The sequence below is a fragment of the Marmota marmota genome, unplaced genomic scaffold (assembly GCF_001458135.2).
Source record: "Marmota marmota marmota unplaced genomic scaffold, marMar, whole genome shotgun sequence".
Taxonomy (NCBI): Eukaryota; Metazoa; Chordata; class Mammalia; order Rodentia; family Sciuridae; genus Marmota; species Marmota marmota.
Genome location: NW_026000240.1, coordinates 12,636,227 through 12,692,369, shown reverse-complemented (window position 1 = coordinate 12,692,369; position 56,143 = coordinate 12,636,227). Strand labels below are relative to the sequence as shown.

The following is a 56,143-nucleotide window of genomic DNA, read 5'->3' as shown; positions in this document are numbered from 1 at the left end:
GCGGACGCCGCGGAACGAGGCCGAGCGCAAGGCCTGGAGGCGGAGAGTGTCGGGCCTGATCCGCGCGCGAGCCCAGCGCCGCGGGAGAGCAGCGCCGCCGCGCGCCGCACTCGCTTCCGCCCGAGCACGGGGAGGAGCCGGGGCGTGGCCAGCGCTGGTATCCGCCCCTGAGTGGGCGGGGTCTCCTCTGAGGACCGCCCCCGCGGCCACAAAGAAGCGGTCCCCACACCGCCCTGGGGAAGAGTTCGCAGGGCCTCACGCCCCTCGCCTGCGCTGCGGCCCCAACAACCGCAAGGCCCGGGAGCTGCCCTGCAGCGCTCAGACCCCGGCGCAGGCAGACTGGCGGGCCCAGGAGAGCACGCTTCTGCAGAGCTGCACTGGGGGCCCTCGGCGGCTGCGAGATACCGGAGGGGCCCTGGCCGCGTCCTGCTTCGAAAAGTCTCGTGGTCAATTAGGGGGCATCAGTGTGGGACTGGACCATTCGATCCATCCAAAGGCCCATAGCCAGGAGCGGTGGCACACTCCTGTAGTCTCAGCGGCTCGGGAGCCTGAGGCTGGAGGGCCGCTGGAGGTCAGCCTCAGCAATTTAGCGAGACCCTATTTCAAAATAAAAGCGCTGCGGCTGGGGTTGTGGCTCAGTGGCACGTGTGAGACTTGATCCTCAGCACCACATATAAACAAATAAAATAAAGACATGTCCATCTATAACTAAAAAAAGATATATATTTTAAAATGAATAAAAAGCTCTGGGTGTAGCACGGTGGTAAAGTGCCCCTGGGTTCAATCCCCAATGGATGCCGGGCTGGGGAAGTGGCCACAGCAGGAGCAGCATTTCCAAAAGAACGGAGTTGGGGAGCGGCTTTTAGATAGGCTGCTGAGCCAAGAGACTGCTCTTGCAGCTCTATTTATATAGCAAACAAACTTTTTTTTTTTTTTAATTAGGATCTTTGGAGGGAGCGAGCTGCAGTCCCTCTACTTACCGATCAAAACAAGTATTGCCTTGAATTTCGTTATCCAGGGACTCAAATTGGGGTCGAAACGACACTAACAGTTTTGTTTTGGGTAGCGGCGATTAAACTCTGGGGTCCTCGACCTCTAAGCCACATCCCCAGCCCTATTTTGTGTTTTATTCGGAGAGGTCTCCCTGAGTTGCTTAGCACCTCGCCATTGCTGAGGCTGACTTTCAACTCGCCATCCTCCTGTCTCAGCCTCCCAAACCTTTGGGATTACAGGCGTGCGCCACCTGACTGACACTAACACTCTCGAAATTCTTCCCCTAACAAAACCTTTCTACAAATACCCAGCTCTTTCCATACAGGGGGCTCATGCTTTGCTACCCGAGGTGCACACCTGTAATCCCAGCAGCAGGGGAGGCTGACAGGAGGATTGCAAATTCAAAGCCAGCCTCAGCAATTTGGAGAGATCCTGTCTCAAAATTAAAATAAAATAAAATAAGAAAGGATGGGGATGTGGCTCAGTGGTTAAGCACACCTGGGTTCAATCCCTGGCACCAAAAAAAGAGAGAGATCCAGAGAGAAAGAATTGGAGTTTCTTAGCCTGGCACTGTGAGCACACCTCCTAGAGTGAGAAAGGATAGTAGGAAGTTGGAGGCCAGGCTCGCACCTTAGCCAGGTCCTAAGCAACTTAGCTAGACCCTGTCTTAAAAAATAAAAAGGATAGAGGGATTTAATTCACCCTGCATTCAATCCCCAGTGCCAAAAAAAGAAAAGTTTTTAAAAATAAAAGATAATTGGTATTTCTGTCTCCCTGATACAGAGGAGAAAATCAAGTTTGAGTGAATTAATATGCTTCTCAATACAGAAGTAAAGGTTACCCAACCTGGAAAAGAATAGGTTTAGACTCAAAATATTCCACCTACCTTTTTTTGAGCTGAAAAATGAATATTGGAGCCCTCCAAAGTCATGGATACTGGGTTGTCTTGGTGAGTCTGTGAACAATCTGGAGAATACTCTGGTAGCCAATAGGAGCGTCTCAGCTTGCCTAAATGTTCACCCCTGAGGGCATGGAATGTGAGGTGATGTGCTGACATTGAGGATTGGCTAGCTCTCATCCATATTAGATAATGTCTACTTTAAATGATTTCTGGAGGTCACTTGTGTTTATTAAGAATTTCAGCATACACTAGGATCCCTGTTGAAGTTCCTCTTGGACTTTGGACTCTGTTGACCCCTGCTGTCTTGAAACTATTTCCCTTACAGTGCTCCATAGTGGCATCTTTTCATACTATGATTACTCTTAATTGCCTTTTTTGCCTTATCCATATCCTCCCTAGTCGTCATTGTAGTGTTCTTCAGTATTTGCATTTCTAGTCCCCTTCTCATCTTAACTCTTCACCTGTTTCCCTTTAGCACTTATTTTAAAAATAAATTACTCCTAAGAGGCTCCAGATCTATTTAACTGTGTATACCCTCAGTTGGATATCCCAACATTGTTTTGGACCCCAAACACAACAAATACAGCACACTAATTTCTGTCCCCAAATTTTTGTGCCTACTCTCATTGGCGCCATGATATTATTACCAAAAGCTCAGCCTTCATAACCCAATGCCAATCCAATAACAAGGACACAGTTTTGAGAAAAAGGAAAAAGAAGTTTTATTGCCAGGCACGGTGGTGCACACCTGTAATCTCAGTGACTAAGAAGGCTGAGGCAAAAGATTGACAGGTTCAAAGCCAGCCTCAGCAATTTAGTAAGGCTGTAAGCAATTTAGGGAGAACTTGTCTCAAAAAATTAAAAAGGGCTGGGGATATCTCTCAGTGATAAAGTACCTGGTACCAAAAATAAATAAATAAAGTTAGTTTCATTGCTTTCCAGGCAAAGGAGAAACACAGGAGACTTCTGTCCCAGAGGTGTGATTCTCTCCATCAGAGAGATCAGGGGATTTTTAAAGAGGTGATTCAAGGATACATTCCTGGTATTCCCTGTGCAGATTTGTAATTCACTTGTTAATTTGAGAGGTAGTCATTTCCTAGATCTGCTGGTGCCATCTCTTAAATCTGAGTTACTTGGTTGGAGTGGTAGGTGTGTGCTTAAGGACAGATAATTTTTCTTAGGATGGGAAAGAAAAGTAATCCTGTTTCCCTTGAGATTAAGGAGGGGTAGGGATGAGGGAGGAGAAGGGGGAGAGGAAGAGAAAGAAATATATATTTTTGATAAAGACCCTTTATCAAGTTGAGAGCATTTCTTACTGAGAGTTTTTATCAAGAATGGATATTGTGCTGGGCTTGGGGGCACACACCTGTAATCCTAGCAACTCAGGAGATGGAAGCAGGAGATTGCAAGTTCAGGGACAGCCTGGCCAACTTAGCAAGACTTGTCTCAAAATAAAAAATAAAAAAAGGACTGGGGCTGTAGCTCCATAGTAGAGTGCTGCCAGGTTCGATCCCCAGAACTGAAAAATAAAATAAAATTTTGAAATACTAGGGACTTGGAAAGTAGCTCAGAGGTGGAGCACTTGTCTAGCATGCGAGAGGCCCTGGGTTCCATCCCCAGTGTCACACAAAAGAGATTGACCTTGTCCAACTCTGTTTCTGTAGCCACAGATAACTAAATAGTTTTGTTTTTCATTTTGTTAATGTGGTAAATAGGGTGATTGATATTTGACTATTAAACCAGTCCTACATTTTTGGGATAAACTTCAACACATCTTTTTTTTTTTTAATTGTTGATGAACCTTTATTTTATGAATTTATTTATTTATTTATATATTTAGATGCAGTGCTGAGAATTGAATCCAGAGCCTTGCACATGCTAGGAAAGCACTCTACCCATTGAGCCACAACCCCAGCCCTTAATACATCTTGATATACTTTCTTTTTATATGTTGGACTTAATTTGCTAAAATTCTGGTTTTGAATTTTTGCATCTACAATTGTGTAAGTCATTTTTTTGTCACTGTGACAAAATACCTGACAAGAATAACTTTGAGGGGAAAAATTTATTTTGGCTTAGGGTTTCAGAGGGTCAGTCTATGTTGGGCCTGAGATAGGGATTTAGGATAAAGAAAGAGAAATAGGGAATCTTAAAGGATCAGAGGCTGGGACTAGGGCTCAGTTGTAGAGCACTTGCCTAGCATGTGTGAGACACTGGGTTCAATTCTCTGCACCACCTATAAATAAATTAAATAATAAAGGTCCATTGACAACTGAAAAAAAAAAAGAAACACCCATAAGCAGAAAGCATAGTTCTAAATCTTGAGCAAGAAGCCCTTGGCCCATGCCCTTGTAAAATGAGGAAAATACACAAGGGCAAGGGAAAACTGGTGGAATTGTGCAGTTCTACCTTGGATCCACCTCTGGTCAGCCCCTGGTATAGCCCTTCTATAAATATTGGACCCTCAGCCCAAGTCAGGGGTGCTGCTCACTCTCAAGACAGCCCACACACTCCCTTGAATGAGTATCTGTTATGCTTGAATTTGGGACCCACCAGAGACCAAGATGGATGTAAGCAGCAAAGAGGTGTTTATTGCGAGCTAGCTCGGTCCTCCGAACGCATACACAGCAACTGGTGACGCTGAGAGACCCCGAGCCCAGAGTTTGCAGCAGTTTTATACACTCTTTGGGGAAGGCAGGGACTTCACATACATCATAGCATCTCTTAGCAAATCATCACACACTGAGGGGAAAATCAAACAACAACTCTAAAACATGATTAGCACATTCACTGGTGGGAACAAGTTGGGTAGGGGTGTGTTTGAACTGATTGGTTTAAACCAAGAGGGGTGTTCCTGCTGATGAACTACATGGTTTCCCAACACCATAAACTACTGGGAGGGTCATCTGGCATCCCAGGTATTTCCCTGTCTCATGCTGATTGGTGGCTGCTAGGGGGCTGGTATGGGTCCCTCCTAGCCTGACTGAGTCAGGGACACCTGGTGCAGCAGATCTCTCCTGTTATTTGTAGATAAGCAACTTAGCAGGGTGGGAATGTGCCTAGTAGTGCTCTGTGGGTCTTTCCAAGGACAAAGGTCATGTCCCTTCCTTGGACAGGCTTTGCTCTGAGGTAGAGGCTGGTTTTTCATATCTACCTTCCTAAATATATCTCTGTCTATGACTTTGGCTGGTGGTGAAATTCTTTTCCACTGGTCCTGAGTTCAATTCCCCCTCTTCTCTGGGAACTTCTTGTACCTTTCTTCGGAGACATCTTTTCTCCTGTGACAGGCCAACTCAATTGCTCTGGACCCAAGGAGAGGCAGAACATCATGGTGGTTAGGAGTGTTGAAGGAAAGCTGCCCTATTTCTGACAGTCAAGAAGAAGAGAGAGAAAGAGTCCAGTGGCAGCTCCCAGTGACCCACCTCCTTCAGCCACACCCGACCTGACCAAGATTACAGCCTTGTCAGTCCATTCAAACTAAGTTAGGTTACAGCTCTCACAGTCTAATTATTCCACCTCTGAATATTCCTGCATTAACAGGAGCTTTAGGGAACACCTCATACCCAAATCACAACAATGTTTAAGAGGAATATGGTTTGTAATTTTTTTGCATTGTTTTTGGTTTTGATATCAGGGCAATGCTGCCCTTAAAGAACAAATTGAGAGTTTATGTAGATTTATTGCTTCTGAAAGAATTAATTTAGGGGCCAGGGATGTGGCTCAAGCGGTAGCGCGCTTGCCTGGCATGCGTGCGGCCCGGGTTCGATCCTTAGCACCACATACAAACAAAGATGTTGTGTCCGCCGATAACTAAAAACAAAATAAATATTAAAATTCTAAAAAAAAAAAAAAAAAAAAGAATTAATTTATAATTAGTTCTATTTTCTTCCTTAAATGTTTAGTAGAATTCACCAATGAGGACATCTGGACCTGGAATCTTCTTTATGATATGGTTTTTAACTATGAATTCCACTTCTTAAAATGGACATATGGTGCTAGGAATGTGGCTCACAGATAGAGCACTTGTCCACTGTAGCATTCTTTGGGCCCTCAGTTTGATCCTCAGCAACACAAAAGGTGGGGGGAGGGTATACAGCTATTCACATTTTCTATTTTTTCCTGAGTGAGATTTGGCATTTGCGATATAAGGAGTCTATTTATTTTACCTAGATTGTCAAACACAGACATAAGGCTGTTCATAATATTCCCTTATCATTCTTTTAATATCTAGAAACTAGTAATGTCAACTTTCTCATTCCTGAATGTGGTAAATTCTGTTTTCTGTCCATTCTTCCTCATCGGTTTGGCCAGAGGATTGTCAATTTTATTGATGTTCTCAACCAGTTCCTCATTTCATTTTATTTTATCTAATTTTTATTTCATCAATTTCCACTTTGATTTTTATTATTTCCTTTCTTCTTATTTGGTATTTATTTGCTCTTCTTTCCTAGTTTCTTAGTTTGGAATCTGAGATCACTGGTTTAAGACCTTTCTCCTTTTCTAACATATGAATTTTATCTTCTTCCATAGCCTGCTTAACAATACTCCATAAATTCAATATATTGTCTTTTTTATTTTCTTTCAGTTCAAAATAATGTCTGATGCTTTTCGGTTTCTTCTTTGACCCCCTTGGTTACCTAGAAGCATGTTATTTGATTTCCAAAGGTTTGGAGATTTTCCAGCTATATCTATGTCATTCATTTCTAATTTATTTCTGCTGTGATCATAGAATATATTTTATACAACTTGAACCCTTTAAATATCTTGAGCCTTATTTCATGGCTTGAAATCCAGCTGATTTTGGCAAAGGTTCTGTGTGTACTTGAGAAGAATGTGCATCGTACTATTGTCTGGGATGTTCAATGAATGGTGAATGGATTGACTTGGTCAATGATGCCGCTCAAAACAGATGCTGACTTTCTGTTCACTTGTTCTACTCATTGGTTAGAGAGGAGTGTTCACATCTCCAGCTGTAATTGTGACTTTTCTTATCAACTTTTGCTTGATTTATTTTGAACCTTTATTATTAGCATCCTAAATGTTCAACATTGTTATTGACCATGTTATCATTATGAAATGATGTTCTTGACCCCTGGTAATATTATTTACTCTAATATCTACTTTATTCAATATTAAAATAGCAATGCCTGCTTTTTGGCTGAAAAAGTCACGTGGCATTAGAGGTACTTTGGGGCTTGTGTTGCCCTAGGATTGTTATTTGCTGGTAGCGTTTAATTGCCATAGGATTATGCGACTTACTTATAATGTTTAATTAGTGTGCATTAAATGCTAGTTGGGGTGCTCCAGCACACCCAACACTTTTTGCATTGTTTGTGTTTGATGATTNATTTACCACATTAACAAAATGAAAAACAAAACTATTTAGTTATCTGTGGCTACAGAAACAGAGTTGGACAAGGTCAATCTCTTTTGTGTGACACTGGGGATGGAACATGCCATATGCTAGGCAAACACTCTACCACCAAGCTACCTCCCCAACCCTCTTCATTTTGAGACAGGGTCTCACTAAATTGCTGAGACTGGCCTTGAATTTGTATTCCTTCTGCTGCAGTCTCCTAGGTGGCTACCACACCAGGCTGTGCTTTCTTTCTTTCTTTTTTTTTTCAAAGAGAGTGAGAGAGAGAGAGGGAGGGGGAGAGAGAATTTTTTTAATGTTTATTTTTTAGTTTTTGGCGGACACAACATCTTTGTTTGTATGTGGTGCTGAGGATCGAACCCAGGCCTAACGCACGCCAGGCGAGCGCACTACCGCTTGAGCCACATCCCCAGCCCCCAGGCTGTGCTTTCTTGACTACTATTGGCTTGGTGTATCTTTTGCATTCCTTTAACTTGTTTGCATCTTTATGGTTAAAGTGTTTCTTATAGGCAGTATATAGTTGGGTCTTGTTTTCAACTTATCTGTCAATTTCTTTTAATTGGCATGTTAAGACCATTTATATTTAACATGATTACTGATATAATAAGGGTTATGTTTGTGCTCTGGAGACTGTTGAGGAAGTCAGCTGGGGCAATCAAAGTGCTCTCTTTTTTTTTTGTACCAGAGATTGAACTCAGGGGCACTCCCTCACTAAGCCACATCCCCAGCCCTATTTTGCATTTTATTTAGAGAAAGGGTCTCACTGAGTTGCTTAGTGCCTCATCATTGCTGAGACTGGCTTTGAAATCTTGATCCTCCTACTTCAGCCTCCAGAGCCACCTTGCCAGGTATGCTCTCCTTTTTTATTTCCTACCAGGGATTGCTGTCTTTTGTTGCCTATTGTTCAATACCTTGAAACCATTGTTCCATATATTTTGTCTGAGTGTTAGGTAATAGCTAGCAATGAGCAGTGAAATGCAGGCAAGGTCACAAGTGTTCTTTAAAGTACTTTAGGGTCTTCTTTAAACTACTCCCAAAGTAAATGAGAAAGCAAAGTGTGGTAGTTAATTTGTAGAAAATAAACAGAAGCAAAGAAGCTAATGTGGAAGGCACATCAAGAGAAAAGGATTCATGGGACTAATTCTTGACAGAATCCACTGAGGTTGATATGAAGCTAGGAATTATGGCTAAAGGTGACTCCTTTGTCTGGGAAGAAAGATTCCTTTAGTAGCACAGGTCACTAAGGTAACTTCTTACCAGCAATTGATCCCAGTGCCCACACTAACATGGGTTGACTTGTAGAAGAAGCCCCCTAAATAGGATGGCCACCCTGACAGTTCCAGAGAGGACCAACTAAAGTCAAAAACTCCACCACCCAAGGTGAAGAGGGAGATGAACAAAGAGCAAAGAGTACAGAAGGTGTCCCCAGTTCTCCTGGTAAAAATCAAACAGTAATAAAATTGGGGACCGCTTGTCTCTGGGTCCTTATCCGCTTGGAGATGGCCCCCTTAAGATGCTTTTTGCGTAAGCTTCACTTTTCTTTTACTTTATTTTCCCCTCAATTTCACTTCTAATAAAGTTCTCTTGCATGACTTTTGGTGTCTAACTTTAAATATTCTGTCATGGGAACACAAGAGCCGAGGTTTGGAGTGTCAGCTTCCTGCTTTCCTGTGACATGAGTTGGTTGTTTTAGGCAGGAGGGTAAATCCAGTCCCTGTTACTACATCTTCACAGAAGTCTGGAAACCTCTTTTAATAATTAATTGAGCCGGGTATGGTGGCGCACGCCTGTAATTCCAGCGACTAGGGAGGCTGAGATAGAAGGATCACAAGTTCAAAGCCAGCCTCAGCATCTTAGCAAGCCACTTGCAACTCAGTAAGACCCTGTCTCTAAATAAAATATGAAAAAGGGCTGGGGATATAGTTCAGTGCTTGAGCATCCCTGAGTTCCCCAGTACCAAAAGAAAAAGAATTAATTGAAACATTTTAAATGTATAAGTTCCTCCTTCCCTTACCTGCCATGTAGATATTTTTTTAGGACTGAGATTCATAGTTATTGATCATAAAGAAGCCAGAAGATTATAAGTGGGTTAGTCATTGATATATTACTTAAGTGAGTAATTTTTTCTTAGTCATCAAAACAGTTCAACCATGTAGATAATTTTAAAAGTGAGAATAGCGATGAATTCAGAACAATTCAAGTTAGGCAGCATACAATAGTGATGCTATTTATGTGTGTGTGTGTGTGTGTGTGTGTGTGTGATGCTGGAGATTGAACCCAGGGCATTGTGCATGCTAGACAAGTACTCTACTACATTCCCAATCCAATGGGGTTACTCATAAAGGTAGCCATGGCTTCTGGGATGCTAACATTTTTCAGGATACATTTAATAAATCTCACAGATAAAACTTTTACAAGACTCTTCAGATTTGTACCATGTCATGAAATATTTATTTCAGATATAACTCATAGTAATTTTAATTCATCTTTCAAAATGCTTAACATTTTCAATCTCCCATTAACCAAAAATAAGTAAACATCTTTTCAACTTACGAAAGCGTCATCATGAATTACTCCAAGGTGATTGTCTTTAAATGCAAGTGTATATTGGTGGCACCAATCATCAAACACAAACAATGCAAAAAGTGTTGGGTGTGCTGGAGCACCCCAACTAGCATTTAATGCACACTAATTAAACATTATAAGTAAATCGCATAATCCTATGGCAATTAAACGCTACCAGCAAATAACAATCCTAGGGCAACACAAGCCCCAAAGTACCTCTAATGCCACGTGACTTTTTTAGCCAAAAAGCAGGTGTTATCATTGTCCAGTGGTTCTCTCCAGTCAACGGGTAGACGTCAGGAAATGGTGGAGTCGACCTGGGGACATACAATAAGGCGGCCAGTCTCACTGATGTCCTTGGAGGGAAGCTCTCCTATGTGGCAGGACAAGTGGTTTATATGCAGTTCCCAGTTGGTGCTCATTGTTATCACTCTCCAGAACTGTTCTGTCTCTAGATGATGGCCCTTATCAATTGCATCCAGCCATGACTAAGCCTGCCTGTGGCTGCTGTTCTTTACAGCCAGCAATTGTGAGTCCCAGCATGTCTATGGCAGATGATCCTTACAGAAAGATATTAGATATTAACTTAAAATGTGGAAGGACGTATATGGTTTTTCAAAATTCTTTTAGGGGAGTCTATAAGTTTTTTATTGAAGATAACCACAGATCTCACCTCTGCTGAGAGCCTTTTGAATGGCTCCCCACTGCTCTCAGGGTGAACTCCAGACATCTGACAGTGCTCATTGGGTACTTGGATCCACGACTGCCCCTGTTTGCCCTGCAGCCTGCCCTCTTACCACTGCCCCCTCACTCCAGCTTCTAGCCACATTACACTACTTCGGTTCCTTAATTGTGATATGTTCTCTTGACTCAGGTCTTTTGCCATAAATACTTTGTCTCTGGGACACATTTGTTTGCCTTCCCACAACCCCGACTTCTTGGGTTACATGTCTCTTCCCTCTCTGTGCTCCCATAGTCTTTCCCCAGCGTTATTGTTCATCAGTGTCTGCTGCTGTGTTCACTTGTCTCTGGCCACAGACAGACCCTGGAAGCAGTGCTCTATCACTCCAGCAGCAATAAGCAAAATCAGAACCCAGACGCCCATTTCTAAATACTACTCTCCAGTAAGAGAAACTAGGGCTTCTTGGAGAAATGGCAGAATCCAAGACCAAGGCAGGGACAAAGAGACCAAGGGAAGATCTATTGTTCCCGGAAGTAAGAAAGTGCTAAAGAATGATGGGGATATGTCAAAGGACACAGAAGTCAGCTGAAAAGAGTTTTTTGCTGATCAAATCTGAGATAATATAACAAGATAAACAATAATTAATATCCACTGAATTCATTACGAATCCATTAGTTTATGCCCACCTAAATAAATGAATGATTAAAAGAAGAGAAAGCTTTTTCTTATACTGGAATGTCAGCTAACAAAGACAGAGAATAAATGAGCTAGAGAATCATCATTTTGCAACCATCACAAAAAAAAGGTTGGGGCTGGGGTATAGAACACCAGCCCAGCAAGAACAAGACCCTGGGTTCAGTTGCCAGCACCTCAAAAACTTAAATGAAAATAATACATTTAGGCCAGCACAGTGGCACACACTTATAATCCCAGCTACCCAGGGACTGAGGCAGGAGGATAACAAGTTCATGACCAATTTAGTAAGACTCTGCCTCAAAATAAAATAAAAAAGATTGGGGATGTAGCTCAGTGGTAGAGTGCTTGCCTAGTGTGATCGAGACCCTGGATTCAATCCCCAGCACTGCAAATGATAATAATAATAATAAATTAGGGAAAAAATAATAATAATAAATTCAGGCAAGAACATCAATGAAATTAGTAAACTGGTAAAAATAAGTGAATGAAAGTGGGATGAGGAACAGGTTTTATTTACATTATCTCACAGTGTAACTTCACCGTGGCAGCCTCTCCTTACTCAAGTGATTGACATTAGCATCACCAGTAAGGAAACAGATCACCATCACATGTCACCAGCAGCTGCAGTAACAAAAGCACAGCATTATTCCAGTGGTTCTCTGCCCAAAATGCATAGCCTGAATCTAATGAGCAAACCTCAGGCACATCCAAATGGAGGTAAATCCCACAAAATAACTGGCCGGTCATGGTTCCAGTAATCTATAGCTCTGCAACAACCACCTCTAAATTCATGGCTTAAAACAGCAAAAATATTTGGCTGAAATTTGGACAGGGTTCAGCAGGGGCAGCTTCTCTCTGCGGTGTACATCCATAGCCTGGCAGCTGGTACATCCACAGCCTGGCTCACCAGGCCTCAGCTAGAATGACTCACTAGCAGGGAGCTGGGATTGCCTCCAGGCTAGCACAGCCATACCTCTGACACCTGGGCTAGAACAGCAGGTATTACCACCAAAGCCCTGGCTGGATGCAAACTTCACAGATCAGCCAAAGTCTTTATTCAGGAACAGAATCATGCCTTCGAGGGACCCACTTTCCTGGTGGAAAATGAGCCATCAGCCCAAGGGAAGTCTATGCTTACATAGGTTACACTGAGAGGTGACTTAAATGAATAAGCTTGTCAGTTTGGGGCACTTAGGAATTTAGGGTTTATTTCATTGGGTGAGATGGGGAATCCAGGATCAGCGGTCAATTTGTGCACTCAGGAAACAGGTTTGTGAGAATTTGAAAATTTGTTCTTATTGGCCAATATTTTTTTAAAATATTTATTTATTTTTTTTAGTTCTCAGCAGACACAACATCTTTGTATGTGGTGCTGAGGATCGAACCCGGGCCGCACGCATGCCAGGCGAGCTTTACTTGGAGAAGAATGGAGAGTCTGGGGTCAGTGTTCAGTGCTTATGTCTTTCCCTTCAGGGTCCCATTGTATGTCACTAGAAAAGGATTTCTTTGGGGAAGGATCAATGCTTTGGCTTCCTTTCTATGGATTGTTCTATCACTGGGAAAGTATCCATGCCATCAATGTGCTGCTTTCCTCTTCACTCCCTCTTCCCAGGCCACACTATTTTGAGGTTTGTCATTTTCCATATTCAACACTCCAGACTCTGACAGGGATATTGAATTGAGAAGGTGAGATCTCTGGTTGCTTCCTGCTGGGTGGGGGTGACGTAAGGGGCCCCTTCTTTCAGAGTCCTGGAAGTAAACATGGGGTGCAAGCAGAGGGGGAGGTGCAAGCAATGTCAATTCTTTTCATGAGGGTCCAGAAGATCAGGCAGTGAGTAGTGGAAGGACAGATGTTTTGAGATGTTTCCCAGCAATTGTGGCTGAGCTAATCACTTTATTAAGAAACTGTAAAACTGAAACTAGAAGAAAAGATATTATAACAACATGAAAATTAACTGGTTTGCCAGGTTAGGGAAACAATTGTAGCATATAAAATAAAGACTACTTAGCTCACTAGTGTTAGGAGAATAATTTTAACATGAAAGGTGAAGATTAATTAGTTTATTAGTGTTAGGAAAATGATTTTGGCATGTGATATAGCTGAGGACTCTATTATTTTCAATTAAGGCCCAATCAAATTTAGGGTGTTCTCCCCATGATTTCAGGGATCCGGTTCCTTTGAAACATAGCAAGCATGATTAACCTTGGAATTATACTTTCCTGATGGTTTAATAGTTTCCACCCTGCTTGACAGATAATGCAAATAAGACCCAGGATACAATAACAGTACAGTTATAGTTAGTAACCCAGCTATATGTGTAGGAAAGTACTTAAAAGGGTTAAGGGAAGAAATTCCTTCAGCTGAACTTCCCCAAATCTCTTTATTATCAAAAGTAAGTATTTTGGCATTAACCATCACCAGGGCCTGAGACTATAATTTTAACTCATCCAAAGAAGCATTATGAAAAGGATCAAGTCACATGAGATGATTGCATATGCTTTGCCATTGAATCTTAATGTCATTGTATGAAACTCTAGTAAAACAAAAGTTGTTAGAGTCTGTAAATAAGTCAAAATAACACCTGGCATTTTGTCAGGGGAATGTTAAAGTTCGTAAACAAGTCTGGATGGTGCCTGGCAAAATGTCAGAGGGAGTGGTTTGAGAAGTAACAAAACCGAGCCATTAAGTGTGGAAATTCCTTATTGGTTGACTGATGTATCTAGTTTATGCTAATTAGATAAGCTGTGTGGAATGTATAAATACTGCTCCTGTCCTACAATAAACGGCTCCTACTCCTGCTGTATCAACGTACACAAGTTATTCGTCACCCCCCGGTTATTTTGCTGCAGCCGGACTGCGGCAAAAAGTGGGTAATATTATAATGGCACTGGAGTCTCTGAGCCCACTGTAAATCTTGTACTTGTTCTCCTAGCCATATAACAGAATCTTTTAGTTGCTGGACCTTGCTCAGCATTTCATGATCAATATGTACTTGAGTTTGCCGTGTTTCAGTGTAATTCTTATAGAGTTGCTGAAGGTAATGCGTTGTTTGGTGTAAGGCCACGTCTGCTATGGAGGCAGAAACAATGATGCCAACCAAACAACCACCAGCTATTAACCATCCGTCAGTCATTTAGTCCAATGCTTTGAATGTCTTAGCAACTCTTGCATGAATGCTACTGAAGGTGTTTCCTGCCACAGTTCTTTTAAGTTTACAGGGAGCCAGGTGGCTACTGGCCTTTTCAGAATCATAACAGTTTGTCCTGGGCTCTGCCATATGGTTTGATTGACACAATGCTGCAACATACAGTTTTCACATTTAACATAATATATATTTTGTGTGGTATTATACTGTATTTGAATGGGCTCAGATAATGAAACATATGGATTTACTATACATTGCTGTGAGGTGGAATTCTTTTTGAAGGAAAAAGTTAAAGTTAACAGTTTTTGATTTATCATATTGAGATTCACCATTCTAGACCTGAAAAAGCTCCTGAGTTAACCCTACCTACAACATGGTGTCCTTAACTGGCCCAAAAAGAGCCAGAGAGAAATGTAAGCCTGGCCTCTTGATCCTGTTGATTAGGGACATGATGAGGCCAGGCTTGAGGCTTGGTGTGGTAGCAATATGAGTTATTGAGAGAAATACAAAGTGGAGGTTGGAGGACAATCCTGAGTAATTAAACAAAAATTGTTGGGTGGACCAGTAGGTAAAAAAAGGACCAGGCAAAAAGGTGGTAGAATTAAGATATATTGAAGGGGGACTATTAAACCATGTTACTGTGTGAGCAATAGCAGGCTGTGTAATATTGACCCAATAAATCTCTGTGCCATTAGCCATGTTCATAGTTGTGACTATTATGAGAATCAATATGATAAACCTGTTAACAGCAATAGTAAATTGGTCTATTTTCCCTATTCCAGGTGGTGCTCGAGCCATTTAACCTTGTCTTTTACCACTCCTGACTGATTTACGTAGAAACAGCATTCTTCCCCAACTGGTTTTGCAAGACGACAGAGGCCAGGGAGTCCAATTGATTCATAAAATCAGTACCAAATGGATGACCTGTTGGACAGCTACAATAACCAGTGGTATTTTTATAGTGAATACAAGGTCATAATCCTGCTGCTCCTGTGGTAATCCAAGTGGATGTTTTCAGCCTTATGAGTAAGGGAATAATTGGAGTGGGGGGGCTCTAGGCTTCCGTTGTGGGGTTAAATGTCAGTTAGAGGAGTAAGGAAAAATAAGGTACACAGGCCAGTTTAATTTTGGTAGGCAAGGATAAATTTGAGCCTTGCAAAGAAAAAAACCCAGAAATTTGGGGGTATCAGGGCTGTGGGACTGACACAAGTGGACATCTTAAATTCTATTTAGAAGAACTATTGTTTTTCTTCTCAAATGCCCTGGTATGGCTGTATTTTATAACTGTGCTAGGTGTTCAAGACCAAGCTGGTCAAATTGACCTTGTTCCTATCTACTGTTAAGAGTCAGCTGAGTTTCCACAGGGGTCACTCTTAAGGAACTTGAGAGCAGCTTCTTACTCTTTCAGTGCCATCTGCTAGGTAGGGTCTCCTTGATGAGGTGAATTCCTTTGGAAGCATCAGGGGTGTCTCCCTTCTCCAATGACCTGCCTTTTTGCAGCAGATGCACTGATTAGCTTTCCATTCTCCAGTGGTCTCATTAATCTCCCTAACCAGGAAGTTATGTGGCCCAGTGTTGTAAAGCCCTTTAGAGAAGTTCTCTTGTTCCCTGGGTTCAGGCTGACTCAGAGGGCAAGAATTAAATATTGGTTTTCTTGGCCCTTTTATTTTAACCTTAATCTTTAAGCCTTGGCCTTAGACATCCATCAAGCCAATATCACCAGTCTTAAAGAGTACTGGGTTTTAAATTCAAAGTCCATAACCTTAGAGTCATTTACCCCTTATAATTAACTGGGTCTGTATTAGTACTAGAAGTTAGTCTTATATCCTATCTGTCCTATAGGAGATGGCTTATTATCTCAAATTAACCCAGATTGTGTGTTCTTGAAGCAGTATCTCTGCAAAACATTAACAGGAAACAGTTATGAATTTTACAAGGAAAATACAAATTGAAATTAACAAAAGTAAAAACATATTTAGTTTATGTAATAGCTGTCTTGAATTTTGAATGAGTTGAACATTGTAACCCTGTTTGAGATCACAGTAATTTTTACAACAAACATCATTCTTTTGAACACAATTTTAAGTGAGCTGAAGTCTAGCCTATTTTGGAGGCATTCTAACATGCAGTAAGGTGGGAGAGAGAGCCTTATCTCAGGTAAGGTGGGGCTCTTGACAAATCTTAGGTAAAATATTCTAGTTCTGAAGCTAATATTTGCCTCTTTCTTAAATGTCATTTTGCAAAGTTAGTATATATTGCTTCCTGAGTGTATATGAATGTGAGCTAACACAACATTACATTTAAAGCATGAATCAAAGAAAGACTGAGAGAGCTTTTGACTTTCCTTTTGTGTGGAAAAGTGGAAAAATGCTTTCAAGTTTCACAAAATTAACATGGAACAGATCAGGCTTTCATTGTCTTTTAGAAATATTTACATTCTTACCACAGTGTGAAAACTAACATAAGATTCAGGTCTACTTACAGAACTTTATTTATTTTGAAAGCGCTTTTGGTTTTGAACCTTTAATGAGGGAAAAAAAAAGATATGCTATGGAGCTCAAAACCACTGTGGTCACTGTGTCATTGGGTCAAGGGCTGGGACTACACACTGTAGAACTAGCAAACAGAATATGTGTTAACAAAAATACGCACCGTCACAAAACGTAAAACTGGTGCTGGACATGGTTAAGTCTTGTGCCGCAGTCTGGCTGGGCACAATTCAGGAGCCACTTGTCAAAAGAAACGAACTTTATTTTTAGAACCACACACCACACCACACAGCTCCTCAGGAAAAACCCTCAGAGCCCAACTGCCACCACCGGCTTCCCACAAGCCTCTCAACCTCCCCCAATCCTCCTGCTCTTGAGGCCGATTGGCTGGGTCACGTGGGTGGAGCCAAAAAAAGTCCCCCAATGAGCAGCTCAGTGGTCTGAAAGGGCAGGGAAACAGCCCAATGAGCATCACCGCAGAGGAGCCAATCAGTTGGCAGCTAGAAGTTGCTGGGGCCACTGTGAGCCAATCATCAGCTGGCAGCTAGAAGTTTGCTGGCAGCTGGAAGTTTGCTGGGGCCTCTTTGGCTGTGGCTCTCAACAGTCTTGGTTTCCTCATCATTCAGCAGCATGTTGGGGATCCCCCGGCTGATGGGGAACACACGTCCTGACTCTGGGCATTGCAGGGTGCCCTCCAGCACATCCACCTCCAGCAACACGTGATGCATCTTTCTCAGAAATGTCTCCTCGTTCATGTAGGCCTCAGTAAGCTCTTTTGGCACCTCCATCAGGTGCAAGGTGTCAGCCGCCTCCAGAAGCGCCGCCCACTCCACCTTGAGTATCATCCATGCCATGAAGTCTGGGTTGAACTCCACGGGATTGATGCGGCCTTCGGTGGCCTGGAGGCTCAGGGGGAAGCCACGAGGCCCCACCCCCAGCACATGTGAGCTCAGTAGATTGTGGGTGAGCAGCTTCATGTTTCCACAAGGGATCCTCCCCTCCGGAACCAGAAAGAGACCAGAACTTTAAATGACATAAATAAATCCCCAATAAAATTTGTAATTTGTTTAACCATGAAGTGAAAAAAGACCATGGACTCCAATTCTGAATCAAACTAAAGAAAGCTTGTATTTGTGTATACAGGAGCTGGCCAGGACTGTCTCTCCCAAAATCCCGGGCTAGATCCCAGCTCTCCAGAAACGTGGTTTCATAGCACAAAAAGTTGCAAAGGGGGGGTATCTTGAGAACTTACAGATAACAGGGTTTTGACAAGCATAATACAAGGCAGATAGCAGATTAATGATCTAAATGGCATAATATTTCAAGGTAAGGAGTAAATTCAGATCCCAACATCAGAATTTATGAGGCACTGCTGAGGATTCAGAGAGGATTGTTATCTGTTCAGGGGGAGCCAGGTGAGTTCAAGGCATGGGCAGGAATTCCAAACAAGTTTAGAAATTGTAGTAATTTATAGTAAAACAGAAATTAACTTTTCATGACTTTGTGATAAGATGGCTCCCAATCTTGAGATGGAATTAGGCTGGGTTCATCATTCTCCCCTTGTCTTATGTGTCCCTTTCAAATCTTTCATAGGGTGGAGGACAAGCTCTAAAGGAATTTTAATCCCTCAGGGGAAAATCTCCAACTTCCGGATTTACTCAAAATTGGCCTCCTTGATCTGACTTGATTCAATCTACCTATCTATACTGTCTGTCCATCTAATTATAGTTTTATTTCCTCCTTTCTAATTTTGGGAATTTTCTACTACCCTAAGGAAAAGGGATGATGACTGTTTTGGCTGCTTCAGAGCTGAGAGGTGGTGATGTGAGAAAAGGCAAGAAGTTTAGAGTTCCCTTTTAGAAGTCAGGTAGGATTGAAGTCTGGTTGGGGAAGAACAGGTTGTAAAGTCTCTGGGGATGGGTGCTTCCATGAGAGAAAAACAAAAAACATGAATACTAAATAAATATTGCAGCCTCTGGAACATGTCAATGAATATCATGAAGACAACGGAAGTTAATATTTTCTCACCAGGAGGTAGGAAAACTAAGAAGCTGTCCCCATAATAAGGCCAGAGGGAACAAGATCTTTATATAGGATTGTAAATCTTTAACATCTTTAGAGTTATCAAGAACGTAAACACAACATTTCACTTTTAACATTGCAGATGTCCATCCCCATGAGATGTAGTTAAGCTACTCAATGTTATCTGATCTTGTAAAATTTTTACTGGTATGACCTCAGTTTCTAGTACATAACCCTTTGGTTATTTCTGTTACTTAGGGTTAGATAATTATGTTAGCAAATATTGATCCTACGTGTGTAGGAGGTTAGGAAGAGCTATAGGCCTTAAACTGACCAAAACTTCTGACTTGGCAGTTTCATTTAATAGTTATCAGGCATTCCTTCCTAAGAATCTCTCTTTGAAGCCTCCAGTCTTACTTATTTTGGGGGGCAAACATAAATGTATTTCTTAAGTTATATTTAACTATTATTATTTATCTTTAAATGCCCAGGAGTGGCTATATTTTGATTTTAACTGGTTTTGCTAGGTGTTTAAGATGAAGCAAGTCAAACTTTTTTTTGTTTCTATTGTTAAGAGTCAGCTGAGTTTTCATGGGAGTCACTCTCCATGGAACTTGAGTGTAGCTCAACCCTAGGGGTATGCATACAAAGAAGACAGCCGGCCTTGCTATCTGAGATGGGTCTACACCCAAGCCACAAGGAATATAGTGGTTGGTCATTGCCTTGTGCATCAGGACTAGAAGGCGTGGCCATTCAGAGTGACTCCCCACAATCTATGACACTAAATACCACCTTTAATGGAATGGTGGGGTCAGCAGTTAACATCAGCACCAACACTATACCACCATGAACTAGATCATGAATTAGACAGCAGGTGTCTGCTGTGCAGTCCACTATATTAATAATCACAGTACGAATGGGTAGAAATTACATCAACTACATAATTCTATCAGATAGTGGAATTACAGCTTCTCAAGTGAAGAGAAAATAGAGTATGAAGGCAAGGGATAGTTTGAAATATTTAAAAAGTAGAGGAGAGGCAGGAAAAAGGTAGCAGATGATAGCTATAAAGATGGAGGAGTAGCCTGACACATGGCACATGCCTGTAATCCCAGAGGCTCCAAGGCTGAACAGAGGATTGTGAATTCAAAGCCAGCCTCAGCAATGATGAGGTGCTACACAACTCAGTGAGACCCTGTCTCTAAATAAAAAATACAAAAAATAGGGCTGAGGATGTGACTCAGTGGTTGAGTGTCCCTGAGTACAATCTTTGGTACCAAAAAAAAAAAAAAAAGGTGGATGAATAAAAAATAACTGAAAGTAACAAAATAAAGCAGGAGAGGAAGATGGAACAAGAACATTTGAATATTGTGGGGGAAGAGAGTGATGAAGGGCAATAAAAAGAACAAAAAACAAGGTACAAATATAAGATCAAAACCAATTAAACCAACTAAAATTTTACCCCACCAAAGTCAAACCAAGGCCAAATAGTAAACAGGTGATGAAGTGAGCAAATAAAAGAAAAATTATATGCAAAAAGATCTATATTACACACACACACACACACACACGTCACAAAATCAGGCAGATTGGAAAAAAGTTTAAAAAATAGAAAATTAAAAATTAATAAGTTAAAAAAGGAAAAGGGGGAATAGGAAAACAATTCTTAATGAGGAACAAAGGGCTTGTTTTTTCCACTGTGGAGTCAAACTGTTGGCAAGGATGGCTGTGCATGGCTTATGTTGTTGGGCCTTCCTTTGTTTTGTTTTGTTTTGGGCTCTGTAACCCTGGGACCAAGGGCTAAGGGTTGTCAAGTCCCATTCTTTATGCAACTTGCCAGCCGTGGTGGGCAGGGGCCAGAGCTGGTTGTGGTAGCTCTCAGCTTCCAGCTCCCAGCACAGGATGGGTCAGATGGGGGCTGGCACATGACGTACCCTGCAGCCAGCTGGGCAGAGTTCTCTATTGGAAGTTCCAGGAGCTGCGGCTGGGTATTGCCGACCTGCTGATACCTGCTGGGGACCTAGGAAATGAATATCTTCCAAATTAACAAGTGAATCCTAACATGCCATTAGGGTGCCCTGGGAACCCTTACTGAAATGTAACTCTTGAAAAATTCTTTTGAAACCCCTTGTCCCTCCTGATCAAGAGAGTCATGTCAAAATAAACCTCCAAATTATGTATAATTATAATGCACTAATAAAAGCATAATAAAAATTATAAGGAAGTTAATAGTTCAGAATTATAGATACAGTTCAGGTGATCTTGGATTTAGGGGGAAATATCAAACCAGACCTAAGTACAGGAGTGAGCCACTAGATGGTGGCATTGGAGCTTGTAATAAAGGCCAGGAGAGCATTCACACCAAGTGGCAGCAGTGGAGACCTGTTCTGGAAAATTTCTTGTAAGCCCATAGCTGACACTCCTGCCATGTAGCCTATAGCTCCTTGGCATCTGTATTCTGACCAAGTCAGGTGTCCTAGCCTTCCACTGATTCTGGGAGGCCATCACTATGCTTTAGTAAGATTCTCCAGTAAACAAAATATAAGCTTACTAGGATTTTCAGTAACAAAAAAGAGGGGGGAAGGGCTGGAGATATAGCTTGATTGGTACAGTGTTTGCCTCACATACACAAGGCCCTGGGTTCAATCCCCAGCATCCCCCTCAAAAAATAAGGGGGGGGATATATTATTTTAAAAATTTTCCCTAAGTTCAAGAAAGATTGGGAACTTTCTTCAAAAATGGTCTAATGCCCGAAGTCTGGCTGGGCACAAATAACCGGGAGGTCACGAGCCACTTGTAGATTCAAGCAGAAACGAACTTTATTCCAGCACTCACGGGAACTCCGGGAGAACTCAAAGTAGCGGGCACCTGAGGTAGCAGGAAACGCCTTATTGCCGGACAGCAGAGGTTTATATACACAACTGAATACACAGCTTGTTTAAATTTAGCATCATCCAGTTATAGCAATCAGTCATTATCTTAATAATTATACACAGCTTAACTTAATTATCATCATCTTAATGGCTCGCTGGCATTACTTCTCAACCACTCCTTCTGGCAAAATGCCAGGCACCAACTTGACTTGGTTGTGGCTCTCAACAGTCTAATAAATGTTTAACAAAATTAACAGAAAAGCATATACGTTCATCCCTTCATATATCCTGGTAAAAATTCTAAATGCCAAGGATAAAGATCTCATGTAATCTGGGCTGGGGATGTGGCTCAAGCGGTAGCATGCTTGCCTGGCATGTGTGCAGCCCAGGTTCGATCCTCAGCACCACATACAAACAAAGATGTTGTGTCCGCCGAAAACTAAAAAAAAAAATAAATATAAAAATGCTCTCTCTCACTCTCTCTTAAAAAAAAAAAAAAGATCTCATGTAATCTGCCTTGTATTTAGTTTTACTTGGGCCCTGTCACCCCTTTCCCTTTTCCTATTCCTGAGGAATTGTAAATATCTACCCTATGCCTGTCCCACTGACATATTTTGGAAGCACATTAACATGCTTGGTCTCCTAGGTTCACAGCTGAAGAGCAATTTGCCTCAGAATGAATGATCACTTGAATTTTACCCAAATTAGATTTAGATATTTGCTTTTAGCCTTATAGACTTAAAGGCGATGCTGGAACAAGTTGACTTTGGGGGCTATTATGATGCATTTTGCATGTGAAAAGGGGTTCAGGGTGCAATCATTAGATTAAATGTTTGTGTACCTCAAACTCACATCTTGAAATCTAATCCCCCATGTGATGGTATTTGGAGGCAATTAGGTCATGAGGGTGAAGCTCTTATGAATATCAGTGCCCTTATAAAACATAACAGAGGGGCTGAGGTTGTAGCTCAGTGGTAGAGCACTTGCCTCGAGCACGAAAGGCCCTGGGTTCGATCCTGAACACGACATAGAAATAAATAAGTAAAAATATTGTGTTCATCTACAACTTAAAAAACAAAAAGACAAAACAACAACAACAACAAAACACATAATAGGGAGCCGGGTGTCAGGTGTAGTGGCGCATGCCTGTAATCCCTTGAGAGGCTGAGACAGGAGGATCAAGAGTTCAAAGCCAGCCTCAGCAAAAGCAAGGCACTAAGCAATTAAATGAGACCTGGTCTTTAATAAAATACAAAATAGGGCTGGGGATGTGGCTCAGTGGACTTGATAATAATAATAATAATTTATTATAGCAGAGAGCTCCCTTATTCCTTTCATCAGGTGAGAACACAAGATGACAAAGAAGATGGCTGTCTTTGAACCAGGAACTGGATCTGCCTATGCCTTGAAGTTCTCAGCCTCCAGAACTGTGAGAAATTTTTTATAAGCAATCTCTCTATGATATCTTTGTTGTAACAGCCTGAATGGTCTAAGACACCACAACAACATGATTTATGTCTTAAATGTGTTAAATGAGGTAAAGGTTTGTAGGCTCACTTTTACAGTGTTTTTCCTTTGGTATTTAATTATTGCTATCCTACTGGGAAAAATGTGCATATATAATATACATATTATATATATAAGACTTATATAGGTGATGTTTTATTTATTGGTACCAGGGATTGACCTCAGGGGCACTTGACCACTGAGCTAAAGTCCCCAGCCCTATTTTAAATACTAGATAAATTATTAGATAAATACTAGATAAATTTATCTAGTATTTTCTATTTTATTTTGAGACAGGGTCTCACTGAGTTGCTTAGCACCTTGCCATTGCTGAGTCTTGCTTTGAACTTGTTATCCTCCTGTCTCAGCCTCCAGAGCTGCTGGGATTACATGCATTCGACAAGGTGCCCTGCTATAGGTGATGCATTTTCTGTGCATTACAGATAATGTTATTTGTCCCTAAAGTTTTTCTCCCTTATCATTGAATAATGTATACACATTAACTTGGGTAAATGCATAAAATTTTTTTCCAATATTTAGCTTTAGTAACTTATCTTATTGTTTGTAATTTTGGTCGACTTGGACCCAGAGATTTAACCACCAAAGATGGAGCATTCTTCTATGTAAAAAGAAATATTTGAAAAAAAGAGATTGCGGGGGAGGTATTGGGGGTTGAACTCAGAGGCATTTGACCACTGAGCCACATCACCAACCCTATTTTGTATTTTATTTAGAGACACGGTCTCACTGAGTTGCTCAGAGCCTCATCATTGCTGAGGCTGACTTTGAACTCAAGATCCTCCTGCCTCAGCCTCCCGAGCAGCTGGCATTACAAGTGTACACTACCATACCTAGCAAGAGATTCTTTATTTAAAACATGGATATGCATCATCAAAAGGTCTACTAATACACAATTTAAAAGGACAATGGACATTAATTGATACAAATATATTAATATCTTAGATGGATCTCAAAGATATAAAAGAAAAAGCTACTTCCAGAGGTCACACACTATGTAATTCCACTTGTATATATATTTTTTTCTTTCCTGTACTGAGACTGAATCCAGGGGTGCCCTGCCACTGGGCTACATCCCCAGCCCTTTTTGTTTTGAGACAGTTCTTTTTTTTTTTTTTTTCTGGTTCAAAGGTCATGATTGTTGATTTTATTTTATTTTATTTTTTTAATTTTTTATTGTTGGCTGTTCAAAACATTACATAGTTCTTTTTTTTTAATTTTTTTAATATTTATTTTTTAGTTCTCGGCGGACACAACATCTTTGTTTGTATGTGATGCTGAGGATCCAACCTGGGCCGCACGCATGCTAGGCGAGCGCGCTACCACTTGAGCCACATCCCCAGCCCATATAGTTCTTGATATATCATATTTCACACTTTGATTTAGACAGTTCTTGCTAAGTTGCTCAGTCTGGCCTGGAACTTGTGATCCTTCTGCCTCAGCCTCCTGAGTGGCTGGGATTACAAGCATGTGTGGGAGGCCACCATCTCATGTGACTAGCATTTTCCCCTTGATCGGTTTGAGGCACTGTCGGTCACTCCGGGTGATCTGGCTACTTTTAAGTGGCTGAAGACAGTAACCCCAATCTTAAGGGTACTAAAAATGCAGCCAAATGTGTCTTCATGCAAAGACATGCATTCCTACAATCCCATGGGTCGAGCTACACTTGCCTGTCCTTTGTGATAGTACCCCTTTGCCCTGTTTGGGACAGAATGTTCCATGGAAATGCCCTTTGTGTGTCCCCTTCTCTTGCTCTGCCTTTGGGTGTGGCCTTCCTAGATGTCAGTCAACCTGCTGACAGCAAACATCATGAAACTAGATTCAACCCCTTGAAACCTGACCACTTGCCTCATTTGAATGGCTTCTCCTCAATATAAGGGGTCAGCACTCACTCGCTCGCTCTCTCTTCTCTCCTCTCTCTCTCTCCCTCCCCCCTTAAGATCAGAGGAGCCTTCACAGGACCCCCAAAGAAAAAGGTATCTCTGTCTCATGTGTGGTTATTTATGCATCGCAGTTCCCCTTGAGTGACCCTGAGTGTTCTTATCGCCAGGAACATGACAAGCATGCACCATTGCACCCAACTTAGGCAACATCTTCAAAGAACAAAATGGAACAGATTAGGGCTGGAGTTGTGGCTCAGTGGTAGAATATTTGCCTAGCACATGTGAGGCACGGGGTTCAACTCTCAGCACCACATTAAAAATACACAAATAAAATAAAGGCATTGTGTCCATCTATAATTTAAAATCTACAACTTTAAAAAAATGGAACAGATTAGTGATTTCCAAAGAATGGGAACACTTTGTTCCAACTATAAAGGTGTGGCACCATAAAGGCACAGCACTTAAAAACAGAGCATAAGGGACTAGGGTTGTGGCTCAGTGGTAGAGCACTTGCTTGGCATGAGTGAGACACTGGGTTCCATCCTCAGCACCATATAAAAATAAATAAATTAAATGAATGTACTGTGACTGTCTACAACTAAAAACATTTTTTTTTTAAATACAGCATAAGGGGCATACACACCAACCAATGCATGTAAAAATTGGTGCAATCTAAATAAGGCTAGTTATTAGTCTAGTTAATGTTTTACAGAGATCACTTCCTGAGTTTATTGTACTGTAGTTATATAAGGTGTCGTCATAGGGGAAGCTAGGTGAAGGGTACATGGAATTCTGCTACATTTGCAATATCCTGAGAGTCTAGGTTTATTAAAATAATAAGGAGTTGGGTGGGGGGCAAGAAACACTAGCTTATTAAATATTTTCTTATCTTTGAAAACAAAACCATCTGCTGACTATTCATGGTCTCATATGTTGCTTCCTTCAATCCTCCTGATGTCTTGTAAATATTATAAACTCTCATATTCCTTGAAATTGAGAGTAAGATAAGTAATTCGTCCACGGCACAGTTACTCTTAGAGATAGCATTTGAGTCCAGAATGTTGTATACTCCACTTATGGGTTTTTAAACTCAATCCTTATTGGTCTCACTTATATGACACCATAAGCTATTCTTCTCTTTGACAAAATTTAGAAGATTTTATAATTGTCATTTTCTGCTTAAAAAAAAAAAAAAAGACTCTCATCCTGTGGGGTAAACAGCAAAACAGTTAAGGGGAATCATCTATGGTTGGAAGCGCACATGTACGGGCAGCATATGTATAAAATTACAATCGTTAAGGTAAAAATGTAAAGTATTAAAGTGGAAAAACAAGGTATTATTAATACCAGGTTAAGCGATGTCTGAAAATTACACAATCGGGGATTTAATAAAATTCTTGGGCATCACTCAACTATTAAATCTGATTTCTCGGTATCTCCACTTCCAAGACCTTGTTATGCTTTGCCAAGAATTCTAAGAAAGGGGAGCCACTTAGAATGCACAATCAAGGATGCCAATGGTGACAGCTCGCAGGATCTTCCACAGTGGCACATGTGGAACCAGACGGCCCCAGCCCGCGGAGGCTGGGGGACGATCATCAGGGTTCAGATATTCCTTCCACCGCGCCCGCAGCTGCAGGCAAGCCTGGCGTTTTCGGCAGTTGCGGTCACTCCATAAAGGCCACTCGGCCAGGCCTTTTCCCACTGCTCTGGGGCACGGAGCGACCTGGCGTCCTGACTTGTACCCTCGGGTCCTCTCCCCCTACTGGCCCACACAGCAGCAGACCCCACAGCGCGAAGCCCCACAGCGAACTTAACTACACTCACGGAGCCTTAAATGCTGCCAAGAGTACCGCCCCGCGGCCATCGCTGGCCAGCGCTGCCCATGCCCGGCGTGCCCGTCACGTGGCGGCGCAACCCAATGAGNAGGCCCACGCAGTCCAGACAGCCGCATGCGCTCACAGAGCCGCCGCGGTACGCCGGCGTTAGTGCCCCTCGAAGGGCCGGACCGTAGGGAATAAGGGTTCCCACGGAGCATTGTTTCCGAGCTAGGTCGCGGGAGCGTGTCCTGATTGGCTAGTTCTGGAGGCGGGGAGGGGACCTATTTGAGAGAGGGACCGCTTCCTGAAGCTTGAGGCAGGAAGTTATCTGTTCTTCGGAGTCCTGTGGAGAAAGTCTTCTCTGCCGCGCTGGTGGCGGCTAGGGCTGGAAGTGGCGGGGTGCCGACTGTCTGTCCACACAGCACCACGGCCGCCTCCTCCAGCCCCGAGCCCGGCGCGGCCGCCCCGGGGGGCTCCTCCGGGATCCCTGAAGCGGCTCCGAGGGGCGCGTCCCCAGGCGTCGGTGCCGGCTCGGGGACTGGCTGCGCTCTTGAGCGCTCGGGGCCGCAGTGGGAAGGACCCCCGCCTCTCCTGGAAGCCCAAGGCCCGGGTCCACAGCGCCCGCCTTGGACCTGGGACCCGACGGAGCCAACACGCTCAGCCCGGGCCCGCCGCAGGCGGGGCTCTGCCTCGTCTCTGACATGTCGCCCACTCTCTCCCACAAGGACAACAGTCGGCAGCGGCGGCCAGGGACTTTCAACCACGTTCTGGACATGAAGATCGGCCCCCTGCCGCCAGGCAGCTGGGAGGACACCCACCCGGCCTCAGCGGGCGGGGAGGGGGACCGGGAGGCCCTCCTGAGGGACCCCAACCCCGTGGACTTCCCCAAAGCCCCGCGCGGCTGCCGGGCCGAGCTCAGCAGCATTCTGCTGCTGCTGTTCCTCTACGTGCTCCAGGGCATTCCGCTGGGCCTGGCGGGCAGCATCCCGCTCATCCTGCAGAGCAAAAACGTCAGCTACACGGACCAGGCCTTCTTCAGCTTCGTCTTTTGGCCCTTCAGTCTCAAGTTGCTCTGGGCCCCGTTGGTGGACGCGGTCTACTTTAAGAACTTCGGTCGGCGCAAATCCTGGCTGGTCCCTACACAGTATATATTAGGACTCTTTATGATCTACTTGTCCACCCAGGTGGACCGTTTGCTCGGGAACACGGACGGTAGGACCCCCGACGTGGTCACTCTCACCGTGACGTTCTTTTTGTTTGAATTCTTGGCCGCCACTCAGGACATTGCGGTGGATGGCTGGGCATTAACTATGTTATCCCGAGAAAACGTGGGCTATGCTTCCACCTGCAATTCCGTGGGCCAAACCGCTGGCTACTTTTTGGGCAATGTTTTGTTTTTGGCCCTTGAATCAGCCGACTTTTGTAACAAATATTTGCGGTTTCAGCCTCAACCAAGGGGAATTGTTACTCTTTCAGGTAGTGTATTTAAACCATTTCGCTGCTAAGTTTATCTTAGGTGTCTGGGTCTCTCGGACAGTGTGTTTGACGTCGCAGGGAAGCTCATTATTTAATTTGCTGGAAATCTTCGCGGTAAATTACTCGAGGTGTGTTTTCTGTCCGGTTAAAGCGGGCTTTGAAAGTACAATAAAGCTGAACGACTGCTGTACAGCAGTGGTAGTTGATCAGTACCCTACAGTGAATAGGGAGAAGCGACCCAGAAAATAACAAAACTCTCAGTTTAGGGACCCACGGGCACTTGCTTGAGTCACAGATGCACATTTTTTTTTTTTTTTTTTTTTTAAAAGGCTAGCTTGTGGGCTCACATTTTTACCTTTGGGTTTTGTGGGATTGAGATTTCCAGCTCCATTCAGATCCATTCCCACCCCAGTCTTGTGCCGTTGTCCTCATCTAGCCTTCTGGTGAATGGAGCAGGGTTGTTAATTCATTCACACATCATTGAGTCGCTCATGTGACAGGATTCAAAGGGCCTCCTGTGAATAAGACACAGTCCCTGTGCCAAGGAATGGAGAGATGGTCCATTTTGGGGAGCCTAGAGTTGCCAGCCATTGACTGCCTGCTGGAGTTGGGCATTGCATTGCAGATAGCAGTTATTTTGTTCTTTGCTGGATTTTTGTTTAGACTTACTTAATCTTTTGAATAGCTGTTTTAGTAACTATGGAATTTGAAGTTTTTTCTCCAGTAGATTCTAAAAATAGTTTACTTTTTGATTTAACTTACCTGTAGGGGGCTTCTATTTTAGGGTTTAAACATTTTAGTTTTATTCTCCTTCAATTTTTTTTTCAGTGGATTTTTTTGGTGGGGGGCAGGGGACAGGGTTTACACGTGTTAGGCAAGTGCTGTACCACTGAGCTAAGTCCCTTGCTGTAACCAATCATTTTGAGGAACTTAACAAGAAAAAATCATGAAACAAATGAAATTGTTTAGATAATTAAAGAAGAGTTAAACATACAGGCACTGTTTAGAAAATCTATTAAAAGGAGGCATAATTTTTTAAAATTTTGAATATGTTCTGTGTTTACAAAGTAGTACTTGAAAAAGTAAATTTAGAACAGAAAAGCTAAGATGAGAGTAGAACCCTTTAGACACAAAGCCTTATTAGGCTGAGATTGGCTTTTTTTGTACCTTCAGGGATCCAGGATAATCCTGAACTCAAGAAATAGGCTTTCTGGTTAAAATACCCCGTGGAGTCGCTGCTCACCTCATTCATACAATCAAAGAGCTCCCTGGACACTGTACCTCTAAAGGGAAACAGTCTCTCCTGGAGCAGAAGCATTGGGGTTTGCTCGGGAGCATAGTATAGTTGAGCAAGGGACTGGGCCAGGCCCCAGCAGCACTGCTACTTGGGAGGAACCACTTCACTTTTGTATTAGTTATTAAAAATACAATTCAGATTCTTTGGTCAGGTTCCCCCAAATTCTTCTGAGGTGTCCATGTTCAACTGCTTGAGCTTTGTTTTGGCAACCCCCTACCCGAAGTTGCTTATAGGCTGTTCTTCACCTTGTTTCCAAGGCTGCAGAGCAGAAAGTAGACTCTGTTTTGAGGAGGTGGAGTTAAATATACATTTATTTTTTACTGTGACTTGTTCAGGACCACATTTTACAGAATGCCTTGTTTCCTTTATTGTTTCTGGAAAGGAAAGTTCTATTAAAATTGTTTTGTTTGAACATAGAATAGTTTTTTTAAATTATGGTTTATTTTGAAAATTTTTGAGTTTAATTCAAATATGCCAATACCTTCCAAAATAAGGTAATATTCAGAGACAATTGTTCTGATCAGATGGCTTAGAGAAATTTCTGGAATATTCACATTCAAAGATTCCTTATTAATGAATGTCTGACTTAAATCTAACCAAAAACTGCAACATTATTCTTTGTACATTTTAATTATATAGTGTTAACAAGCTTAGTTGCAAATAAATTACTTAAGCTATTTGTTTAAAAAAAAAAAAAAAGAAAGAAATAGGCTTTCTGGTTTTCAAGAATCCTTAGAGGCAAAGAGAGACCTTTCAAGCTGCAAGAAATGATGAAAGTAATCCAGAAGAACATAAAATTTTATTACTTGAAAAGTTCATATATTTCATTCATATATATGGAAACTGAAGTCAACTGATTAGAGATAGACATGTACTGGTAGTTTGTTTTCTGAGTCCTTATCTGGTGCTTTTCCTATAGTTGGTAGGATAGCATTAGGAAAAACCTTGAAACCTAAACATAATCATTTGCTGACTGGACTTTCCTACCAGAGAAAAGCAACACTGTAATTCCTGATGTCTAAACACTGTAAGTCCTGATGTCTAAACAACCTGCTGTGGAGTGCCTTATTCCAGAAATGGCAGATTGAAGTTTTTGTGTTAATTTTTTTAACTGTCTAGGCCATTTACTCCGCACTAAATGCCAGTTTGGTGCTATCCAGGTGGTAGGTGTTATGATTTAATAAAACCCGGGAATTTTCTGTTCCCAAGGAACTCAGTTTATAGTGAAGATTTGTGAACCAAAATGATGAAGTGGGTAAATGGATAATGTAAATGAGTCAACTGAGTTGGTTCGAGAGTTTATGAATTGGAGGGGACAATGATGACATGAAAACCCATGCCCCTATAAAGGTAAGAGTTTCAATTCCAATAAATTGTTTTCTTGTGGCAGTAGGATCCCAGGATTACTAGATCTTATATATATTCAAGAAAAGCTGGAAATTCCCTTTATGCAACTAGGCCTTCTTTTTAGAATTGAGGCAGGACTAATTGGCCCATTACTAAATAGACCAGTTATATATACGGAAGTACATCATTTAGCATCCACATCTAAGGTTAAAACATTATCTTATGTTCTCATAAAGGCAAAAGTATACAAATGGAGAACAGATCTGTAGTTTTTAGCTTAGGGTTGTGGGTGGGGAGAAGTTAGGTAAGTATTAATGGATAGCATGAGGGAGTTTGGGAGGTGATGAAATTGTATCTCCCCCAACCTCCCATACTGGGGAATGAACCTAGGGGTACTGTACACTGAGCTACATCCCAGCCTTGTTTTTTTTATTTTTTGTTTTTGGTATTTTGAGACGGGGGCGGGGGGAGTGTCTGTAAATTGTCCAGGCTGAACTCCTACTTGTGATTCTCCTACCTCAGCTTCCGAAGTAGCTAGATTATGGTTGTGCACCACTATACCTGGCCTCTTCTGTATCTTGATTATGGTGGTAGTGATTTGAAATCTCTGCATGTGTTAAAACTCACACAGCTAAACACCTAAAAGTTCAATCTTTAAGTTATTTATTTATTTATTTGGGACCGGGAATTGAACTCATGGGCACTGGACCACTGAACCACATCCCCAGCCCTGTTTTGTATTTTATTTAGAGGCAGGGTGTCACTGAGTTTCTTAGTGCTGAGGCTGGCTTTGAACTCATGATCCACCTGCTTCAGCCTTCCAAGCCACTAGTATTACATGCATGCACCACTGCGCCTGGCAAAAGTTCAACTTTAATGTATAACAGTTTAAAAGTACCGTTTATTTTTTAAAACATTTAGAAAACAATTCATTATCTTAAAAGCTAATGTCATTCAAAGTATGATGATATAAAACCCTTGTGTTTAGCTCCCTTTTTGTCTTCAATGGAACAAGGTAATCAATCTGGTGGATCTTTTTGAACTTATTTTCAAATCTTGGGGCCCAAGTGGTAAAGTGAGATAAATGGAGGAGTGCTGGGGTTAGACTCAGGGGAAATTAGATATTAGAAACCAAAAACCCACACCCCAGAAGGAAAGTCTTAAAACTTTTTTTGTTTAAATATAAAGAAAAGAAGAAATGATATTGTGTGTTTTCTTGATCAAGTAAAGAACTAGAAAATGCTTTTGTGTGGTTAGTTCATTTACAAAATACACTGTAAATTTAAAAATTATTTGTCTTATATCAGTTTGAATTTCACTTCTAATGTTGAGAATTATTTAGAGGCAAATTGTATTAGCCTTTACTATATAACTTTATCAGTGTAAGAATCACAGTGACTAATTATAAGCAGTATCCTGCTTTCATGTTTAGTGTACTAAAAAACTATAATCTGAGAAGGCAAAATAGACTTACCTAATACAAAGAGCTGTTCTGTTTCTAGAGAATTAAAAATGTAAAATATAAAATCCCTAATTTTACCATTCTTTAGACACAATTGTGAATAAATCTTGCATTTTATATTTGTTCTTTAATTTCATTCTTTTCCTTCTTTGGGAATACTGTCTCTACTGGCTAAAATTCAATGGTCATTCATTAAACTGTAGAATAGGTGATTGCAACATGCCTAGAGGTTTCTAACTTTTTTGTTTGAATTCTAGCACAATCTTAGAACTTTCACCTATATAAACTTTCCACATATTTTTTAAAACTTATATTCAAGTAATTATAAATTCACCAGAAATTGTAAAGAAGTTTTTTAGAAAATCTCATGCACCCTTCTTGCTTCTTCTTGTCAACATTTTACACACCTATAGTATAACATCAAAACCAATAAATTGATGTGGATACAATCTGTAGACCTGGTTCAGATTTCACAAGTTAAGTATGTACACACTAGTGGGGTGTGTGTGTGTGTGTGTGTGTGTGTGTGTGTGTTTAAGTGTGTAGTTTTGAGCAATTTCATCCCATGTCCAGACTTGTATACTAACATTATAATCAAGGTTACTCAGCTGTAATGGTTCCTTATAGGATTCCTTTATGTTGCCTCTGTAACTATCCATCTCTTCCTCTCCACCCATCCCTAAATCCTGGTAGCCATTAATCTGTTTTTCATCTTTATAATTGTTATTTCTTAAATGAAATCATTCAGTATCCTTTGGAAACTGACTCTCTTCATTTGGCATCATTTCTTTGAGGCGTCTCGAAGTTGTATGTATTAATGGTTTCTTTTTATTTCTGAAAAGTATTTTATTTACTTTTTTTTTTTTTTTAACAGTACTTGAAGTTGAACTCAGTAGTGTTTTACCTCTGAAAAACATCCCTAGCCTTTGTCTCTTTAACTTTTTTGAGGCAAAGTCTCATTAAATTGTCCAAGCTGTCCTTGAACTCATGATCCTCCTACCTTAGCCTCCCATGTAGCTGGGGTTACAGGCATGCACAACCATGTCCTGCAGAAGTATTTGTTAGACATGCCACAGTTTTTTTTAGTAACACATTTATTGAAGGAGTTCAGTTCATTTAGTAACAGATCTATTGAAGGAGTTCTTTCTAGTTTTTGACTCTACTCTCTGAAAATAAGTCTTCCTTTCCCTGGGAAAAATGTCTAAGATAACAGGTGCTGGGTTGTATGGAAAGTCCATTTTTAGTTTTGAAAGGCCTTGTTTTCATAGTAACCGTGCCATTAAATCTTCCTGCCAGCAATGAATGAGTGATCCAGTTTGTTTCCATCCTTGCCAGCATTGGTGTTCTTGTTTTTTCTTTTGTTTTAGTTGGTCTGATAGTTACATAGTCTGTTAATTTTATAGCACAATATAAGTTGTAATAAAATAAAATACTGGAGGGTCTGGGGTTATAGCTCAGTGGTAGAGCACTTGTTTCACACGTGTGAGGCACTGGGTTCGATCCTCAGTACCACATAAGATGAATAAATAAAGTATTGTTTCCATCTACAACTAAAAATATTAAAAAATAAAATAAAATACTGGAATAATTACATGAATACTGTCTGAAGAGGATGAAGTTGCCAAACTGCAACTGCTGATTCCAACCTTGAATCTTGATGTGATGTGAGTGCCAACAGTTTTATAAATCTGACTTCAGCTCAAAAGATTGAGGGATGTCATATTGTACAAAGGTTGTAAAAGTTGATGCAAGAACCTCCTGTCATAGCTTCAGAATAGAGATGTATGTTTTTAGTTAAATGAATTTTGTGTCTGGCCAGAACAGTGATTTACTGACATGTATTCAGTAATAAAAGCACCAGAGTTAAGGTGACTTGGAAGCATTGAGTATATTGGCCTCTTAGCCTCAGTCCTATGTGGTAGGCTGAGTTTGAGTCTAGTGGAATAACATGCCCCTTAATTGAAAGCCAGCTGCTTCAGTTGGTGCTTGACTAATGAAATAACAATCTCTTCTACCTCTGGAGGAAAACCCGACATTCTTGGAATTAATGAAATAACATGTGATTGCATAAGTTGTACCTTCCTGCTGGATTAAGAAATATAAGAAATTGGGATGATTTCCAAATTAACCTTGTATTTACCCTTTATTTGAGATATATGCTGTCTTTTAAAAACCTAACCCCCCAAGTAAGAGGAGTACCTTGTATAAGCAAAACAGTGTGTTGTTTGTTTATTTGTTTGGCATTGGGGATCGAACCCAGGGCCTTGTGCATGCAAGGCAAGCACTCTGCCAACTGAGCTATATCTCAAGCCCCAAGCCAAACAATGTTTTGTGTGAGTTCTCTTCAGTGGCTTGGCTATTTTGAGCAATGTTTAAGGGAGAGATTTGCGGAATAAAAGAAAGGTCTATTTCTGCTAAATTTCAGGTGAGGGCCCAGGGTCAGACTATAATATTATTGCTTCAGTTTTCTCTGCTGTGAAAATGAGAGCCTTGAACTGGTGGGTATCCAGACCCTTCATGCCCTGACTGGTGGAGTAGAGCGTTAGTTACCAAAACCAAGAAAGTGAAAGGAATGCCTGACTGTTTATTTAGATCAGAAGTTATCAGGTTGCTTTCCTGCCATTGGCTTCTGAAGGACTGAAGTTGATTTCCGGATTGTTAGAGCTGGAGGGAGGGAACCTGACCTGAGCCAAGGCAGGTTGTATCAGTCAGTGCTGCTTATTTTTTCTCTCTCCCAATGGTGGAAGAGTGATTCTACACCACAAAAGTCCAAAGTTCTCAATGAAAGCCTTTAAAACTTAAAGTTTTTTCAAAGTATAATGTTTTATCATAAATCTTGGAAATTTTCCTTCTCCAATATATTGTTATTGCAGTATTTCCCTATAAATTATTGAGAAAGCTACATGTGGGTTTGTAGCTCATGCCTGTAATACTGTGGAGGCTGAGGTAGGAGGATCTCAAGTTCCAGGTTAGCCCAGCAACTTAGCAAGACTCTGTTCTCAAATAATAAAAAGGGCTGGGAGTGCCTCCTGGAATCAATCCCCAGTACTCCTACCCACACAAACAAATAGAATGAATTCTTTAGGAAGTTTGTTTATTCTACGGATTGGCATTCCCTTTGGCATACCACCATATGGAGAGGAGGAGATAGGGGGGTGCGATACAAGTAGCCAGTTTAAAGAAGTTCGGTAGCATCCATGTTCCAGACCTCATGGTTGAATTAACTAAAATGTATACCTGTTCTTTTAAGGGTATCTGGCTGGTAGAAAAGAGTCTCCTTGCTGTGGGTATATCTGAGCATCTGGTCAAGTAATGGAAACATTCTTGTTTTGAGACTAGACCTGAGTTTGAATCACACCTTTGGCATGTATGGTTCATGATCTTGTTTGTTTACAAAGTAGGAATAATATATTGTCTGTCTTGGTCAGAGGTTTTTAAAATTTAAATGAGATATCCTTGTTTTTCCCAGTGTTTATGTAATAGACACTCAGGTGCTAGTTTTTGTATGCTTTTGGTCTCTGATGAATGTTACATGCTCTTAATTTTTGCATTGGTGGGTATACTAGGTAAGATCTTATAGCTACTTTACAGGTCTTTGTTTAAAAATCATATTTATGGAACTTGAACATCATCAGCTTTGACATCTTGATCATATGTTTATATATCAATGTTTTTGCTGATAAAATGCATGTATCAAAATTAACCAAATTGTTAATATGCAGTATTTATATATTTTCAATAATGATATGTCTTTACAGTGATTGTTATATCATGCTATGGATGTTCTCTAACATCAAAGTAATATGAATAAATAATGATTTGCTGGGCATAGCGATGCAGCCACTTGGGAAGAGGATCCCAAATTTCCAGGCAGCCTGGGCAACTTAGTGAAACCCTGTCTCAAAATAAAAAGTGTTGGTGGTATATATAGTTCAGTGGTAGAGCATTTGCCTAGCATGTGGGAGGCCCTGGATTCCATCCCCAGCACCACAAAAGGAATCAATAAATGAAAGGAGAAATACATGAATTTTAAAATAAATAATCTAGTGGTCATTATTTAAAATAAATATATTCATAAACTTCTGGGAGAGGCTAAACTGTTCATTGGCTATTGTTTTTTTTGCTCTTGTTTGTATGAGGTATGGAAAGCCCTTGAATTTGGGCTCTAAATGATCCATTGTCAGTACTCCTTTCGTGTGTACTGATATTTTTTCCTCATAGCACAAAGAAATTAAGAATAAACTTAGCTGCAAGCTTTACTGAAACCTGTTTGATCTTATTCCACACCTGTAATCCAAGCTACTTGGGAGCAGAGGCAGAAAAATCACAAGTTCAAAGCCAACCTGAGCAATTTAGCAGAACCTTGTCTCAAACTAAAAAAAGGGCTGAGGATGTGGCTTAATGGTAGAGTGCTTGCCTAGTATATGTGAGGCCCCTATATTAGTTCTTGGTACTGCCAAAAGAAAACAAAAAGAAGAGAGGAGGAGGAGGTGTTTATTTCCCCTAGAGAAATAGAACTCTTAAAGTAGTATATAACTGGAAAACATTTTTTTAAACAATTTTTATGTCAATTTTATTGAGGTACAATTAACATACAGTAAGACTTGCCAATTTTTTTTTTGTGTGTGTGTGTATGTGGTACGAGGGATTGAACCCAGGACCTTGTGCATGCGAGGCAAGCACTCTAGCAACTGAGCTATATCCCCAGCCCTGGAAAACATTTTTAAAGATTTATATAGAAATTACTAATTGGAATTTCTAGTCACAGTGAAAGTATTATGTATTTTTTTCAGAACTTAACAGCTTCTGAATTGCTGGGATTACAGGTGTGCTCCACTGTGCCCGGCTTATTTTGAGACTGGGTCTCTCTAAATTACCCAGGTTGGCCTTTAATTTATGATCCTTCTTTCTCTGGGATTATAAGTATGTACCATCAAGCCTTAAGAAGATTTTTAAAAATTTTTAATTTATTTTTTCCCCACATTTTTTGTTAGTGTATTATAGTTGTACTCAATGATGGGATATTGTTACATATTCATACATGCACACAATATAATAATAAACATCAAAAACATTGGACAGTTTAGAAACGAAAAATCTAATGTAAATAACCATCAGTTGCTTATTGTCTGCATTGTTGTAATGTAATAAAGAGCTGAAATGGTATGTGTAAGTATAACTGATGAATCTTCTGGGATATGAAGAACATCTCCTACCCCCAGCCCTGTCCTTGTTTTATTCAACTCAGTCAAGCTTTTTCCATGGTAAAGTCTTGCATGCCTGTTCTGGATCTGGGTATTTTAATGCAGATTTAGCAGAAGTAGGACTGTTACTTGTTGTGCCTCATGTGGGGCCTAATAGATAGGCACCTATATCACTTGATTTTTTAGAAAATTAAAAAAATTTTTTTTTAGTTGAGGAAAAGTTGTAAACAGAGTTATTTAGCATCAATGAAGTTATGTCATTTCAAAAGTTAATTACAGATTTAAAACATTCTTAATTTCAGATTTTCTTTTTTTCTGGGGAACTATATTTTTAATAACAACGACATTAGTTGCCTTTCTGAAAAAAGAAAACAAAGAAGTATCGGTAGTAAAAGAAGAAACACAAGGGATCACAGATACTTACAAGCTGCTTTTTACAATTATAAAAATGCCAGCAGTTCTGACATTTTGCCTTCTGATTCTAACTTCAAAGGTAAGAAACTGATAAAGCAAATGTACCATTCTATTATAATTACCAATATCAGGGAATAGTTTCAATAACTTTTCATATAAGTTCCTTTTCACTGCCATTATAATTTAACAACAAAAAAGAACATTTTTATTAAATGTATTTTAAATGACTTAATGAGGTTATCAAATATAATTTCAAAGTAAGATAAATGTTTTGGGATCTTGAAAAGATTTATGTCAGTGTGAAGAACTGCTGATTTATTTAATTAACAGCATTAATGCTGGGAGTAGAAATGAATGCCTTAAAAAAGCAATAGTTGGGCTGAGGATGTGGCTCAGTGGTAGAGCGCTCACTTAGCACGCGTGAGTCACTGGGTTTGATTCTCAGCACCACCTAAAACTAAAATAAAGATATTGTGTTCACCTACAACTAAAAAATATATATTTGAAAAACAGCAATAGTTCTGTACTATTATAACAAGTATACCATTAATTCTGGGGTAGTGAAATTATTAACTGAGTGTGTTTTACAAAGGTGTGGAAGTGTTTGAATATTAGAAGCCTGTTTAAAAATCCATTGGATTGTTTTTTAAAATATTGAAAAGAAATAATCATAAAATACATGAGATTACTGGTGACTTAGTCTGTTAAATGTCTCTGTTTTATAGTTCTGAAATATTTTTACGACATGTTAAAAGAAAGGTAAGTATAGTTTATTGGAGGGAGCTTTGCTACTGGAGGGATTAATATTCCTTAAATCTGGAATCTTACAGAATTTTTTTTTTCTCTGTACTGGGGATTGAACTCAGGGGCACTCGACTACTGAGCCACATTCCCAGCCCTGTTTTGTATTTTATTTCGAGACAGGGTCTCACTGAGTTGCTTAGTGCCTTGCTCTTTGCTAAGACTGGCTTTGAACTTGCGATCTCCCTGCCTCAGCCTCTTGAACTGCTGGGATTAAAGGCATGTGCCACCATGCCTGGCAAGATTTTTATTTTATCTATGTAAACCTATCTTCATAAGCACTTTACTGCTATCTTTTGATCCCTCTAGAGGTAATATTATAGCTTCCTTGCTTTCTTCTTGTTTTTTGTTGTTCTTTTGTTGTTTTCCACCATACAGGGGATTGAACTAGGTAGGGTTTCCCACTAGGCAAGTGCTCTATTTCTGAGCTACATCCCCAACTCTTTTTTAAAAAGCTGCTGCTTTTTTTTTTTTTTTTTTTTTTTTTTTAATTTATGGTGCTGGGGATTGAACCAAGAGCCTAGAATATGCGAGGCAAGCACTCTACCAACTGAGTTATATCCCCAGCCCTAAAAGTTTGGTTTTGAGACTGGGTCTCATTAAGTTGCTGAGGCTAGCCTTGAACTTATATTTCTCCTGCCTCACAACCTCCAGAGTAGCTAGGATTACAGGGTGTACCACCATGTCTGGCTTTGCTTTATTTATTTATTTATTTATTTATTTATTTTTGTTTGTTTTAATTAACTGTACATCATAGGATTCCCTTTGATACATTATATATGATGGAGTATAATTTCTCATTCTTCTGGTTACCTCGATGTATTGACTTCTTTTTAATGGACATATTGGCATTAGTAATGTGACGACTTTTTAAAAATTTGTTTAATTAGGTACACAGGATAGCAGAATGCAGTTTTATTCATTGTACAAAATTGCAGCACAACTTTTCATTTCTCTGGTTGTACACAATGTAGTGTCGCACCATATGTGCAGTCATATGTACCTAGGGTAATGATATCCATTTCATTCCACCATCTTTTCTGCCCCCATAACTCCTCCCTATCTATCCCCTTTGCCCAAAGTTCCTCTAATTTTCCCATGCCCCATTCCCTTTATGGATCAGCATCCTCTTATCAGAGAGAACATTTGGCCTTTGGTTTTTTTGGGATTGGCTTACCTTGCTTGGTATGATATTCTCCAACTTCATCCATCTACCTGCAATGCCATAATTTTATTTTCTTTTAATGCTGAGTAATATTCCATTTTGTGTGTGTGTGTATGTGTGTGTGTATATATATATATACACACATACAGACACACATACATACATACATACATACATACATACCACGGTTTCTTTATCCATTCGTCTATTGAAAGGCATCTAGTTTTTTTCCCTCAGTTTAGCTATTGTGAATTGAGCTGCTATAAACATTGATGTGGCTGCATTATTATAGTATGCTGATTTTAAGTCCTTTAGGTGTAGGTGGAGGAATGGGATAGCTAGGCCAAATGGTGGTTCCATTCAAAGTTTTCTAAGGAATCTCCATACTGTTTTCCAGATTGGTTGCACCAATTTACAGTCCCACCAGGAATGTATGAATGTGCCTTTTCCCCAACATCCTCACCGACATTTATTGTTGTCTGTATTCTTGATAATTGTGACTTCCTTAACAAAAGACTCTTAAAGTGCAAGAAATAAAATCAAGAATAAATAAATGGGATGGACTCAAACTAAAAAGCTTCTTAGCAAAAGAAACAATCAATGAGGTGAAGAGAGAACCTATATTTTGTGAGCAAATTTTTGCCACATGCACATCAGATAGAGCACTACTCTCCAGGATATATAAAGAACTGAAAAAACTTAACACCAAATAAATGGACTAAGGAGATGAAAAGATACTTCTCAGAAGAAGCTATACAATTGATCAACAAATATACAAAAAAAAAAAAATTCAACATCTCTAGTAATTAGAGAAATGCAAATCAAAACTACTCTTTAAGATTTCATCTCATGCCAGTCAAAATACTTTTATTTTAAATAGTGAGTTTTTTCTCCTCTTTAGTGATAGGGAAAGAAAGTTTAGAAAATGCTGAAAAGTTCAAACAAGATAACATTACCTAAGTAATCATTTAGAAATTAATATTTCTGTGCATATCTGTAATCCAGTGGCTCAGGAGGTTGAGGCAGGAGGATCAAAAGTTCAAAGCCAGCTTCAGCAACTCAGCAAGACCATAAGCAATTCAGCAAGACTCTGTCTATAAATAAAATACAAAAAAGCTAGGGGTGTGGCCCAGTGGTTAAGTGCCCCTGGGTTCAATCGCGGGTCCTAAATAAATATTTTTGGCATGTTTTCTTTTAGCCCTCCTTTTTTTCTTTCTCCGTATGTGTGTACACATATGTGTGTATAAATACATTTCATATATATATTTACACATATACTTTAAAAGTAGAATTGGATCATTGTAATTTTTTAATCTATTCAAAATATATTACTGTATCATTAAGTGGTTTTGAAAGCATGCTTTTTATAGCTACAGAATGGCTGTAGTGATATCAGTTTGTCCTAATCCACTCAGTCATTTTTCTGTTATATATTCAGTTTGTTTATGTTTTTTTTAATTATAAAATGCACCATTTTTGTGTTTTTTTTTTTATTTGGTGTTCTGAATATTTTTTCTAATATTCTTCAATGGGCAGCTAGTAGGTCAGAGAATGTGATTACTCAACTGCTTTGCAGAAGGTTGTACTAATTTTTACTGTGCCTAGCTATGTGTAAGGAGTTGCTTTAAAACTATAGATTTATTTTTCTTGCTTTTAAGTTGTATATATAAATGGACTGTACAATGTGTAGCCTCACGTCTAATGCTAGTGTTCTTCAGCTCAACACAATAGTGCAATATGTGCAGTTTATTCATTAATATGTATTTATTTTTTATACTGGGAATTGAAGAAGGATCCTTTACCACTGAACTCTTCCCAGCCCTTTTTATCTTTTATTTTGAGTCAGGGTTGCACAAAATTACCCAGGCTGGCCTTGAACTTTCTATCATCCTGCCTCAGCTGTCCAAGTCACTGAGATTTCAGGTGTGCACCTCTACGCCTGTCTTTGTTGTTGTTGTTGTTTTTAAGAATTAATCTAACTGCATCATCCCCCCTCCAATTTTATTCACTCTCTCAATGACATTACAGTGAAACATTAGATGTCCTTAGGAGCTTTGTTGTGATCTATTAGAAATCATCAAAAATATATACATGTGGCAGCAACACCTCATTTCAACTGGACTTCTTGGAGTTAAAGTTCTTTCTTTTAAACTTAAAATATACAATTCAGTAAGTGTGAATTTTTCTTTTCTTTATTTTTTTTAAGCTTTTTTTTTAAGAGAGAGAGAGGTTTATTTATTTATTTATTTTTTAGTTCTCAGCGGACACAACATCTTTGTTTGTATGTGGTGCTGAGGATCGAACCCGGGCCTCACGCATGCCAGGAGAGCGCACTACCACTTGAGCCACATCCCTAGCCCAAGTGTGAATTTTTCATACTATTTATTGTAACAAATTGGACTTTTTTGAAGTGGAGACTTAATTATAATCAGAGCCATGTATAATTACTACAGATACTAAATTTTCTGTTGTTTTTATTAAATATTATTAGTAAAACATAGGATCAACTGTGTCTTATATAAATTGATTGTTGTGCCAGCTATAATAACATACTTACTTGTAACTGTTGTGGGTCAATAATAAAATTGAGGTTTCTTAAAGAATCTGTACTTGGAAGAAAGTATTTCATGACAAATTAAAATAACTTTTTTTTTTTCCCCTCCCCAGATTGGTTTTTCAGCAGCAGATGCAGTAACTGGACTGAAATTGGTAGAAGAGGGAGTACCCAAAGAACATTTAGCTCTACTGGCAGTTCCAATGGTTCCTTTACAGATAATATTGCCTCTGATTATCAGCAAATATACTGCAGGTCCACAACCACTAAATGTATTTTACAAGGCCATGCCCTACAGGTAAAAATGAAAACCTTTGTAAAGGTTAAAATGGGAGCATTCATCAGTATCACTGATATGAATTTAGCATGTGTGGGAAAAGGCTTGAAAAGCATCTTTCATGTCAGTGTCATGTATATGCACTTTCATCTCTTCAACGGGTTTCAGATACAGCCGTCTTCCATATGATAGGCATGTGGATTTCTGTTTGTGTTTTTTAATCTTAAATGGAAGTCAACTCAATGCTCCTTTTTTTGTAGATTGCTGCTTGGATTGGAGTATGCGCTGCTGGTGTGGTGGACTCCTAAAGTAGAGCACCAGGGAGGATTCCCTCTGTATTACTACGTCATAGTGCTGCTGAGTTACGCCTTACACCAGGTGAGCTTTCTGTGGTTTTCCCAGGAAGTGAGCTGTTCTGTGCCAAATAAAGAAGGTATTTTTCTTTAGCTGCCTTAAAATATAATACATGTTATTATTTCAGCATGGGTCTCACACTGAAAAAATTAGTTGATTGTGAATTTTAAAACTTAAAAGTTTTTTTTTGCTGGGGATATAGCTCAGTTGGTAGAGTGCTTGCCTTGCATGCACAAGGCCCTGGGTTCAACTCCCAGCACCATAAATAAAACAAAACAAAACAACATAACTGATAGCTTTTGATGTAATGAGAGTTCTGTTCATGATAAGGAGCTTCTTATTTATTCATTGATTCATTCATTTATCTTTTAAGAAAGATGTTGTTTGACTTTATATTTTATTAGAGAGTTTCCTAGAGTATAGTCAAAGAAATTCAGATAACCAGATACTTTAATGGGGAAAAAGGCACAAGGCCAGATAAATTTGAGAAATGATGTACGACATTTTGGATCTGATTCCAAAGCCAGTTAATTTTACTCTTTCTAAGTATTCCTGTCTGTCCCTAGATTTGGGTTCTTTCTTTCTTCAATTTATAATATCTTTTCTTTCTGAAAGTATTGAAAACTAATGATGGTCACTGGATTAAAGGCACTAGGCTATGGTTTAGATTCTGTATTGAAAGTTACTGTTTACTCTGTGATTTTGGAAGCTGCATGTTGAGCTTGGTTTTCTTGCTTACTTGTGTTTGTAATCCCTAAAAGAAGCTATCTCCTTTTTGCTCTAGCCTTGCCTAAGCTTCTGTTGCAGAATGAAGTATTTTGTTCTGAATGCAAGTGATTCAAGTAAATGGCAGAGCCCCAGCAGTAACTTTGGAACTCAACACAGTTATTGCTAATATATATTTCAAAGTCGTTGTTTATTTTTCAAGGAACCTTGTCTAAACCCTTTCAAAGTTAAATTTACTAAGTTCTTAATGTAGTTTTTAACAAACACCTAAAAATATGGCTACCAATTAAGCTCAGTAGTGTTGCTTTTTGCACACAGTTAAATCATTTAGGAGAATTCCAGTAGTGGATCGTGTTAGATAGTTTGCTAAATCATTGAGGTCTGGCTAGACTTTGTGTGTGTGTGTGTGTGTGTGTGTGTGTGTTTGCCCATACTTAGTTAATGCTAGGCACATATGTATTTTAAAAGAAGTGGCTTATTTGTTTTGTGGTGCTGGGGATTGAACCCAGGGCCTTGTGCATGCAAGGCAAGCACTCTACCAACTGAATTATATCCCCAGCCCAAAAGAAGTGTTTTAGCCTGGGTGTGGTGGTACACACCTGTAATCCCAGTGATGTGGGAGACTGACGTAGGAGGATCACAATTTGAGGCCAGCCTCAGAACTTAATGAGACCCTGTTTCAAAAAATAAAACAGAGCTGGAGATACAGCTCATTGGTAAAGGACGCCTGTGTTTAATTCCTAGTACCTCCTATCTCCAAAAAGAAGTGTTTTAACTCAGTCAATGCTTCACTGTGCAGATAAAGAAAACCTATGTTGTTACCATCCCAAAATTATTTGTTTGACTTTAGATTTCATTAGAGACTTTCCCCAAATGTAGTCAAAGTAATTCAGATAACCAGATGCTTTTTGGGAAAAAAGGTACAAGACCAAGTAAGTTCAAGAAATGATGCATACCAATTCTGTAGTAAATAGTGCTTTACTCATCCTTCAACAAATATTAAGTGATCACTGATTCCATGCCAGGAACAATTCTTTTTTTTTTTTTTTTTTCCTGGTACTAGGGATTGAACTCAGGGGCACCTGACCACTGAGTCACATCCCCATCCCTATTTTGTATTTTATTTAGAGATAGGGTCCCACAGAGTTGCTTAGTGCCTCGCTTTTGCTGAGGCTGGCTTTGAACTCAAGATCCTCCTGCCTCAGCCTCCCAAACTGCTGGGATTACAGGCCTGTGCCACTGCACCTGGCCCAGGAACAATTCTTAATACTGAATATAGCTAAGAAAATCATGCCAAAATCTTGCCCTTAAGGAAGTTATGTCCTAATGACAATCAGAAAGCCTGCAGTGAAAGGAACCTTTTAAATGTCGTATAACTTGCTGGGTGTGGCAGCACTTTCCTGTAATTCAAGTGACAGAGGCAGAGGTAGGAAGAGCCTAAGTTTGAGACCAGCTTTAGCAACCATCTTAAAAAAGAAAAAGGGCTAGGGATGTAGCTTAATGGCAAAGCACACTGGGGTTAATCCCCAGTACAGATGAATGAATGAATGAATGAATGAATAATGTAATGAGTCTCAGTGTTTCAAGGAATATTCTTAGAAACAATGTTTCCATCTTCCTAAATAGAGGGTTTATTTAAGCCTTTTAAGTTCTGTTTGCTTTTAGGAAGGTTTTCCTCTTTAGTTTTTTTTTTTTAAATATATTTTTTATATATAGTTGTAGATGGACACAATACCTTTAATTTAATTTAATTTTTTTAATGTGATGCTGAGGATCGAACCCAAGGTCTCGCACTTGCTAGGCAAATGCTCTACCACTAAGCTATAACCTCAGCCCTCTCTTTAGTTTTTTATACAAATTTTGAAATGCTATTTTCCTTCTGTGTGTGTATAGGATAAAAAAAAACTATGTTTCTTTGAGTGTTTACCTGTATAATACATGTATGTGCATAAATACATATATGCACACGCATAACAAAATAGTATGTATTTAGGTATAGAAATGACATTTTGCTGTATGCATCCTTCAGTGCACCCATCACTTTCTGTGTTGTGCTTCCTGGACTGCTCATGGTGGAGTTAATCTCTCATGTTTGTACCCTAGTGGTACCACGTGTGCACTTCTGTGTACAACACTGCACCTTACCACAGCTGTTGATTCTGTTTTCCCATCTGTCATACATTCTTCAGGCATAAAAGGACTGTTTCTTACTTGTATTGCCATAGTCTTAAAGCCTGGCTTATAGTATGTGCTCAATAAATGTTTGTTGAATTGAGTTCAGTAAAGATAATGAAAATTAGTTTTCAGGATCATGATTTTGATGGTGTTTGGTTTGGTTTTGGTTTGGGGATGTGTGTCCGGCACTAGGGATGGGACTCAGGGCCTTACACATGCTTGCTAAGCAATCTACCACTGAGTTATATTTCTAGCCTGATTTTGATGTCCTTAATTTGGATCATAGCTTTATAAGTAAAATTATAGGAAATATGGGTGCTGTGTAGAGGTAGAGCATGTGCTTAGCATGTTGGAGGCTCTGGGCTCAATCCCCAACATACTGAAAAGTTTTACATTTTTCCCTAGATTACATTGTACAGCATGTATGTTTCTATAATGGCTTTCAATGCAAAGGTTAGTGATCCACTTATTGGAGGAACATACATGACCCTTTTAAACACTGTGTCCAATTTGGGAGGAAATTGGCCCTCTACAGTTGCTCTTTGGTTGGTGGATCCCCTCACAGTGAAAGAGTGTGTAGGAGCATCAAATCAGAATTGTCGAACACCTGATGCTGTTGAGGTAAGTATGTTTTGATTTTTAGATAATATTGAACTAGTATTAAGACATAACTTTCTCATTTTCCTCTAGAAGTACTGTGTACTACATCTTTTTTTTAAAAATCACATTTGCATGTAGTTTCTAGAAAATGAAATGGAGGCTGAGGCAGGAGGATCCCAGATTTAAAGCCAATCTCAGCAACACAGTGAGGCCCTAAGCAACTTAGCAAGACCCCATCTCAAAATAAAAATGGGCTGGGGATGTGGCTCAGTGGTTAAGTGCCCTGGGTTCAATCCTTGGTACCAAAAAAAAAAAAAAAGGAAATTTGCATATAGTTCATCTGTCACAACTTATGTAACAATTTCTGACAGCCAGACTACATCACTTTAAAGATGCTTCTCAGCAAAGAAGGGACAATCTCTCTCCCTCTCCCCACCATGAGGGTAACGATCCTATACAGTGTTGAGTAAATGCATAAGTAATAGCTAAGTTTTATTATAATAAGAAAGGGAAAAATTCACTGGCTATTCATATAACAATTGTAGCTAAAACTGAATGGTGAGTGGTTTGTTGATAAACTATTTCAAAGTAGCATTAGTCAACTTCTAGAGTAAGTTCATTGAAAACTTCTTCACATTTCCAGATATGAAAAGCTTCATTTTGAAAATGAGTATTGCTTACAGCAAGAACTGAAAATTGTTTTTTAATCCTGTTACATTAGCATATTAGCATAATTAGCATATTAACGTTTTGTCATTTGAATTGAATGAAATATTGAAATGTTTTATCAAAATGTATTTTGATTAATCCTTTTAATTAAAAAGTAGAAACTTTAATTACTGGCTTCCTTCCATTTTGAAATTGTGGAATACTCATGATTATTTCTTTTTTAACAGCTTTGCAAAAAACTTGGCGGCTCATGTGTTACAACACTGGATGGTTATTATGTGGAATCCATTATTTGTGTTCTTATTGGATTTGGTTGGTGGTTCTTTCTTGGTCCAAAATTTAAAAAGTTACAGGATGAAGCACCATCTTCATGGAAGTGCAAAAGAGGCAATTAATGCACACGCTATTGGACATTCTAGAAGGTAACCATAGTTTAGTTTTAATTCAGAGAGCTATGATAATCAGTGCACAGGAGTATAAAATAATATTTTAAGCAAGGAAATTGTTAATATAAAATGCCAAATGTTGAAAAGTAGTAACTTTATGTATGATCATTTTTTTTCCTTGTCTTTTCAATGTATTTAAAGTTTTCTTAAGGTCAGTAAATTGGTTCGGAAACAGCTACTCTGGCCTTTTTTATTTGATCTATGTCTTTTTAATTTACTGACCAAAGCATGTTTTAAACTGCATTGCAGTAGTCTTCGGTGGAAACCATGCAGTCAAGTATTGTTCTCAGTACCTGTCATTGAGCTGTATTTAAAACTGCAGTATAGCATATTAGATGGAAGAGAACTTGGTATTCAGGTTCTAACTACAATTAGTTTGATTTGTTGGCAGTTAAAGTCTTACTCGGAATTATAAATTGGTTAAGTTTTATGTGGAATTTGCTGAGAATATAGACTACTGAAACATTATTTAATTTAGTTTTTTTTTCCTTACCATATCTACATTGTTCAAATGAATCTGTGTTAAAAATGACTATTTTAAATGTATTTCCTGCTTTTGTAAGCATTAAAGATTTATAAGATTATTCAGACTATTTTTTATAAAATGAAAGCTATGATTTTTAATTTATTGATTTCTCCTGTTCCTACCCTGATTTGGGGGAAAATATTTTGATTCCTTGTTAACTTTTACCCTAAAGATTAAATATTTTTGTTTGTCACAAGTGCTTCAAGGCACACAGACAGCTAATGAGGGGATCAAGTTTAGTCTTGTTTGTATGTTCATGGCGAAGTTTTGAAAATAAAAATTAAATATTATTGTTCCAGTAGTTTTTTTTTTTTTTTTAATTACCAAGAGGGGGAAAGACAGTAAAACTTTACGATTAACTGAAATTTAAATGAGTAATATGTTTTAAAGAGACAGAGACATTTTGTGCCTTTGACAAATAATGTGGTAGGAGAAAATTGAATGTTTCTTAAGCACTTTACTAATAAAAAATATCTCATAATTACTTTATGCCAAATCAGGTACTGTATTTTCATTTATTAAAATCTTATTTGTGCACTGTAGTTACCAGTGAAGAGTTGCTATTCCAGAAGAATTAAGCTCTAAGTACATTAGTGATTTCCAATCTATAATGTGCACCCAGTGATAAGGTTCTTTGCATATTTCGTGTTGGGTTGATACTCTAACTCTTTAGAAATTACAAAATTTCTATAAAGGTTAGGGCAAATAGATTGGGTTATAAATCTTAATACTTTTATGTTAGTAGGAAAATATATACTAACTCCTGATTTTGTTAATTTTATGACATAGGTTGAATTTTAGAAAGGGGTTTTTATAAGTAATGGAGGATAAACTGGGTGGGATAAAACAGCACACGCTGAAGAAAGATGGGGCGGTGGCCTCTAGAACGCATGCATTGCCATTGGAAAGCCTGTATTGGGCATCACAGTCAGATCCTGAAGAATCACCCGGAAAAATACCCACCCTGGAGGCAAGAAGGCTACACAAAGCCATGGACTACAGACAGTACTTTGTGACATGGTTGTCCATTATTATGTATTATAATCAAAATGTTTACTTGAATAAAGAAAAATCCACTAAACTATCACATGTGAAATGTATTTTAATTTTTAATTTGTGGATTAAGAAGCTCAGATTTCTTAATATTCATATTGTTTTACATTACACTTTCATAGTTTTAAGTCTATATATCTTTAATGACTTGAAGTTTTAAAACATCTTAAGCCTTTATAAGGTGAAAGCCATTGATTGCATTTGTTCTAGAAATGAACAAAAAATTATTTTGAATAGTCTTGGGTAATTTGGGTACATGTTTGTAACGTATACCAAAAATGATTCATTAATAGTTACATAACTATTAACAACTGTGTTGTGTACATTGATCACAAATAGCATTTTAAAATAAATGATCTACCTGAATCTCACTGTAAATGAATAGTACTAGAAAATGCTACCTTATTTTTATGTTTATTTTTTGATTGGTTGATCCTGCTAATCAGATCCTGCTTTCAAATCTGGACATTACGCCCTCCAGCTGATGCATTATATGTTGACTGGCTAACTGTGGATTGAATAGATCTCTCTTTTTGTCAGTTTCTCCATATGTGCATTGCTTACAATCTGAATACAGCTGAATTTGAAAAATTCTTATAAATTAGCTAAGACTAAAACTGAAAAACTCTGTCCATTGTGAATATTTTAATTTTTGGCTTATCAGTTGCAAAAAGTTTAACACCTCAGCAGATTTCTCTAGAACTTTTTTATATTAAACTTTTGAAATCAAATCTGCAATCTAAAACTCCTATTGGATTTTATCCATTTATTGCAGGGGTTTTTACCCTAAACAGATGTCAGTGGGGCCCTGAAGCCCTTGAATTGCTTACAAATGTCTGAATGTGTAGTTTTTAATTTTCATGGATAGAACTTTTGTTAAAATCTTGAATGGGCTGCCGTCCAAAAATGTGTAATAGCGTTGGCCTTGATTGTGGGCTGCACTGTGAAGCACAATCATAAAACTGGAGTAATAGCTGTGAAGTTGCTTAAATCATCTTGAAAAGAATATTAAGAGAAGAGCTGTGATGAAAACCGGAAGGTGGCTGCATGGGTAGTGCTGAACTTGAACCTTGAAAGGCTGAGAGCAGATGAGGCACTGCCGCTGGAAGAAAGGACACAGTGCTGGATGATGTCCCACAATGCATCTCCTAGCCATTTCCCCTTTTTTGCATGTTGCTGTATACTAAATGATTGAATCATTGTTTCACATAGCAGATGATCAGATTTGTTTTTGCATTTTGGGGAATCATGTTTTCCCAAGTAGTTAGAAGAGTGAGTAAAGCTGTGAAGCACAGGCCCTGCTAAAAATGAAGAAATGCATTATGTTGTGTCCATCTATACCAAAAAATAAATATTAAAAAAAAGAAGAAGAAACAACCTCTTGGGAACATCCCATGCAGATTTCCAAAGTATTTTTTATCATAGTATTAGAGAAAGAAAATAAACTTTAAAATAGTTCCATTATAAGTAGGATCAACATATTTAATAAAAACAATTTTAGTTACAGAAAAGGTGATATTGTATATTGTGGCTACTGGGACTTTTTTAAAACCCATGTTTTTATTAGATAACAAGGCACAATATCCTATTAGAAGATATGAGATGCTATAATACAGCATAGTATTCTGTTCCATTTCAGTTTATATGCTTGAATTGACAGTGCTAAATTTTTAATGCAATCACTGTTTGATTTGGGACTTCCACTTAATACAAGTAAAAACTGATGTTAGGATGTTCATTTTACTCCACTAATTTGTTAGCAAAGATAGAATAGGCAAAGAGAGCTATTTTTGTTCCTAGAATTCTGCTTTGGTGGAAGCAGGTTCTATAATAAGGACAGATTAATGTGCAGAACTCTTCCTTAATCAAATAGGAAATTTGTTTAATTATTGGGTTATAAAAGTTGCCTTTAGGAGATCTGTTTGTTTTATTGTAGAGGAGGGGAGTAAACAATATATAAGAGAAAATAGATTTATGTAGCAGACTGAAAACTTATAATAATTATATACACTCTTTAAAAAGTTTTTGCCCAAGTATATAATTAAAGAAATGTTAAAATATTAGCAATGTTAATTTGCACAACTCATGATGTTTTGAATCATTTAGAAAAAGGTTCCTTGGCACACATCTGTAATCCCACTACTTGGGAGACTAAGGCAGGAGGGATCATAAGTTTAAGGCGAACCTGGGCAACTTAGCAAGACCCTGTCTGTCTCAAAATACAAAATAACAAGGGTAGGAGTGTAACTCAGTGGGTTCAATCCCCAGTATAGTAAAGAAGAAGAAGAAGAAATGTTGAATAGCTTTTTATTGTCAATATAGGCAATACAGGGGCTGGGGATATGGCTCAAGCGGTAGCGCACTCGCCTGGCATGCATGCGGCCCGGGTTCAATCCTCAGCACCACATACAAACAAAGATGTGTTTGCCGAAAAAACTAAAAAATAAATAAATATTAAAATTCTCTCTCTCTCTTTAAAAAAAAATATAGGCAATACAACTTTATAATAATTTTTTTGTGAAAAATAATGATTAACCACAAAGCAGTCTTGGTGACAGGAACAAGGAGAAGGTATCAGTACATTTCATAGGGAATTGTTGTAAGTCTCTTAAAACTTGATACCCTTTTCAGTTACAGTGAATCAATCACTAACAGAATATAAATATTAAAGCTTATTCTTATTTTCCTTGAAGTGACCTTGAATGTTGAGAAAGTTTCCTTTTATAGTCATAGTTGTTGAAATAGATATTTATCACATATACCTACAAAATTAGGAAAACATGAAATTAGAATAAAAGTAGATATCTTAAAAAGTTAATTTGACATATTTGTTAAATTTTTATATCTATTGTCCTCAGACATTGTCTTGCAAGAATTAATATAAGGGCTGAGGGTATAGCTCAGAAGTATGGCATTGCCTAGTATGCGCAAGGTTCTGGATTTGATCCTCAGTACCACACACACATCAAAAAAAGAAAAGACAAGACTCCAAAAAGTAAAATAATATTGAAGGCTGTCATTATTGAAACCTTTATGAAATAGTTGCACCCATGTAGAGTTTGAATGAAATGTGTAGCACACAACCGTTTGTATTATCATTTTGAGATGATCTAGCATTAGTCTCAGTAATTTTGCATTGTTTTTTAAGTGTATTGAGTATATGTGAAATATTGTTATGTTTGGTTGATTTAATAAAAGACCATGCATTAACCTTTGATATTTATGCAGTATTTTAGTATTTGGAGTAAATTCTCCAGATTTTTTACATGAAGGATTATTTAAATGTTCAAAATGATTGTTCCACAATCAGTCTCTAAAAATAAAACATTAGGGGCTGGGGCTGGGGCTCAGCTGTAGAGTGCTTGCCTAGCATGTGCAAGGAGTTGGGTTTGATCCTCTGCACCACGTTAAATAAATACATAAAAATATTCTGTCCAATTACAACTAAAAAAAAATTTAAAAAAATAAAACATTAATGAAATATGTTTTTATTTGTAAGTAATAGCTAGGTTTACCTTAACATTATTTATGTTAAAATTGCTGTAGATTGGCATTATTTAATTAGGACCAACTACAGTAATTTCAAGTGATACACAGTTAACCATCATTTTTTCCTTTTCTTTTTTTTTCTTATGAAGCCATCCTCAGCTGTTGTTTGTTATCTGTCATTTATAACCTGAGCAAATGGAGGGCAGGTAGATATATGACACTTTCCCTTTAAGAGGAGATGATACATGGGTAATTGGTTTTATGAAGAATTTCACTGAGGTATTTTATTACAAAATCTTTTATTTTTGAAACATTTGTATTTGTATTGGCTCCTTGATTACAATTTTAAAGGAAAGTGTGGAAATGCAGAGAAAATATATTTCTATAGTTAGCTTTCTAAGCAAATTTTAACTTAGGGACCTGTGCTGAAAGAAAGGTCTTTGAAGTTAGATTATGACTGAATAAATAAAACAATCCAGAACGAATTCATTTGCTAGGGCTGCCAAAACAAAATACGATAGACCAGGTGGCTGAAACTATGGAAATTTTTTTTCTGGAGCTGGAAATCCAAGATTATGGTGTCAGTGTCAGCAGGTTGGGTTTCTCCTGAGCCCGCTCCGTGGTTTGGAGAAGACTGCCTTTTCATTGTCCTCACCTTACCCTTCCTCAGTGTGTTCGCATCTCTGGTGGTATCTCTTTTCTTATAACAGTCGTATCAAGTTAGAGCCCTACCCTAATTACCCCTTAGAGGCCTTATCTCCATCTACAGGGTGATGGGAGTTGGTACAGGAGAATCAACAAGTTCCATGTCAGTCTTGGCAATTTAGTGAGACCCTGTCTCGAAAAAATATAAAAATGCTGTGAGTATAGCTCAGTGGTAGAGTACCCCTGTGTCCAATCCCCAGGACCACAAAAATCATTGAAAAAAAACTAGACCCACACAAATGTAGTCAGTTGGTCTTTGACAAAACAGAAAGACAATACAATGGAGAAAAACCATGCTGGAACATCTGGACAGCCACACGGGAGAAGATTGTAGAACAGTCCTTACACTTCTCACCAAAATTGACTCCAAATGTATCATAAACCCAAATGTGAACACAAAATTATAAAACTCCTAGAATGTAAGAAGTAAACATCTAGATGACCCTGGTTAGGTGATGACTCTTGAGATAAAACTTGAACACAATCCATGAAAGAAATGATTGAAGATATTTTGGTTCAATTGTGCTGCTGTAACAAAATTCTATAGCTGGGGTAATTTATAAACAATAGAAATTTATTTCTCATAGTTCTGGAAATGCAATATCAAGATGCTGACATGCAGGATCTGGTGAAGGCCTTCTTGCTGTATCTTCACATGGTGAAGAGGTCAGTGCTCTGTTTCTGTGGCAGAAAGCAGGTGGGGGACATCCTTTACTAGGGCTCCTTGGTAGTCAGTCACCAAATGAATTGAAAATCCTTGTCCACATAAAAGATTACAGAGATGTGAAGAGTAGCTTTACTCATAATTGTTAAGACCTGAAAATAATCAAGAGTTCTTGAGTAGATGCAAACATAAACTGGTACAGCCATACAATGGAAAATTATCAGGCGATAAAAAGCATGGAAACGTGTCAGTGTGTGATACAAAGAGTGAACCCTAATATAAACTATGGATGTTGGTAGTGGTGTATAGTTTAATTTGTATTTCCTTGTGGCCAGTAATGTAGATAGGACATTCTATATGGTTATTTGCCATGTGTATATATCCTCTTTAATGGACTGATCATGTTGTTGTAGGGACAGATAAGGCATGGCACCAAAGATAGCAGGAAACAGTTTTATTTGGCTGCAGCCAGGTTCAGAGGGCACAGCTTTTACTGTAATCAATCCCCTGAACCCCAAGTTCAGGTAATTTCAGAATTTTATACCCAGCATGTAAGGGGAGGGTCTCAGAAGTTCACAGTCTGCAGAAGTTCACATAAAGCAGCTTTTTCTTTCACTGTTCTGGGAAAGTTGTCCTTGAAGGGACAACACCTGAGAAGGGGAGAGCTTCTTCTCTCCTTTCTTTCCTCCCCCTGCAAGCTGTTACCATGGAGCCCAATTGGTAACTTCTCTTATCTCAGAAATGTAGACATCTTTGTGAGGCTCCAGCTCAAGGCCAGAGGCCTTGTTTACACATTTCTGTACATACAAACTACTATACTGGATGCATGTTTGTGAAAAACTAGTAAGGGGTGTCCAGCACCTGGAGTACTGATTTCTTTTTTTTTTTTTTTTTTTAATTTTTTAATATTTATTTTTCAGTTTTTGGCTGACACAACATCTTTGTTTGTATGTGGTGCTGAGGATGGAACCCGGGCTGCACGCATGCCAGGCGAGCGCGCTACCGCTTGAGCCGCATCCCCAGCCCTGGAGTACTGATTTCTTCCAGGCTAGCAGCCAAGTAAAATAGGGCAACATGAAAATAGGAAGTTTATCTATATTTAAGTCTTTTGTAGAGACTCTTTTGTTGACAGTCCTAAAATCAGCCATGGTGAAGATTTCTGGAGAAGCCCAGTTAAGATTTTCTGTGGAGAAAGGGGGTGCCACTACAAGGGCTTTTGCTCTTATTCTAATTGCATTTTTGCTGTTTTACTATTGGACATTGAGAGTGCTTTCAATATTCTAAATGAGTCCTTTATTAGAAATGTGGTTTGCCTATATTTATGGTATGTGTATATATGTATATGTATGTATGTATGTGTGTATATATATATATATATATATATATATTTATATATATATACACACATTTTCTTTTAATTATGCCACTTATGAGGGTCTTTCACAGAGCTAAAGTTTTAAATTTTGGTGACACCTAATTTTTCAGTTTTCCTTTTATGGATGGCTTTGTCATGTCAAGCACAATTCAAATACAAGAAATATGTATGTGGTTATATTTGGGGGCGGTGGAAGGAATTAAGTGCTTCAACTTCCTTTCCTGCCGGCACCTGCGGAAACCAGCGGTAGGTTTAACTGAAGTCACAAATTGTCACCTCTGCTGGGCGTCAGGAATGCTTGCTCACCCCTGTCCCCAGGGCCTGGGAAAATGTGGACCCTGCTCCAGGCTTGTGAGGAGCGTTCCGCCCGCGCGCGCCCCCAGCCGCCGCCCA

At 39.2% G+C, this 56,143-nt stretch overlaps 1 protein-coding gene across 4 annotated transcripts; it reads left to right on the top strand.

Annotated features, from left to right (window-relative positions):
* Positions 1 to 27,267: 27,267 nt before the first annotated feature.
* Slc33a1 (solute carrier family 33 member 1) lies at positions 27,268 to 49,548 on the top strand. Of its 4 annotated transcripts, XM_015486931.2 has the most exons (7): positions 27,273 to 28,447; positions 38,060 to 38,250; positions 42,805 to 42,989; positions 43,229 to 43,346; positions 46,629 to 46,844; positions 47,720 to 47,914; positions 49,254 to 49,548. In XM_015486931.2, the coding sequence occupies exons 1-6, from the start codon at positions 27,673 to 27,675 to the stop codon at positions 47,885 to 47,887; spliced, it is 1,653 nt and encodes a 550-aa protein (XP_015342417.1). In that variant the 5' UTR covers positions 27,273 to 27,672; the 3' UTR covers positions 47,888 to 47,914; positions 49,254 to 49,548. The 4 variants fall into 4 exon arrangements, with proteins under 4 accessions (XP_048650357.1, XP_015342417.1, XP_048650356.1 ...); XM_048794399.1 differs by having other exon boundaries at positions 47,720 to 49,548; XM_048794401.1 differs by lacking the exon at positions 38,060 to 38,250 and having other exon boundaries at positions 28,307 to 28,447; positions 47,720 to 49,548.
* Positions 49,549 to 56,143: the final 6,595 nt, after the last annotated feature.

What these genes read in the sequence shown, in the direction of transcription:
- Slc33a1 (XM_015486931.2), top strand. Translation starts at nt 27,673, where the DNA reads ATGTCGCCCACTCTCTCCCACAAGGACAACAGTCGGCAGCGGCGGCCA. An exon ending in TACAAGGCCATGCCCTACAG is followed by an intron (nt 42,990 to 43,228) that starts GTAAAAATGAAA and finishes CTTTTTTTGTAG; the next exon opens with ATTGCTGCTTGGATTGGAGT. An exon ending in GAACACCTGATGCTGTTGAG is followed by an intron (nt 46,845 to 47,719) that starts GTAAGTATGTTT and finishes CTTTTTTAACAG; the next exon opens with CTTTGCAAAAAACTTGGCGG.